This window comes from Dasypus novemcinctus, chromosome 19 (assembly GCF_030445035.2).
Source record: "Dasypus novemcinctus isolate mDasNov1 chromosome 19, mDasNov1.1.hap2, whole genome shotgun sequence".
Taxonomy (NCBI): Eukaryota; Metazoa; Chordata; class Mammalia; order Cingulata; family Dasypodidae; genus Dasypus; species Dasypus novemcinctus.
Window position 1 is genome coordinate 59010735 of NC_080691.1, and position 72089 is coordinate 59082823.

At 39.1% G+C, this 72089-nt stretch overlaps 1 protein-coding gene across 1 annotated transcript; it reads right to left on the minus strand.

Moving 5' to 3' along the window:
* Positions 1–18991: 18991 nt before the first annotated feature.
* LOC105744424 (solute carrier family 15 member 4) lies at positions 18992–41785 on the minus strand. The gene is given in 9 exon segments (XM_071209677.1): positions 18992–19060; positions 19062–19206; positions 19208–19316; positions 19319–19521; positions 19523–19617; positions 19619–20135; positions 20137–20212; positions 20215–20280; positions 41695–41785. Coding segments are annotated over 9 exon segments (1371 nt in total).
* Between the last annotated feature and the right edge of the window lie 30304 nt (positions 41786–72089).

Sequence of the window (72089 nt, forward strand, 5' to 3'; positions counted from 1 at the left end):
TCCTTCCTCTGCCTGGGGGAAACAAATAATGCTCTAACTCCCTGTATGTTAGAGCTGAGATGCTCCATGGGGAGCAGATTTCCTATCACTTCCCTAACAGAAGCAGGCAGTTCTAAATTCCCCCACCAGGGGAAGGTTGGGGATTGAGATGGGAGATGATTTCCAACCTAACCAGCATCCATGAGACTGAAAAAAGGTGTTGCAATTTGGGGCTAAGAAAGCACCGCACTTTTGTGCCACTCATGAGGTCAGTGAGGTCCAATGGGGAGCTGAAACATCTCAATCAGCCCTGTATCTTTGAGTCTGAATGAGGCAGTCCAGAATAGGGCAGTCTATACTTTCAGATGTCTTGTCCACCCCTCTTCTTTCTATCAGGGGAGAGGTTGACAACTGAACTTTCAAGTCTACCTCACATCACAAGTAGGAATGAGGCAAAGTGGTTGAAAACTTGCTTTCCTCTCCCAGAGTGACTCCATCCTACCTGATAAATAATGATTAATTGTGGCATAAATGTTACAGAAAATAGAAGCATTACATTTATGACAGGTGATACCTATCATTTAACTATTAAAAAGGCAAGCACAAGCTCCTCAGCTGTAATGAAAGCATCCTCAGTTAGCTAAACACTGAATGAAAGCAAACTAATTTGAAGTCTAGGAACACTATTGAGAGGGTATGAAATAATTAAATAATAGAAGAATAATTTAATAAGGCTAGAGTTTTTATTGTCAACTTTGCTAATCATTCTTCTGTTCATAAGAGATCAAAATAGGAATGTTTTGAAAAATATGAAGAATACAAGTATTTCCTTGATTAATTTTTCAATCATCACAAAATAAATGCAAGATTTGGAAAAGATAAAGGACTGTCACACCAAATTCATCCAGTGGATTTCAGAAAATACTCTTCAGAAGACAAACAGCAATGTAGAGTGAGCCAAGGTGGCTTAGATTTGGTGTTTAATCTTGACTCTACTCTCACCCTCTCTGCTCATATAAGTTTTATATATAGGATTTCAATTTTTGCTTAAATGGCATTGGTTCCTTTCTAAAAGAGGGACTTTGAAACTAGTGGTCTCATCCATTTTACTTGTTTTTAGATGAAGAAGCAAAGGCACAGAGAACTTCCTTAATTATTTCTAGGCATCACAAGTAAATAGTCAGCAGCACTGGGCCAAGATCCAGTTCTTCTTGGCTTGATCTACTCTACTTAGAGTAATGTTTGTATTTATGTATGCAGTATATTATACACTGTATGTGTGTTTATATTCATTTTATTTTTTCTGGATCACAATATCTGGTGGAAAATGATACATGGAATACAGTAGACTAATATCCCCTAAGGTTATTCAGGTCTTAATCTCAGTAATATGTGAATGTTATAACCTATTTGCATGTGTGATTAAGATAAATTATTTTTATGTGCATTTGGTCTTGTTGGATTATTTGGGTTTCAAGTCCTGGGGGTCTCAGAGGATGTCTCATGTACAGTCACTTTATTTCACTGCCATCCTGTCCTCTGTCATCTCTAAAATTGAATCTCAATCCCATGAAGGACTTGGTATGTCTGATTGGGTCACATGTTTTCCCTATGTTGAGGGAAGGAAGTGGTAACACAAAACCACATGGGATGGAAAGGGCCATAGCAGAGAACAACTTTGCCTTAAGAAGAGTTTTTACTGATCCACTCAGATAAAAGTATGCACTGTGGACCCCTTTTTTGTGGCAAAAGGATCAGGTCTGATGGACAGTGACTAGAGGTAGAGATAGGGGACTGGATGCAGAGCCATGTTCTAGAAAATATGTGAAACACTGAAATGAGGCCTGATTTCCCAGGAAAGAAAATAATTGCTTAAAGCCAAAGGTGGAGATAAATTAGCAATAAGTAAATGTTACAGAAATGCAATAGATCATATCTCTCTTGCTAATTTATGTTCAAATTTCAATAATTTGCAATACTCACTTGATATTTTATGGGTTCAAGTTACACAAATTTAGGAAAGAGCATGGAAATCCTTTTTAAGAGTCCTTTTTTCAGTAAGAGACATATTCACATACCCTGGATACTATGTGTGACTTTAAATAAACTGTTGGGGAATACAAGTGGACACAGAAGAACACACAGTGAAGAGACACAGACAGCAGACAGCAGGCAAGGGTGGGGGAAATGGAGAGAAATAAATAAAATAAATCTTTAAAAAAATAAACTGTTGGGGACTGCACAGATGAGGGTACTCTTAAACTCAGTGGATATGATTACACTTCTAAAAATTCAGAATAAAATTCTGTCTGAGGAGCTTTGAATGATGCGGATAGGCACAAACTTTACTAGACAGCCCTGGAGTTCAAAATTTCAGTACGATTCACAAATGGGCTAGCCCTCAAGACCAGCTGGACAGTCATTTCAAGCCAGAAATATTTTCTTTCTCATTGCCAAAGTGGCATATAAATATCATAAATTCTAAATGTGTCATTTTATGAAAATATGAGAAGTTCTGTTTAGCTCTCTTCTAAAAGCACCTTTGCATGGCTTCCCTAATTGACAGGCACTAGCTTTGGTTCCATGTAGAGCAACCTGCAGGGTTAATTATGATCTCTTGTAGCCACCAGATTGCTGACATCCTGAGGCTACTCTGACAACCACTGGGGCCATGGAGAGCTTACTCACAACATGAGGAAACCTTATCTTGAGATTGTCCTGAAGACTTCTTGTCAGGCTGAAGGTACAAGTCCTCAGTATGTGATAAGACAGTCAATAATTTTCCAATTACATACTCTTCTGGCAAAAACAAAACAAAACAACAAAACAATACACTATGTAGTAACAAAAAAAATTCGAATAGCTATAATCATATCAGATAACATAGCCTTTAAAACAAAGTTGTTATTAGAGAAAAAAAGTATATTATGTGTTAATAAAAGTAGCAATTCATCAGGAGAACAACAGTCATAAATATGTATACACCTAAGCTGGATGCTTCAAATTACATTAGGCTAACACTGGGAAAACCAAAGGGAGAAATACATGTATTTACAATAATATTTGGAGACTTCAATACGTCACCCTCACCATTGGGTAAAATATCTCAACGGAGGATTAATAAAGAAATATAGAACTTGAACAACATGATAAATGAACTAAAGCTAGTAGATATATAGAACATTGCTCTCCCAAACAGCAGGATACACATTCTTCTCAAGTGCTTATGGATCTTTCTCCAAATAGACCACATGTTGGGTCACAAAAGAGATCTCAATAAATTTAAAAAGTTGGAAATTATACAAAGCACATTCTTTCATCATAATGCAATAGAAATAGAAATAAACAACAGGTAGGAAAAGGAAAAATGAACAAATTATGGAAATTGCACAACTTTTAAATAATCAGTGGGTCAAAGAAGAAATTGCAAGAGAAATTAGTAAATTTGTTGAAACTTGTTAAAAAACTATTCTCAGGGCAAGAAAAAGGAATGAAATAACAATGATCAAGTCATAAGTAAATGAAAATTTAGAACAAAAACAAAAAACATAAAGAGAATTAACAAAACCAAAAGTTGGTTTTACAGGAAGATTTTTAAAAGTGGACAAACTTTTAGCTGGAGTGACAAAGAAAAAATATAGAAGATGCAAATAAATAAAATCAGAAATGAAAATGAGAACATTACTACTGACACTACAGAATGAAAAGAGATCATCAGCAGATAGTAGGAACAACTGTATAACAAAGTAAATGATACAGATGAAAAGGAAAAATTCCTACAAACATATGATCAACTTACACTGACCCTAATAGAAATAGAAGTCAACACACCATTCACATATAAAGAGATTGAAATAGTCATCAAACATCTCACCAAAATGAAAAGGACTGGGGCAGATAGCTTCACAAGTGAATTCTCTTATGCATTCAATAATGATTTAATACCAATCATACTAAAGCTGTTTTTTAAAAAATCCAACAGTAAGGAATGCTGCCAAACTCAATCAGTGAAATTATCACCCAATACATAAAAAGAAAATTACAATCTTATTTCCCTGATGAATATAGATGCAAAAATCCTCAACAAAATATTCATTAATTGAACCCAACAACACATTAAAAAATTAAACATCAATATTAAATGGATTTTATAAGAGGCATGCAAGTGTGGTTTAGCACACACAGAGACACAATCAGCATGATACACCATATTAATAAACTAAAGAAAAATCACATTATTATCTCAATAGGTGCAGAGAAGGCATTTGACAAAATACAGCTTGCTTTCTTGATTAAAATAATGAATAAAATATGGATTGAAATAACATTTTCTAAACAGCATAAAGGGCATATATGAAAAATGCACAGTTAATATTGTACTCAATGTTGAAAGATTGAAAGCATTCCTGATGAGATCAGGAAGAAGACAGGGTTTCTCACTGAAACAATGTTGTTTAATATAATGAGAGAGACTCTAGCTTGAGCAATAAGGCAAGAATACTAAATATAAATTTGAATGGAAGAAAAAATATTTTCTATTCACAGATGAAATGCTTCTATACGTAGAAAGACTTAAAAAGCTACAATAAAGCTATTAGAGCTAATAAATGAGCTCAGCAAATTGGTAGGATACCAGGTAGTTTAATATGGAAAAAAAATCAGTGGTGTTTCTATACATTATTAATGAGACACCTGAGGAGGAAGTCAGGAAAAAGAGACCATTTAAATTAGTGATGAAAATAATAAAATATTTAGGAATAAACAATGCAGGATGTAAAGACCTTGTATTCAGAAAATTATAATACATTACTCAAAGTAAACAAAGAAGAACTACATATATGGAAAAACATTATATGATCATATACTGAAAGACTGAATTTCCTTACGATATCAAGGGTACATAAAAATATTTGGGTATTTTCATAGTGGTTACAGTTAAAAATGACAACTGAGGGAGTGCTGAGTTCCTAGCCAGGGGAGCTTTATCACATCCCCCAATGGAACAGCAAAAATCCCCCAAGTGCAATGGCAAAGACCAATAAAGAAGGATGGTCCAACAATGAGCCCTTAATACTGACGACTATGCTTATGAGCTTCTGTGCACCTGAACTATGAACTAGGCCTAGAGCCACAGGGTGCCTAAGAATTACCTCCTGAGAGCCTCCATGTTGCTCAAATGTGGCCACTCTCTAAGCCAAACTCAGCATGTAAATGCATTACCTTCCCTGTAGCATGGGATATAACTCCCAGGGATGATCCTCCCGCTGCTGAGGGATTGCTACCAAGCACCAGCCAAAGATGTAACTAGAAAAAGACCTTTAGGGGAAGCAGACTTGGCCCAGTGTTTAGGGCATCTGTCTACCACATGGGAGGTCTGCGTGTCAAACCCTGGGCCTCTTTGACCCATGTGGAGCTGGCCCACATGCAGTGCTGATGCGCACAAGGAGTGCCGTGCCACGCAGAGTGTCCCCTGCATAGGGAAGCTCCACACACAAGGAGTGTGCCCCAAAGGGAGAGCCAGCCAGCACAAAAGAAAGTGCAGCCTGCCCAAGAATGGCACCGCACACATGGAGAGCTGACACAACAAGATGATGCAACAAAAAGAAACAGATTCCCGTGCCACTGACAACAACAGAAGCGAACAAAGAAGAAGACTCAGCAAATAGACAGAGAACAGACAACCGGGGTGGCGGGGGTGGGGGTGGATGGGAGAGAAATAAGCAAATAAATAAATAAAGCTTAAAAAAAAAGATAGAGGCCCTGAATAAAAGAGTCAACTCAGACCAGAATATCTCAGCCTACAGGTAATATCACGTGTTAAAAAGTGTTTTTTGACTTTGAATAAAAGGGGGAAATGGAAAGGACAAATGAGTTTATATGGCTATGCGTCTCCAAAAAAGAGTTGGGAGGTCATCAGAGGGTCATGCTTACACACACCTCAGCAGGATCCCAGAGACAGCCAAAGTAGATAAAACCCCAGGTATTGGTTCTCCTGAGGGCTACAGAGACCCACATCTTCTATGGTCATGGCAGATGGCTCTGGTGTTCAGTGCCATGTCAGTTGGCCTTAGTTTGGAGACTTGCAACTCCTACCCTTTGGTTTATTGGACTTGTCCTGGCCAGTTAACAGGGAGGAGAAAAAGGTCAACCACCACACCAGGGAGCCAAGAGTGCCTACAATTGCATGCAGGAGAATTGCACCACCATCCATGTGGAATCTAAGCCCCCTCTCGATATAGAGGTGGAGTGGACATAATCATCCCAGCGTCCACATGCTGAAGGAATAGAGTATGGATTAGAGTGGATTTACTGACATTCTGCTATGGGACTATTGTGATTAGTTATAGAAGAAATTGTAGCATTGATGTGGAGAAAGAGGCCATGATAGCTGCTGAGGATAGGGAGAGGGAAAAAGAGATATGTGAGTTCATTTTCAGAACTAGGAGTTTCCTAGGTGGTACTGCAGGGAGAGATGCTATACATTGTAGTCCTGTCATGGTCCACTGGGGTGGACTGGGGGAGAGTGTAAAGTACACTGTATACCATTATTCATGTGGTGCAGCAGTGCTCCAAAATGTATTCACCAAAGGCAATGAATGTGCCAGGATGATGGAAAAGGTTGTTGATGTGGGAGGAATGGGGTTAGGGGGGTGGGGTTATATGGGGATGACGTATTTTTTGAATGTAACAATAAAAAACATAGAAAAATAAAGATATCAATTCTACTGAAATGGATATACAGATTCAAAGCAATCCCAATGAAAATATTTCAACAGCCATTTATTTTATTCTTTAATGTATGTGAGGCACTGAATACAATTTAGTACTTGGTTGGTAGTAATAAACAAAGTTTTATAAATGGTTGCTGAGCTCATATATACTAATCACACATTAAAATTTTTAATTCTTTTAAAAATTTAAATAGCAGTTACTAAATGGTATAGCTGATTTTTGAACTCTTCAAAACTTTCTGCAGGAAACCGTGAGTTGATTAGCTGAGCAGCTGACTGTGATTTCTACACCTGACACTTTAGTGGTATCAGGTGTGCTTTAAGATGGTTCATCTCTATTTCTTCTTTTTTTTTTCCAAATTCTACTCAATTTATTCATTTTTAAAAAAATATTACATTAAAAAAATATGAGGTCGTCATTCACCCCCACCACCCCCACCCCACCACTCCCCCCACAGTAACACTCTCCCCCATCATCATGACACATCCATTGCATCTGGTGAGTACATCTCTGGGCATCACTGCACCACATGGACTGTGGTCCAAACAATAGCCCACACTGTCCCACATTCCATCCAGTGGGCCATGGGAGGACATACAATGTCCAGAAATTGTCCCTGCAGCACCACCCAGGACAACTCCAAGTCCCAAAAATGCCTCCACATCAACATCTCATCTCTTCCTCCCATTCCCCACACCCAGCAGCCACTATGGCCACTTTTTCCACACCAATGCCACATTTTCTCGATTATTAACCACAATAGTTCATGAATAGAATACCATTAAATCCACTCTAATCCTTACTGTATTCCTCCTTCCTGTGGACCTTGGCTTTGTTGTGTCCATTCCACATCTATGTCAAGAGGGGGCTTATATTCCACATGGATATTGGATGCAATCCTCCTGCTTTCAGTTTTAGGCACTCTAGGCTCCATGGTGTGGTGGTTGACATTCTTCAACTCCATGTGAGTTGAGTGGAGGAAGTCCAATAAATCAGAGTGTAGGAGCTGAAGTCTGTTGAGGCCCAGGGCCTGGCTAGCATATTGTCAGTCCAGAGATTCAAATCCCCTAGATATATCTTAAACCACAGCACCAACTACAATTCCAGTAAAGTAGCATGAAAGGCTTGTGAGAAGAGATCACATCTGAGTACAGCTCCATCATGCAGAAACACCAGCTCCAAAGAAGGGCCAACTGACATGGCAGTGAATCACATCTGCCATGACCATAGAAACTGTCGGTCTCTGTAGCCCTCAAAAGGACCAATACCTGGGGTTGTATCTACTTTATCTGTCTCTTAGACGCTGCTCAGGTGTGCATAAGGGCAATCCTTCGGACAACTTCCAGACTCTTTTTTAGAGACTCATAGCCATATAAACTCATTTGTCCTTTCCATTTCCCCCTTAATTTAGGTCAAACAGCATTTTTAACTCCTGTTATTATTTGTAGACAGGGATATTTGGCTGGTCCGCGTTGAACCTTTAATTCAAGGTCGTTTTCTTTTTTTTTTATTTTTTATTCATTTTTTTAAAAAAATAAGAAGTCCCATTCAACCCCACCGCCCCCACCCCCCACTCCCCCCATAGCAGAACTCTCTTCCATCATAATGACACATCCATTGCACCTGGTAAGTACATCTCTGGGCATCACTGCACCCCATAGTCAATGGTCCACATCATAGCCCACACTCTCCCAAGTTTCATCCAGTGGGCCCTGGGGGGATCTACAATGTCTTGTAGTTGTCTGTGAAGTACCACCCAGGACAACTCCAAGTCCCGAAAACGCCTCCCCATCTCATCTCTTCCTCCCATTCCCCACACCCAGCAGCCACCATGGCCACCCTTCCCACACCAATGCCACATTTTCTCTGTGGACCTTGGATTGGTTGTGTCCATTGCACATCTATGTCAAGTGGGGGCTTAGATTCCACATGGATGCTGGATGCAATCCTCCTGCTTTCAGTTGTAGGCACTCTAGGCTGCATGGTGTGGTGGTTGACATTCTTCAATTCCATGTTAGCTGAGTGGGGTAAGTCCAATAAATCAGAGTGTAGGAGCTGAAGTCTGTTGAGGCTCAGGGCCTGGCTATCATATTGTCAGTCCAGAAATTCAAATCCCCTAAATATACCTTAAACCCCAACACCAACTACAATTCCAGTAAAGTAGCATGAAAGTCTTGTGAAAAGAGATACCATCTGAGTCCCGTTCCATCACGCAGAAACACCAGCTCCAAAGAAGGGCCATCTGACATGGCAGTGAACCCCATCTGCCACGACCATAGAACCTGTGGGTCTCTTTAGCCCTCAAAAGAACCAATACCTGGGGTTGTATCTACTTTATCTGTCTCTGAGATTCTGCTCAGGTGTGCATAAGGGCAATCCTTCTGACAACCTCCAGACTCTTTTTTAGAGACTCGTAGCCATATAAACTCATTTGTCCTTTCCATTTCCCCCTTACATTAGGTCAAACAGCATTTTAAAGTCATGTCATTATATGTAGACAGGGACATTCTGCTGATCCGCATTGAACCTTTAATTCAAGGTCATTTTCTAGTTGCATCTTCAGCTGGTATTTGGTAGTGATCCCTCGGTGCCAGGGAGACTCATCCCCGGGTGTCATGTCCCACGCTGGGGGGAATGTACTGCATCTGCATGCTGAGTTTGGCTTTGACACTGGCCACATTTGAGTAACATGAAGGCTGTCAGGACGGAACTCTCAGGCACAGTGCTGCTCTAGCCTTGTTCTTATTTCAGGTGTATCGACTCACAAGCATAGTCATTAGTATCAGGAGCCCACTGTTGGACGCTCATTCCTTCCTGGTCCTTTTCGTTGCACCGGGGGGACTGCTGCTGCTCCCCTAGGGACCACGAAAGAGCCCTCCCCGGCCAGGAACCCAGTACCCTGCCCAGTTGTTGTTTATAATCTTTTCCACTATGAGTATATCCAAACATTTCCATGCACCCTGGACATATGCCCTGTATAACTCCCTGTCAACCATATATAGCCTGTCAATAACATCCCATACCAGTATTCCTCCACTGCCATTTTTAAACCACTCTGTGATCCAAAACTTCCTAAAAAGTGAAGCCCAATATAATGTCAGGTTCCCTTACTAGAAAAATGGAATATAGCAATGAGTTTAATGGTTAGATATAGAATGCATATTGATTTGGAAAAATTCTACATCCTATCTTTTTCTTTTCTTTTTTCCTAATTATTGAACTTCTCTTCACAAGAGCCTTAGATCACAGTAATTCATATATACAATATATAGTACTTCCACATATCCATTGTGAAACCTTTTCCCTTCCACAGCGATAATCTTTTAACTTATTCATATCATATTTACTGAAACTGATGTACAGATATTGAGACAATAGCTTTCAAACAAGGTAACATTTGTTTTTACTTTGTGGCTATACATTACTTTAGGCTATACAGTTTTCTAAATTTTTTAGATATCCTATATTTTACATTATGGTTTACATTATTAGTATGTCGTCCCCTATATGTTTTTTGTGTAATATTACATGTTTTATATCCATCCTTGTGTATTCTTGTGAAACACTTCTTTTACCCTCACATTTACTTTGGTTCCATCTATTCAATATCTATTTCCCACTCCCCTTGTTGCCCACAGTAACAGTCAATCTTCATTTCTTGAGGAGCCATGTTCAGAGATAGTTGCAACATTGTTGAGGGCTTGACTTGCTCAACTGCCCAAATGCCCTGGGAGCCACCCTTTCTCTTGAGAGATACAGTTCCCTCTATTTGATGGCATTAGTCCTTCCCAGGATGTGGGTCTACCTTAACTCTCATTATATGGGTCTCTAACCAATGGTATAACCCACTCTGGCAAAATGAGCATTCAGATATTCCCTAGGAGTCTCTCCGTGTCAGATTATCCCCTTTGAGTATCTTAAACAGGTAACTTTCCTAATTATATTTTGAAAAGGTTTTCTCAGCATTATACTCTCAACCAAGACTTGACAATCTCCTATGTTCATATGTTGCCCCACCCTCCACTCAATTTCTTGGCAATATTACCCATCCACCCATCCCTAGCCTCCACCCCCCCCCCCCCAAACCCGCAAAGCCCCTCTCAAAGGTATATAATGTCAGGTATATAATGCCATTTTATCTCTTCCTTGTGCACACACTTACCTCCAGCTTATCATAGATTTCACCCATGTAGATGTCAGCTTACATCCTTCCTCTACCCCCCGATTTCCTGTAAGCCTATCTTCCAGTCACTAGCTGTCTGAGGCAGCTTGCTTATTTCATATCATTGAGGTCATGTAGTATTTCTCCTTTAATGCCTGGGTTGCTTCACTCAACAAAAGGTTCTCAAGATTCATCCATGTTATCACGTGTGTTTGTAGTGTATTTGTTCTTAAAGCTGAGTAGTATTCCATTGTATGTGTATACTACATTTTATTGATCCACTCATCTGTTGATGGGCATTTGGGTTGATTCCAACTTTTGGCGATAGTGAACAATGCTGCTATGAACTTGGGTGTGCATATATCGGTTTGTGTCCTTGTTTTCAGTTCTGCTGGGTATATACCCAGCAGTGGTATTGCTGGGTCATACGGCAAATCTATGGTTAGTTTTTTGTGAAACTGCCAAACTGTCCTCCAGAATGGTTGGATCCTTCTGCATTCCCACCAGCAGTGGATGAGTGTTCCCATTTCTTCACATCCTCTCCAGGATTTGTATTCTTCTGTTTTTTTTTTTTTTCATAGCTGCCAATCTTATTGGTGTAAGATGGTATCTCATTGTAGTTTTGATTTTGCATTTCCCTTATAGTTAAAGATTTGGAGCATTTTTTCATGTGCTTTTGAGCCATTTGTATTTCTTCTTTGGAGAAATGTCTGTTTAAATCTTTTTCTCATTTTTTAAATGGGTTATCATTTTATATTCAAGATATAGAAGTTTTTTATATAGGCAAGTTATAAGTCTCTTATCGAATATATGGTTGCCAAATATTTTCTCCCACTGTGTAGGTTCCCTTTTTACTTTCTTCACAAACTCCTTTGAGGTGCAGAAGCCTTTAATTTTGAGGAAGTCCCATTCATCTATTTGTTCATTTGCAGTTCGTGTTTTTGGTGTGATGTTCATGAAGCTATTTCCTATTACAAGGTCTTGTAGATGTTTCCCTGCACTGCTTTCCAAGTTCTTTATGGTCTTGGCCCTTATATTTAGGTCTTTGATCCATCTTGAGTTGATCTTTGTGTAAGGTGTGAGATGGTAATCCTCTTTCCTTCTTCTACATATTGATATCCAGTTCCCCAGGCACCATTTGTTGAATAGGGCATTCTCTCCCAGTTGAGAGGGTTTGGAGGCTTTATCAAATATTATATGGCTATATACATGAGGTTCTATATCAGAACTTTCAATTTGATTCCATTGGTCTGTGTGTCTCTCCTTATGCCAATACCATGCTGTTTTCACTACTGTAGTTTTGTAGTATGTTTTGAAGTTAGGTAGTGTGATTCCTCCAATTTCGTTTTTCTTTTTCAGTATGTCTTTGTCTATTGGGGCCTCTTTCCTTTCCCAGTAAATTTTATAGTTAGTTTTTCTAGTTCATTAAAAAAATGCTCTTTATTTTTATTGGAATTGCATTGAATCTATAGATCAGTTTTGGTAGGATAGACATCTTAATAATATTTAGTCTTCCTATCCATGAGCAGGCAATATTCTTCCATTTATTTATGTCTTCTTTGATTTCCTTGAACAGTCTTGTATAGTTCTCAGTGTATAAGTTTTTTACATCTTTAGCTAAATTTATTCTTAAATATTTTATTTTTTTTATTTACTATAGTGAATGGTATTTGTTTCTTGATTTCCTCCTGATCATGCTCATTATTGGTGTACAGAAATGCTACTGATTTTTGCTCATTGATCTTATATCCTGCAACTTTACTAAACTCATATATCAGTTCTAGAAGCTTTGTTGTAGACCTCTCAGTGTTTTCTATGTATAGCATCATGTCATCTGCAAATAATGAAATTTTGACTTCTTCCTTTCCAATTTGAATGCCTTTGGATCTGATTCTTGCCTCAGTGCTTGAGCAAGTACTTCTAAGGCAATATTAAATAGAAGGGGAGAGAGTGGGCATCCTTGTCTTATTCCTGACGTTAGAGGGAAGGATTTTTGGATTTCTCCATTGTAAATGATGTAGGCTGTAGGTTTTTCATATATACTCTTTATCATGTTCAAAAATTTTCCTTGTATTCTGATCATTTGGAGTGTTTTTATCAAGAAAGGGTGCTGTATTTTGTCAAATGCTTTTTCTGTGTCTATAGATATAATCATGTGATTTTTTTTCCTTCAATCTGTTTATATGGTGTATTGCATTGACTGATTTTCTTATGTTCAACCATCCTTGCATACCTTGAATGAATCCCACTTGGTCGTGGTGTATAATTCATTAAATGTGTTGTTGAATACAATTAGCAAGTATTTTGTTAAGTATTTTTGCGTCTAGGTTCATTTGAGAAGTTAGTCTGTAATTTTCCTTTCTTGTGGTGTCTTTGTTTGGCTTTCGTAGTATGGTAATGTTGGCATCATAGAAGGAGTTCGGCAATGTTCCTTCTGTTTTGATTTTTTGGAAGAGTTTCCACAGGATTGGTGTTAGTTCTTACCGGAATGTTTTGTAGAATTTACCTGTGAGGCTGTCTGGTCCTGGGCTCTTCTTAGTTGGGAGGTTTTTTAATGACTGATTCTATCTCTTTACTTGTGATTGGTTTGTTGAGATCATCAATTTCTTCTTTTGTCAATATAGGCTGCTTATGTTTTTCTAGGAATTTGTCCATTTCCTCTGAATTGTCATTTTTGTTGGAATATAGTTTTTCAAAGTATCCTCTTATGATAGTCTTTATTTCCGTGGGATCAGTGGTGATATCGCCTTTCTCATTTCTTATTTTGTGTATTTGCATCTTCTCTCTTTTTTTCTTTGTTAGTCTCACTAATGGTTTGTCAATTTTATTGATCTTCTCAAAAAAGCAGCTCTTGGTCTTGTTTATCTTTTCAAGTGCTTTCTTATTTTCTATTTCATTTAGTTGTGCTCTTATCTTTGTTATTTCCTTCTTCTTCCTGTTGGATTACTGTGTTGTTGTTTTTTCTAATTCCTCAAAATGTGCAGTTAGTTCTTCTATTTTGGCTCTTTCTTCTATTTTGATATATGAATTTATGGCTATAAAATTCCCTCTCAGTACTGCTTTGGCTGCATCCCATAAATTTTGTTATATTGTGTTATCATTATCATTTGTTTCAAGGTAATCATTGATTCTTTTGAGATTTCCTCTTTGACCCACTGTTTTTCTAAGAGTGTGTTGTTTAATTTCCATATCTTGGTGTGAAATCTGGGCCTCTGGCCCTTGCAGATTTCCAGCTTCATTCCACTGTGGTCAGAGATATTAATTTGTATGGTTTCAGTCTTTCTGAATTCATTAATCCTTTCTTTGTGACCTAGCATATGGTCTATCTTGGAGAATTCTCCATGTGCCCTTGAGAAAAATGTATATCCTTCTGTGTTTGGGTGTAATGATCTGTATATGTCTATTAGATCCAGCTCCTCTAGTATACTGTTCAAATATTTTGTTTCTTTAGTGATTCCCTTTTGAGTTGTTCTGTCCAGAGTTGATAGTGGTGTATTAAAATCCCCCACTATAATTGTAGATGCATCTATTCTTTCACTTAGTTTTTCCAGCGTTTGCCTCACGTATTTAGAGGCGCCCTTGTTAGGAGAATAAATATTTATGATTGTTCATTCTTTTTGAATGATTGTCCCTTTCACTAATATGTAGTATCCTTCTTTGTCTCTCACAATTGTTTCACGTTTAAAGTCTGTTTTGTCTGATATTAATATAGCCACTCCTGCCTTCTTTTGGTTATTGTTTGCTTGTAAGATTGTTTTCCAACCATTCACTTTCAGCCTTCATGAATCTCTGGGTCTAAGATGTGTCTCTTGTAGACAGCATATAGATGGGTCTTATTTCCTTATCCAATGTCCCAGTCTGAATCTTTTGATAGGTGAGTTTAATCCCGTGACATTCATTGTTATTACTTTCAAGGAATTATTTATGTTAGCCATATTTTGATTGGACTTGTGTTTGTCATATTTTGTTTGTTTGTTTTTCTTCTCTTTTTTTTTTTTTTTTTTTTGCTCTTACACTCTCCTCCAACTCTGTCTGTCCTGTTTTTTCCTTTCTTCCTTCAGAACTCCCTTTAGAATTTCTTGAAGGGGAGGGTTCTTGTTGACATACTCTTTCAATTTCTGTTTATCTGTGAATATTTTGAACTCTTCATCATTTTTGAATGCTAGTTTAGCTGGATTGAGTATTCTTGGTTGGGAGTTTTTTTCTTTTAGTAAAATACTATATCATACCATTGCCTTCTTGCCTCCATGGTTTCAGATGAGAAATCAGCACTTAATGTTATGGAGCTTCCCTTGTATTCTTATTGGTCTTCCCTTTTATTCTATTTCTTCTTGTTCTAACTAATTTTGGTACCTTGTAGATTGGTGCTTTACTTGAAGGTCTAATGCTTCATGCTTCTCTTCTAGATCAATATAAAGTTTTTAAAGTCTTTCATTCTCTGACCTTAAGATTGAATGAATTGCTTCAATTCCACTCTCCTAGAGTTAAGTCATGCTACTTCCATGTCCATCTTGCCTTCCATAACCCTAACTTTTTTTAAAGTTTGAAGTCTGTCCCCTCAGGGAAGACAGGTTGCCCCCCACTAGATCCAGAGATTGGCCCAAGCAAAAGCCGAGGCTGCCAAGACAAGCAGATACCACCGTGGGTCAAATAGCTACATGGTCTGCTCAGAGAAAATTGTCCAATGTCTTTGGTGATATCATCAAATGTCCTGTATCTGTTGCCTTGAAGGAACTAGTCTGAATATAAACACTCAGGATTCCATAGTACAGTGAGGGGTTGCTAGGTAATACCAGTGAGGGAACCCACCAACTGCCTGGCTCTGCCCAGAAGCACAAAGACCCAGTCTGGGACTTGACCACAAGCCTCCACCAGGGACAAAGTCTGCTCTGGGTTGCCTTGGCTCATTCCCATGACATCCCAACATCTGAGTGGGCCACTTTTTCTTCTGCTTTACTGAGTTTCCCCACTTCCATTGGCAGCTCCTGACACCTCAATACCAGTGCCAGGACAACTACCCTGAAAGTGGTAACAGATTATCAGAGTCCAATTTATAACAGCTGATAACTAGGTTATTTTGTCTTTATATTTTAACCTATCTGGGACAATGAATAGGCTTGATATTATTTCTCTTAGAACAATCTTTATTTATTTTGCATCTAAAAATAATTATGTACAATTTCAAAAGCAGAATTTAAAAAAATGGTAATACTGAATTCATTTCTAATTTTTTAAATGTACATTCAATTTTTAATTGCTAGGATGCATAGTCTCAGGCTACACCCAAGACCTACTGATTCAGAATGAGCATTTAAAAAAGATCCCTGGATGTTATGCTAGTCAATTGTGAAACGTGCTAACCCAAAAATGTAAGTGTTTTAAGATGCAACATTTTAATTACGACATTTATTGACCATTTTATTTTAATACAAATGGTAGAAACTTTGCTCAATGTTCATATACATTTCTCATTTAATTCTCGCCACAATCTATTCTAGGTCTTTTGCATTTCCTTGTGATTTTTAAAGTAAACTAGCCAATTTCTACAAAAAATGCCAGTGCAACTTTCACTGCAGCAGTTAAAGTTATAGATTAACTCAGAAAAAACTCATAACATCAAGTCTTATGACCCATGAAAAGTTAAATCTTTCTGTTAATCTAGGTATGTTCTTTATTTTTTCTTTTAGGTATTCTTATCTATCATAGCAACACTTTATAGTTTCTAATATATTTTTTAAATGTTTTCTTCAGAGACATTGTGCATTTACAGAACAATCATACATAAAATGCCAGATTCCCAAACACTACCCCATGATCAAAACCTTACATTTGGTGTAAAATATTTGTTATAATTGATGGAATTCCTTAATGTAATTTTACTAAGTTTTAGACAATTGTTTCCTTTGTTACAATTGATGAAAGATTATTAAAATAGTACATCTCCCCCAATGTATCAGACTCATTTCCAGTTTTCCTACACATGGTCCTTCCGCCACTTTTATTTGAACCTATGATTAGAACTATACCCATTAAATATATATCCCTGGGAATTAAAATTTCTAGCTACTTACATGCCTGTTAAGCCCTGAATCTCCAAGGAGTTGCAGCCAACACCTACTCTCCAGTTAATTGGACTCACCAGGGACAACTAACAAAAGAATGATAATGGACTACTCCATCCCAAGAAGCAGAGAATATTTATACCTGTAAGCAATACAGTTCCATCCATCTGCCCAATGAGATCTAAGCCCCCTCTCAATCAGAACTAGAATGGGCATCACCATCCCCAAATCCTTTAGGTAGAGGAATGAACAAACATAATGGGGGTGCAAATATAGGCTATAGTAGACATTATTGTTCTAGAAATAGAAGAACTTGTAAAAATTGATATAAACAGAGTTGTAACCAGAGGTTCTGAGAGGAAGGAGATGGGACAATTGGTGTAACATGGGGCATTTTTGAGACATTAGAATAGTTTAGCATGGTATAGCAATGACATACAAACTATTACACATTTTTTATTTTTAGTTTGCTATTTTTAAAAGATAGATTACATGAATGTTACATTAAAATATAGGGAATTCTCATATGCCCCACTCCCCACCCCTCCCACACTTTCCCATAAATTAACAACATCCTTCATTAGTATGGTGTATTTGTTACAATTGATGAACACATTGCAACATTGCCACTAAGTGTGGATTTTAGTTTATGTTATAGCTTAAACTCTCTCCCACATTTTGTAAGCTATACAAGATATATAATGCCCTATATCTGTCATTGCTATGTCATTCAGGACAATTCCAATGACCTGAAAATATCCTCATATTACATGTCTTACCCTCTCCCTTCGCTCAGAGCCTCTAGTAGCCACTGCCTCCACATCAATGACAAAAGTTCTTCCAGTTTTAGAATAATCATAAGCCTATAGAATACCAGTAAGTCTACTTTAGTCCATTGTTCATTCCCCAATCCTGAGGATCTGGGATCATGATGTCCATTCCACTTCTAATTGAGACGTTTAGTTCTCATGTGGCAGATGTATGGGACTTTCTTGCTTTCAGTTGTAGACTCTCTCTGTTCCTTGGGATGGTCATTGACGAGCATCATTTCCTTGTGAGTTCAATAAACTTGAGAATAGGTGTTGCAACACTGCTGAGATTCAGGGCCTGATTGGCACATGGACAGTCCAAAGATTTTGTCAAAACATACAAAATTGTGGGGTGCAAAATGCAAAACATAATGTAAGCTATAGACCATGCTTAGTAGAAATGCTTCAGTATGTGTATATCAATTGTAACAAATGTACCACCACACTAATGAAAGATGTTAATGGGGGAAAGTGTGGGAGGGGGAGGGATAGGTATAAGTTAATAATCCCTTATATTTTCTTTTCTTTTACATCAACAAATACAGAATAATTTCATAAAACTGGAGCCCCATATATATATATATGTATATATATATATATGTAAAATAACAATATAAAATTTGATAATAGCCACATAGCTCAAGTTCATAGTTAACACTTTCAATTACACCAGATAATTCTATGAAAATAGTATTTTCCTTACAATCCCCCAGGATCATTAGTCTTTAGTGTCAGCAGGACCCAAAATAGAATGATGCTTAACTTTAACAATTACTTTTTAAGACATCCTTTAATTTGTTGACTAGCTTGAGATAGACCCGGAGTCATATACTTTTCTTTAAAACAAAAAAAATGTAATGTCAATACTTCAAAAAAATGTTTTGAAGCAGCAAATATTTAGTGTGACTTTGTACCAAAACACCTGGCAAGGTTTATGGCTTATGAAAGAAAGCATAATATAACCTTTACAGTTAATCCTTACAATGTTTATCCATATTTTTTCTCATTCCTTTCTGTGGGTAGATGTTTATTATTTTTTTTTTTAGAAAGATCATATGGTTTGTGGGAATGAGATTTGTTTAAAAAACTGGTTTGCCAACCATTCTGTGTGCAGTAGCCCACAATTCTGTAACCTCCAGTTGTGGATTTACTTTTGCAAAGGAAACAGTTATAGGAGGGTCAGAAGGACTCCAATGATGAGAAGAAAGTGCCCACTTCAGACCTGCATTTCTCCTCCAACAGACTTGCTACTCGCTGACTCCAATGAGCATATACTGTGGAGTCTGCTACCAGATCTGGAGATGAGCAGCATGATAAAATGACATTCCTGATGTCCTGATTGATGGTTTTCTCTTTAGCAATGTCCAGCTATTTGCTTCCCCAAATTCCTGCAGCAAAGGTCGAGCACTTTTCAAAGAACATTGCAATGGGGATCGTTTTAAAGGATGATGGCAGTAAGCCTCCTCAGGATGGCGTCGACCAGCTTATCATTTAATGGGATCAACAGATGTAGCAGCTCTGCACTGAACATGGTCAGCCTGGCTGCTGAACATGTATGAAGAGTGGTGATGTACTTGACATTTCTGGAATCCTCAAATGAAGACTATAAAACATGTTTGCCTGCATTTGACAATACACTGTCCAGTAAGGAATCAAAGCGAAGAACTCAGGGATAATCTTGACGAGGGCTTTCACAATCTCCACTTTCTCTTCTGTAAATGACCCTCCACGAGAAATCTTACATGAATCAATCAGGCTTTGTTTAGAAGATTGCTGCGACTCCAAAGCCTTGGCCACTACTCTGGTCTCCCTTTCACCTCTGTGGACAGCAAGAAAAGGCCAGTATCTTGACCACAATAGTGAACGTACTGCCCATCAGATGGTTTGGCGATGAAAAAGCTTTGCCCACAGAGGAAGAGAACGAAGGAGACGCCAATGTAGACCGTGGGGATGAGGGAGTCCACAAGGAAACTCACGTTCTACTGAATGTATGCAATACCTCCTAGCCTAATAATCACTCCCAAGTTGATACTCCGGTAAAACCAACTAAAAACCATCCCGGTGACTTCTGGACCTCGATCTTTAACCTGGTCCGTGCAGAAGAGCTAGATGTTGGCCTGGACGGTGGCCACGCCCGGGCCCATGAGCACCGGCGCCGCTAAGGTGGGCGCGCAGTATCGGACGGCGGGGCAGGGGGCTTCGCTGCCAGGCAAGGGTGCACAGGAGCTGAAGACAAGCAGGGTGCAGGGGCTGGCAGAGGCCTGCGCGCCGGGGTGTGGGCAGCGCTGGAAGGTAGGCAGCGTGGGGAAGGCGGGCATGCCCATCAGGTGAGCGCCAGGCTGAGCGGCAACACGATCCTTGCCCAGCAGCGCGTCGACCAGTTAGCTGCCAAGGCGACACGAGGGAGGTGATTCCCATGAGAAGCAGCAGCACCTGGCTGGCCTGTGCACCCTCCCAGCTGAATGGCAGCCATTCAGGGACAGCACCAGGTCCATTGTGAAGCCGTAGAACGTGGCCCGCTCGCCCGCTCCACAAGCTCCGGCAGCAGCAAGGGGGTGCAATCCGCGCGCGGGCCATGGAGGTCAATGACGCTGGTTGAGCCCCGCGCCCGCCAGCGCCCAGCAGTGGCGCCGCTCGTCACCGGGACCCTCCATGCTCCCCTTATATTTTTAATGTAATATGTATTCAAAAGCTCCTTTAAAAATAAGGGGGAAAAAATCAGTACTATTAACTGTTGTCCAGTTTACATCATGTGTGTTTTTCCTATGTGCTGCCCTATTACTAATAGCTTGTATTAGTTTTGCACATTTGTTAAAATTCATGAGATCATTCTTATATCTGTATTATTTTATTTATTTATTTATTTATTTTATTTTATTTCTCTCCCCTTCACCCCACCCCAGTTGTCTGTTCTCTGTGTCTATTTGCTGTGTGTTCTTTCTTTGTCCGCTTGTGTTGTTTTCAGCAGCACCAGGAATCTGTATCTCTTTTTGTTGTGTCTCTCTGTGTGTGTGGCACCATTCCTGGGCAGGCTGCACTTTCTTTCGCGCTGGGTGGCTCTCCTTACGGGGCACACTCCTTGCGCATGGGGCTCCCCTACACCCTGGACACCCGTGCGTGGCAGGGCACTCCTTGCGGGCATCAGCGCTGTGCGTGGGCCAGCTCCACCGGGTCAAGGAGGCCCAGGGTTTGACCCTTGAACCTCCCGTGTGGTAGACGGATGCCCTAACCGCTGGGCCAAGTCCCCTTTCCTTACCTGTACCATTGACTATAGTCCACCATCTAAAATAAAATTCACTGTGTTATGCCTCAGGTTTCTCCTTTAACAACTTTCACCTATATAACTCAGTGCTGTTAATTAACTCTCAAAATAAGGTGCTACCATCACTACAAAAATTTCCAAACCTTTACAATCCACCTAAAGTGAAATTATATACAAATTAAGCATCTACTCCTCCTTCATTTTATAATATGTTATGATACGGTGGTCATATCTTTTATTCTTTTATTTGAATAACCAGTTCTCCCAGCACCACTTTTTAAAGAAACAATTCTTTCCCAATTGAGTGGACTTGGAAACCTTGTAAAAAATCAACTTTTCATAGATGTGTCTATTTCCAAACATTCAATTCCATTCCATTGCTCAATATATCTATCACTATGAGAGTTTTATGCTGTTTTGACCAATTTAGCTTTGTAATAAGCTATAAAGTCAGGATTTCAGAGTCATCCAAGTTAATTCCTCATTTTCAAATTTTGTCTATTTGGGATCCCTTGTCAATCCAAATAAATTTGATTATTAGTGTTTTCTATTCCTTCAAAATAGGCTGTAGAAATTTCAATTGGGATTGCATTGTTTCTGCAAATAGTTCTGAGTAGAATTGACAGCTTAACAGTATTTAGTCCTCCAATTCATGAACACAAAATGTCCTTCCATTTATTTAGGCCTTCTGTGATTTCTTTTTGCCAGGTTTTGTAGTTTTTTGTGTGTATCAAGTACTTTGCATGTTTGGTTAAATTTATTCCTAGATACTTGATTATTTTACTTCCTCTTGCAAATAAAATTATCTTTTGATTTCCTCAGGTTGCTCATTATTACTGAACAGAAACACTACTGAATTCTACATGTTGATTTTGTATCCCACTGCTGTGCTGAATTCCTTTAATTGTTCTATTAGCTTTGTTGGAGATCTTTTGGGACTTTCTGTGTATAGAATCTTGTCATCTGCAACTCATTAAATTTTTATTTCTTCTTTTCCTATGTGGATACATTTTCTTTCTCTTTGTTTCTTGCCCAACTGTTCTGGTTAGAGCTTATAGCTGAATAACAGTCATGACAGTGGGCATCCTTGTCTTGTTCCATATCTTAGAGGGAAAGCTTTTAGTCTTTTATGATGGAGTATTTTTGCTCTAACATTTCCTATATGCCCTTTACCATGTTGAGGAAATTTCATTATATTCCTGCTATGCTAGGGATTTTTTATCAAGAAATGTACTTGTCACATATGTACTGGTTTCAATGTATTGGTTAAACAAGTTTCACAGAGACTTAAATCTTCGGACAGTCCAAATGCCAAACTCTGCTGTGTATCCCAGCAGAGATTCTGACAACTCCTACTCTGCAGTTTTTTGGGCTTGCCCTGTGCAACCAACAAAACAATGGTAATGGACAGGTCTCATCTCAATATACAGGGAGTGTTTGAAGCTGCTGACAGGATAATCCTTTCCATCTGCCCTGTGATACCTTGGTCCACTCTCAGCCTGGGGCTGTCAGAGCAGACATTTTCCTGGTTCTCTTGGGAATGGAGAATGAACAGTCATGGGGGGATATCTATGGACCAATGTAGATTAGTTGTTATCGTGGATACTATTTTGAGTTGGTGGAAGAATTGAACAGTGATATAAAGATAATTGTTTACCAGGTTTCATACTTGAGAACTGTTCCATCCCATGTTCTGTGCAGGCTTTTTAATCTGCCCTGCATAGCAAAGTTAACATTTGTTTAATAAATTAAAAAAGTGAGGATATTTCAGAGGCTGGAAGAATACCGACTTTCCTGGGGAATCATTCCCAAGTGAAGAAGAAGGAGCTCCAGACCTTGACGAGAGGTCCCTCCCCAGGCTCTCTGCACTGACTTGGACCTAATACTGTGTTCAGAGGGTCCACAGTACTACCTGAAAGTTGGCCCCCTTCTGCCCTCCCTCCAGGGTGATGTGGCTTCTACATGCTCATTGCTTGCAGGGTGAATATGGTGGGTGTCCTGGGCTTTGAGAATGCTCAGGAACAAGACCCCCTGGAACCAACGTGAAACTGAATTATAGAACTGTCAGATAGTTACAAATTACGTGTCAAACTATTTCTTCCTATTTTGTTTTGACTCATGACATGGATATTCTCATTGGCATTAAGAATTAATTAACATAAAAAGATATGACACAGTTTTAAAAACAGTTTTTTCAGCATTGCTTAGAATATTTAAATCTTACATTTTGTCAAGTGTCTAGGCTGGAACTTGGGTGGGGCTGGGGTAGAGATGTGGTAGGGAATTGGAGTAGAGATGTGACGGAAAATTGGGGTTGAGATGTGATGGAGGTTTTTTTGACAAATGTTGCATTCTCTGTGATTTTATTTATATTTTGTTATGCCCTTTTTACTAAAAATGATAATAAATGTACAAATATGTGGCTTAATGAATTACTTTAATTAGTGAATTACTTTAAGCTGCTCAATCTTCTGTCTCTACAAGGTCAGGAAATAGGAACTTGGCCTTCTCCTCCAGAAGTCCCACAAATATAGCCCTTCTTTCCCTGGGCAGCAACCACTCATCTTCTACTTAGAGTCAGATCTTCACACACTACTTTTTGGTTTATTCCCTAACTGTGCATCTGTAGAACTAAAATTCTGTATTTTTAAATTTTTCCCTTCTTTCATGAATATTTAATTTCCATGTGTACAGGCCTAATCTTTCAATACACCCTGCCTGTTTTCACAAATTCCTACTTGTATTATCTAGTGATACTGAATTAACAGATTTTGTACAATATTTTCACTGCCAGACTCTGTATTAACCATGCAATAATGATTAACACAAAAAAAGACTCATCTTCATCAGAAGACAAATTTACCAATTCTTGAGGACCTTGTCTGTACATTTTCCAGATTTGACAGAGCATAGGTATTGGCTTCAAAGTGTTTGGACTGTCACCTTTTTAAAATCTATAGCCTGACACTGCGGAGTTCTTATTTCCCTCTTCTATTTTTCCAGCTCTATCTATCAGTGAGTTGTAACTACTGCAACAAACAACCCCAAGCCAAGTCTAAACCAAAATGTGAACTATAGACCATGGGTAGTAGCAATGCTTCAAAATGTGTTCATCAATTGTAACAAATGTACTACATTCATGAAAAATGTAGGGAAAGTGTGGGAGGGGGAGAGGGTAGAGTATATGGGAATCCCCTGTATTTATAGGTAACATTTATGTAATCTAAGGCTTCTTTAAAAACAAAGAAAAAAGTATATCTATAAAGGTTTATAGCTTTCTAACCTATGACTATAAGGTGTTCTGGTAAGTAGTGGTATCCGATTCACATAAGTAATCAGGAACACATCCACACTCGTATTTTTGACAAGCATCCCTAAGTGGTGGAAAGAAAGTTAGATGCAGAACAGGGGAAAATTTGCAATTCTAGGTGGGGTGCATTTTAATTGGCCAGCAGGCAGCAAAATTTATAGCTGTGCACTTTCCATTTGCTATAATTGACTCAAGGCCCTACCTGATATCAGAGGCCTGGAATATATCTGAAGTGTGATCACAGAAGGAAAGGAAACAATACATGTGTGTGTAGACAGGATGTCTAGTCAAGCTAAGCCCATGTCAACACTCTTTCTCTACTACTACTACTACTACTACACACACACATACACACTGTCTTATTTTTAGAAATACTATCCAAAAATATGAAAACCTAAACCTATAGTATTGTGAATATTGGAAAGTAGCACGGACAATGTTGTGTCCAGTCATCAGTACAGTGGCTATAATTCCATTTTCTGGTTCCTCCTCAATTGTGTATTGGTGGAGATGAACATGAAAAAATATTTCCTATGACAATCAGGAATTAAAATGCACTGGTCATTGCTAATGTAGTGAAAGATTTATGGGAAAATGTCTGAGAAATCATCCAAAATCAGACGAGAATCAGGAAAGCTGGAGGAAAAGACAAGATGGTCATAAAATGCTGGAATTCCCTGGGCCAGTAACTGAAAAACCCACAATGGAATCTCCTTTCAGTTCAGGCACCAGTCCCCGGGAAGCCCAGGTCAACTCTGCATTATGCCCACTCCAGAATCCCAAGCACACTGATGGAAGCCACCAATGTTTATGCCCATGGATGATGACTTAGAGGTCTAACATTGGTCTGTCAGCTCCAAAGTAGTCAACTTTGAGCTGAGTTTGGAAGGAGGCACAGGAACCCATTGGTTTGATAGGGCACATCATCAGAGGACACTTTCTGAGAACGCTGAGGCTTTTCAGAGCCTCATACAAGTGAAAAACTCTCAGGATTCTACATGACAGGACAAAGTTGACCAAATGTATTTAGAGTAGCAGCTTCTGTGTTGGTGTAGAAAGGTCACTGGGAAGGTAAAAGACGTTGTCATTATATTAAAGGTACCATGCACCCCAGGGAAGGAACAGGCATGAAAGAATCTCCTAAAACTATTCATTATATAAATGTTCAGTTGGCTTAATGGGAGTTTTCAGGGTGACAAAGAGAATCCTGTGAAAATATCCACATGGTTTATGATCCTCAAATAATGAGGAGTGTCAGTGAATGTAGAGGCAAACCAAAGTGTGGAGCTGTGTTTCTGGCATCAATTGGGTGGATGATTGTGTATGAGAGGAGAAGGAGAAATTGAAAGTCATAGAAAGAGAAAGAGAAGCTTGTGGAAAGAGAGTGAGTAGTTTCAGGTCATTGTCAGGGATAGGATCTTGGCTTTCCATGTGCTCTAGATCCAGATGGTGGCTCTGAGGTATTGGAGTTGGTTAGAAATATTGGGCTATTTTCCAATAATATCACATATTGCTGTCCTGGGGGTGATAATTCAACATATCAATTTTGGGGGGACACAGAACAACCAGCAGCACTTTTTGTGTTGTTGCATGCCTCAGACATGTACAATGAGGCAAAAATTTAAGAACCAGTAATTTATTTTGAATTTATCTGTGGAGTTACTGGTAAGGTGTATACAAAAGAGATGGGCCCTTGGAGGATGTTAGTTCACCATGTGATAATAAGTATGCTTATTCGAGCACCTCGTAAATCAACTTATGAGGAGACCCAAGAGATGATTTAAAAACTGCATGAATGTATTTTGCACCAGGAATGAGGAACCAAGAAATAAACCTCAAATATGATTCTCTCCTTGATTTTAGCTCCACCCTCAAAAACTCCTTCATTCTGACTGTTCCAGTCATAAGAAGTCACATACTTCTGCCTAAGAGTATATTCTTCTGGCCTCGGTCAAAACTGCCTGCATGAGGAAGCCCACGTTGGGAGTGAATATGAGGAGATCCTTTGTTCTAGCAAATGGTCACTGTCATAGTCCACTATGATTTATACCTGGGGTTATTAACCGTTCTTTCCAATGGACCCCTTTGCCAATCAGGTGAAAATCATGGACTCATTCTCAGAATGTAGCAGCAGATAGTTTTATGACACTCAATTGCAAATCCATTAAATTAAATTTTAGGATTGCTCAAAAATTACATTTTACAACTTTCCCATAATTTCAATACCTGAAAACCTAACATGATTCAGTATCTGTTCAAATGGTAATTTTTTGCAAATATTTAGAAATTCAAGTTTTCCCATGGCCTCATAAAACCATCTCCACCATTCTTACCAAACTTGCAGCTGGAGTTATCTACTGCACTCAGAACATGCTACAGCAAAATAAAAATCATACTAAGTCCACACTATACTCTGTATTATTTAATAAATATATCACACTCACACCATGTCCCCCCAAGAATGTTTTTAAATGTATAAAATAAATTACAAAGGAAATCAGTTACATATATTGAAACATAATTACTAAAATTTATAAAATGACATAATACTATCCATATGTGCTTCTCTCTTAACACACTAAATAATAATCCAATACATAAAAAATATAGAAAAAATAAAGTTTTATTTTTTAAATATAAAAAAATTACTGTAATTCATTGCATACATTCATAAGTGAAGGAAATGCTAGATTTCTTTTAGAGATCATAGAAAATAAAGATAGTAAGTTGACTTTTTTTTTTCAGTTCAAGCTCACAGACCCTCTGAAATCTTTCCCAAGTCCATGGACCCCTAGTTAAGAACACCTGATTTAAACAAAGATTCTTTAATGAAGGGCTGAGGCCTCAGCTGTTACCCTTAGAATAGAATTTGTTGAAAGTTTTACATGTTGTATCTGGTAATAATTCTGAAGTAAAGACAGCTTCAGCTTGAGGTTTTAAATGCTGACTTCTACCTGGAGACATCCAATATTTCTCTTTCAATCTCAAGCATATTACCTTGAATTCTTATAGGTTATAAGTAATTTTGGAGGCTTCTTTGGCCAGGAATTTCCAAATGCTGGGGAGTCAGCAATGAACAAGAATGACAAGCATGTTTGTTCAGAAGGTCACAGGTGTCTGGAAAGAACCCTTCATGGCTGCATAAAAATACTGGGGCATGAAAGTGAATGTGGCATAGTTCTTATTCTGGAAAATCATAGAGATTAATGGATGAAGTGAGATATATTTGCCCTGATGAAACAAGTGACTGAGTTTTGAGCAAATTCACTCAGGGTATGGGAGATGCCAGTCAGCATGCATGCAAATGTCCCAATAAACCTGAAGGAGAGATATTGTAACCTGTTTCATAGTCGAGGTACATTGTGGTGTTGTGATGTGTTACTCAGCTCAAAGTACATTTTCCATTACAATGTATTCAAGTATTAAAATATCCATGAGATTAAAAGGAAAATATGAATTTAATTTTAACAAAACCATGTAAAATTAAAGGAAGTATTTTGCCTTCAGTAAAAACAAATACATGAGATGGAAAGGAATAAATGTTTTAATGTGGTTGTCTTCTTGGAGGACTTTTGGGAGGTCAGGTTGGTTAATTCAAGTCTATTACATTCTCATTGATTTTTCTGCTATTTTTTATTGAAGACAGAGGGAACATTGTTGAAATGTTTAACTCTACTTGCACATTTGAATAACTTGTACCACTGTAAGTTGATTTCTTTCTATACATCAAAGCACCAATATTTATTTAATGCACATTTACTAATGTTAGGACTTTTTGATAAACTGGCAAATCAGGAATGAAGAGGTATATCTTTTCCTATGTAATAGCTGGGAAATATGGAGATAATTCTGGCTCCACACAGGGATATGCCATTATTGTGTAGTCTCCAATACTATTTGGTCATTCATTTCAGTGATGAGATTTAGATGAGATTTCAGATTTGAGTTGATGGTGTAATTAATTGATATTACGGATGTTGAGATGAGGTGAATTTATATGACATGTTTTGATGGATCTCATAAAAGATTCATTGACAAAGTCATTTTTCATGTGATCCACTGTGATTTTCAGTTGTCATGTGCCAGCAGCATGCAATGGAGTCAGCACGCAGGTTATCTTAATTTTCCATACACTTGCATCAACTCCTCTAGCTCTGCTGGTGTGGAAGAGTCAAGGTTGTCATGAATGAAATGTCTTGTTTCCCATCACTGAATCTCCAAATATAGTGAAACAGTAGGTTGGGAATCTGCACATATTAACATACAGAAAACAATGTGCATTAATTTTATGACTGCTGAAATAAATAACCACAATAGTATGTAGCACACATTTATTTTCATGCTTTCCACACTCAGAATTCTAAAGCAGTTACAATGTGGCAAAAACAACAGGTCCACAGGGAGTCTTACTCTCTGGAGTCTCCATGCGAAAATCTCATTTCTCCTCCTTGAACACTTCCAGAGATCCATTCCCTGGATCATGTTCTCTTTCTCCATTTTCATACCCAGCAAGGTAGGATCTTGCTTCAGTCATCAACCTCCCTTTTCTTCTTTTTTTTTTTTTTCTGCTGGAAATGTAGTCTTTATTCAATGATTCAAAGAAAATGTTCTACATCATAAAATGCTTTTAAGTTACCCACACCAAATGTCATTGTACTTAAGACATAACAGAAGTGCAAGTTAATAAAGATATACACTTATTAATCAAAGAGTTACTAACAAAAACTAAGAAGAATTAAGTAAAAAGTTGGCAAACAACAAATTTAAGAAAGACTTTGGAACACTTTGGTCTTAATTCACAGTACCCAACAACAGTATTTCACATTTTCTCCTCTTTTCTTCTCACACTTCCCCTTATGTATAAATACAATCAAGACGAGATCTACTCCATCTTTTCACCTGACCAGTGTTACCTCTGTACACACACACTCTCCCATCTCTCCTGATAGAATAGAAAACCTGTTCCTACTTCTGAGACCAACTACAATGTCAATGTCTAAACCCATCCTTCCTCAAGGAACTTTCTTTTATAATCATACCCTTTCTCTCCTGTATCACTTTTTTTCCCTCTCTGCTTAATCATTCCTCTAAGTATACAATGAAACCTCTAAACCACCTATCCATAAAAATTCCTCTTTTAACCCTACACCTTCAACTAATGCGTCATTCTCTTTACCTTCATTAGCAAATTGTGTGAAAGTGTTATTTACAATGACTGTTTCGACATACTTCCCTTTTCTTCTGATAGAGTGTCTTCTCCTGCTCCCTCCTCATAAGGGAAATTGTGATTACATTAAAAGCTTAACTGGATGATTTTCGATTATCTCCTCTCTGTCAAAATCCTTAAATAATAATATCTCCCAAGTCCCCTTTAACATGTGCAACTCACAAACAAAATAAATCCAACTCATCTCAAATTCCTCATAATTTTCACCTCATTACAGCATCGACTCAACTTCAAAGTCCCATCTAAATATCATCTGAACAAAAGATACCATTTCACCATCTACATCAGCTTATCATGCAGGGTTAACGTTTTGGGGGTGATTTACCTTGAGATGAATATCTGTCCATAAGTACAACTCAAAATCTAGAAAGCAAGTGTTCTGTTCCAAAAATACAATGTGGCCCAGGGAACAGTCTAGTTCAGAGAAGCTGTCAGCCTACAGAGAGGGAGGTTTGATGGTACAAATTAATCTCTGAAGACATGAAAATCCACATAGATAGGGAATTACCTCTCTTCCCTTTCTCTCTCCTCTCAAAGGAGCACATTCTTTGAGGAGCTTACAACTTTCTAACATTCTTCTCTAAACAAGATGAGAGGATATTGGACAGCATAAGTTGGAAAGAACATGGGGTCACATAAAATCCTCTTTGGGTTGATATTCAGGCTCAGTCTTTGGGACCTGCATGGATTTTTCACTGGATCTTTTCCAGGTGTTTTCATGTTCTTATGTCCATGTGATTATCAACACATAGTCAAAAAAAGGAACAATATTGGATGATGAAGCTCCCAGCATACTATGTACAGTTTCTTTTCTGTGAGGGTAAAACATCATTTCTAACTGGGAAGAATGTTTTTTTTTTTATATATTTTCCTGCTTCCAGTGAAATCTGGGGATCTTCTTCATGCATCCATATCTTCTGAAATTTAGAGGAGGTCATGAGGGCCCTTAACTTTCACAGTACCTCTTCCATCTTCTGGATTCCCATTGCTCACTTTGCATGTGGTTCTTAAATCACACATCCTTATGGGTATCTGGCTCTTATGTTTAGCTAATTAAATTAAGACAACTGTCAGGGTACACCATAGGGAAGAAGACCACATTAAAAGGACTGTGGACAGCTGTGGATCTAGTTAGTGGTAATAATCTGAGGATGTTCTTTCATAATCTGTAATAAATGCTCCAAAACAACGTAAGATGTTGATAGAGGGGTGATGTATGGGAATTCTGCACATTACAGATGACTGTTTTGTAAGTCACTGCTTTTATAATAAAAAATAAAGAAAATGAGATATATTTACTGAAGGAAAGAGAATAGCAACTATGTTTGGCAGGGGAAGCATAGAGAGATTTCGAGGTGATGAGTTTTGGTTGGTTGGTTTTTTCTTGGTAATATTATTACTGGAATGAAAATGTTCTAAAAATTATTGAAGTGATGAATATACAACTATGTGATTATACTGAATACTATTGATTTTATACTTCGGGTGATTAATGTTTTATTATAATGTTTCAATAAATTTCAATTGTTAAAAATTTTAAATTTTAAAAAATAAAGTAATTCAGAAAAGAATCCAGTTGTAATAAAAGGAATATGCACAGTACACATATTGGCAGTTGTGTGACAGATCTTTATGTCACAGAGTATCTGAAAGTAACATTCTGAGACTTTGCAATGTAAAGGTATACTAAAGTCACAGTTGAAACTAAGTGAGGAGAGGGCTGAATCTTTCAGTCTTTCTGAAAACTCTGTAATTACTCCTCACAGATGATACTATAGTCTCATGTCTTTCATATTTTTATATTACTGTCTCCTCATTCCCTAATACAATCCAGTATGACCTACAATACCTCCTTGGAAACCATCCAACTGATGTACATCCTGGAGCTCACCCAATGGAAAGGATATCAAGTCCCTTCAGTACAGGAGAGAAGGACACTGGACACTGATCACAGGCCCCTCCTGTCCTGTCTATTGCTATCTTACCTAATTCCTGTCCAGGTGTCATCCTGCAGAGCTGGTATCTCCAGGTCTGGGTTCACCTTAGAGCCACAGGACTCCACCGGGAACTGCACAAGTACAGGTTTCAGTCAGAGTCCAGCTGCAGGGAACAAGTGACATAAGTGAGCCTGAGCCCTCCTGAGGCACAGGCCAGGCTATCAGCAAAGAAGCAAGGGTTCAGATGGACCATGTCCCACATTTCTTTTTTCTAGTCTCTCTCAGAACAGTTCAGCATCTTCCCCACGGGTGATAGCTCAAGAAGAAGTTCCAGAGTCCCTAAACAACAGACTAGGCTCTGACTCCATGAGGCATCTGCCACCAGTAGATGTGGGTGATTTTTACAATTCCATCAGGTGAGCTGACCCCTTGGGGTCATCCTGCTGGGCATTTGGATCATGTACAACTTCTATAAGCCCTGCGTGTGATGGAGAAAACCAGATGAGACTCCTGGCTGATGCATCTATGGCCATGCCAGCCTGTCTCCTCTTTCTGCTCCTTGTCACTGGGGTTACAGGACTCCACATGGTGGAGGGGAGCCAAGTTGGGTAACCACTTCTACTGAGAAACCTGGGAGAGGAAGGATACACACACACACACACACACACACACACACACACACACAGTCTGGGAAAAGAAAGAGGGGTCTTTAATTTTGAATTCAGACAAAATTATTCTGCCATAAAATAATCTGCCCAAATGTTGATGAAAAATTTATACAAATTCAATGTTGCTATTATTATTATTATTATTATTAATATATTTGGCCTGTTCACATCCCAGACAGGGAAATAAATCCTGAGAATTAATTGCATAGTGTCAGTTTGTTTATTGATTAAAAAAGCTATTTTCATACTTTGTGTCTAATCCAGGAGAACAAAATCAAGAGAACTTCTTATGTGAGTATTCCATATCATCTAATATACAATAGTATTGCAAACATATTTTCAGTTTTAAACTTAGAAACATAATGACATTATTTAGAAGAGATGTAATGGAGAATCCCCAGGGATTCAATGGTTTTAAGCAAGAAGGTTAAACCTTATAGTATTGCAGGAACCTGTGGTTTCACAAATCTTCCTTAAAACAATCTCTGCTGTTGGTGGGCCATGGAGTGCTCCCTGAAGCTCAGCCCCTTTCTGCAGGGGGAGTTTTGTGTCTGAGGACACACTGACTTCCCTTCACTGTGTCTCTGGCATAGTAATACACAGCTGTGTCCTCAGGAGTCATGGAGGTCAGCTGCACCTCTCGAGGTGGAAAGTCAGCTTTTGAGGAATGGCTTGTAGTTGAGCTACCATCAGAGCATATTAATAACAACCGCTGCAGCCCTCCCCAAGGACTGACAGAAGCAATGCCAGCAGTAACCACTGGATGTGATGGAGAATCCAGAGACAGAGCAGGTGAGAGATAAGGTCTGGGAAGTTTTCACCAGTCCTAGGCCTGACTCCTACAGCTGCACCTGGGACAGGACACTTGAGAATAAGAAAGTGAGTCATGTGCTCAGATGCATCATCCCCATTAACTTCATGTCTGAATCTTGAGACATTCACATCTGGGAGCTGACACCACAAAGAGGAAGAACAACACAGGTTTCATGTCCCTTTGTATGATGCTCATAAGTGTCAGACAATATTTTCCTATTTCAGGGTGCTCTGAATTTTCATACATGTGTGCTGTGCTTTCACCAGTTGGCACAAGTAATGACCTGCATGTGGAAGGTACTTCTGTATGTAAAGGCAAAAGGGCCAGGGGAGTTCCTCCTTTCTAGGGCTTCTCCGTGAGGGGGATGTTGGTTGATCCATAGAACACTGTGCCCTTCTTGTGATCCCACTACACTAAGTACAGGAATTTCTTTTCTAGACCATGAAATATTGCTGAAATAGGTAGTAAGAGAGTGGAGGCAGGCAAAGAATGAGAAAGTCTTTGGAAATATTGTTACTGTGACTCTACTGTAAAGGATATACATATTTTTCAAATACCTAACACAAATACATGGTCTCTAATCTGCTCAATAAATATTCTGATCAATTTATATTTTATGTTAGCTGATTTTTATTATATAATCTAAAGTTTTTAAGTAGCAGCTAAATATATCTAACACACTGGATTCAGATAAACTGTGTTCAGTCTAATATGTGCCACATTTTGCTTAACATGTGTAAACATTTCTTCCCCTAGGCGGGGAAATGATAATTGGTGGGAGGGAGTTGAGGGTCTAAGAGAAGTACAGGGGCCAATAGGAAGCCCTAGAGGTGAAAATTTTTCCTGATAGTGACTACAAGATTGTGGGTTAGGGAGTTATGGTTTCTTGGAATGCTGCAGGAGCAGATGTTTCTTTGTACTGTAGGAATTTTATCTCCCTCTGATATGTAGGTAGGAAAGGTTTCCATTTCCTTTTACTCCAGTCTCTGTGTGCTTTCTTTATTTAATCTGTGGGGATGTGCCATGCCCCTAGGCAGGTAGGCTTATGGGGAATTGGGTTAACCTTTCCCCAATGTATATCAGGAAAAACTGAGCTACAGCTTGTTAATTATTGCAAACTTCTAACAAAAAAAAAAAAAAACAACAAAACAAAACTGAGGTAGCAATAGTTAAATATGACCCTGACCTGGCCCTCTCCTGTGCTGCCTAAGGGATTATAAACAACATGGCCCCATCACCCTCAACCAGTCAGTTTTGAAGACATCACAATTGCATCCCCAAGGAAGACAGCAGTGCTTCTGTTGCATTTAATGCTGTACTTCCTACTTGAAATGAGTACAAAATTGTCTCCAGGTAGATGCAGCAGTTAGGCATGAGACAAAATCTCTCAATGAAACAAGTCAATTATGAAATTTTCCACCAGAATCCCCAGGATTAAAAACTCTCACTTTGGAATGAGTGTTTGGTAAAGCACATGTGGTTTTGACTTGAATCTTTATATAAGACATGAAAGTTGCCTCTTCCTCACAGTTCTGTGCATGAGAAATTAATTTGCTCATTAGAGGATGGAGGGGAAATGAATGAGTGAGTATAATCATAGAAAACGTAGGGAAGGAAATTCATAATTCTGAGACAAATGCCACCTGGGAGCAGTCACTTCATGCAGCTATTATTCTGCTTGCACTGTGTTGTGGTCATTATGTGGAACAAGGAGTCAGCTCACTAAAAAAAACCTGACTTTATCTTCAAATGCTTACAGCACAGTGGGAATCAATCAGTAGCTCTTTCCAAAGCCACAGGAAAAGGAAGTGACAATGTGACAGTTTGAGTAACACAAGAGATCAACTCAATATTTACATTCCATTTTGACCAAACAACCATTACTGCATGGATAGAAATGGCTACTTGATTTTCCCATGTTATGCCACCCACAGAGGACAGAGCAGAGGGACCCAATCAGTGGTGTGTGAGGATGGCCCCTCAGCTTTCACAGGAGCATGCAAGAGCCACAGAAACTCTAGGTAATTTGCCTGAGCCTGGGGATTTAGATTGCAGGAAACACATTATTCACTTACAAGGAATATAAGGAACAAAGGGAAATGTGGGAAATAAGCTTCAGAGAAAATAAAATGGATCATCAGATAAATAGACCATCAGACCAATGCTGAGCCTGATGTGAGTACTTTTGTGTATAGGAGAGCAATTTGAAATCTAATACATTCTACACCCTGAGACAACCTCTCTCTTGGTTCTTGTGTGAAGTACAGAGTTTCCTAATGAGGAATAGTACTGAGTCATCTGCCTTCTGTCTCACTGTGAAAGATTCACCAGGTTGTCATGAACTACTTAGAATTCTGAACCAGGCAAACACAGGCAGGGTCATTTCTGCTTTCATAAGAGAGAATTGGCTGCTTTTGCATGTGATTGTGCTTCCTCCTTTAGAATCTAAACACTTCTAATTTACTACATTAGTGATAGACACAGAATGCTAAATTTAGAGATGCTCCCTGAGGAGGCAGCTGGAGAGCAAGCCTCAGACCCTGACAGGAAACCAGTCCTTAACCACCTCCCTGCACCTGCACCTGCTCCTTGTGCTCAGTGGACCTTGAGCACATCCTCGTGGCCATCCCACAGATGAGGTTTCCTCTGGTTTAGCATTGCCTTCTGCTCACTGTGTGTCTCTCACACAGTAATAATGGCCCATGTTCTCAGGTTTCAGGCTATTCAATTGCAGATACAGCTTATTCTTGTTGTCCCTGGAGATGGCGAATTGACCCTTCACAGAGTCAGTATAGTGGGTGCTACCACCGGTATTACTAATGCATGAAACCCACTCGAGCCCCTTCCCTGGAGGCTTGTGGAACCAGCCCATGTCATAGTTAGCAAAGGTAAACCCTGAGGCTGAACAGAAGAAGTGCAAAGATGCTCCTGACTGTTTCAAGTCACCCTCAGACTCCACCAGCTGAATTTCACACAGGACACCTGCAAACAAACACTAGAAGTTGAGTCACACACAGTCAGCAGTCAGAAACACACATACCACACACACGCACAAGTTCTTTTATTCACAAAACATACATTGCAGCAAAACAAATTTCTACTTAAAATTACCATGAAAAATTAACAAAGGTAAGTCCAGCTCAGCACATGCTTCATGGTGCCTACTCTTCCTCAGGCCTAGGCACAGAGTAGAGAGAACTCAGACACAGGGGATGGTTCTCCTCTCTCAGAGCTACAAGTTCTGGGCCTGAGCTGGATTTCAGGACCATGGGGAGGGGCTCCATTTGCATGTCTTTTCCCCATGGGGCACATCAGCTCCCTCCCTGCACCTGAGGCTCTCTCTAGCCCTGCAGTCTCTGCATCCAGAGTTCTAGGTGCAACAGTCAGTAAGGATTTCTCTCAGGTGTGCATGTAAAATCATTTCAGTACTAGACACAGTGCAGTGCTTTCTCCTTCCACCTCCCCCTGAAGAACTGCCCTTATTGTCCAGGTTTTTCTCCTTGTAACATCTGTGTGGCTCATATGATAAGCAGCATAATTTCGTCCTCCTATCTCTTTGTTGCAGGGAGCTGGAGATGGGGTCTCTGAACAACTGTGTGTCAGGGCGAATGGCAGCTGTCCTGTGACTGGGGACTCACAAGCTGTTTCCTTTGATTCCACAGAGAAATAAACCAGAAACAAGGCTGAATGCCCAGCTGGGTCTGACTCTGTGAGCTCCCACTCAACACCCAGGGCAGGTCCATTTCTTGGAGGACAAGCCATTCAAGGGAACTGAATGGATTACCAGGGCAGTGCTGACTGCCGTCTTGGAGATTGGGCAACAGCCAGCTTCCTCCCTTCCATGCAGCACATCACAGACAAGAGATCCTCCTTTCCTTCCCTTCCTCCTCCCTGTTCTCCTGCAGCTTCTGGTTCAGGTTGTCAGACTACCTGTGGACATCCATCATAGACAGTAAAACTTCACGCTTTGCTCTGAAATGGGCACCTGCTACAACTGTGGCAACTTCCCAGGGCAGACCAGAGATCTCTGCTGAGTGTGCTGGTGGTCTGATTGGCATGAGAAAGGGCTCTCTGTGGTGAAGGTAGAAGCCCCTCCACAGCACCCCAAATCCCCCCTCGACCTGTTGCTATAATGGAGTTTGTGGCCACCTCTAGAACCTTTATCTCCATCCCTAGATCACTGTAGTGGGTGGACATGGTCATGGAAGAAGTCATCCTTCATGCTTCATGAGGTGCCAGCCTTATCCCTTCTTCTCCTCATCATGAGGGCACAGTGAAAACAGGCAGCACCTGGTGGTCATTCTGTAGCTGCAAGCTCAAATCCTTGAGGTTGTATCACTCGTTTAGTTTCTCATGATGCTGTCCACCATCTTATCCAATACGAAGTCACTTTAACTCCTTTCCAAATGAGGCTGACCACAATAATAACTTGAGGGTTAAACAAGATGTATACACTGAGTAGGTGGATTATTGGGGAAATTTGTAAAAATGGCAGTCATGAAAAAGGGAACATATTTTTAATGCACATGTGTAATGAACTTTCCACAACATATGCTATTGTGTGCATGTCTGAAATCACCTCAAAATTGGAACTTTAAAACAATACCCATTTATTATCTCATTTTCTTTTCATGAGGAATCTAGGAATTGTTTAGCTGGAATGCTTTCTTTTTAAATGATGCATTATAAACACAATATGGAATGAATAAAAGGTATAGTCTAACTTCAAATTAGTTATCCATTAACATAAGAAAAATGGTGTTCTTTTAGTCAAGCCATGAAATAGACATAATACCTAAAGGTATTTTTTCAATGATTTTGAAAACTTTCTAGCTGGAAAATACATGCAAAACACAAAGATTGCCAGGGTTAACCATAAGCTACCTGGAATTACATAAATAAGAGATAAACACTGCAGTTATATCACTGGTATTCAGAGATCACTAAATGGTAAATGAACAGACTATTGATTGCTTTTCTAAAATTTGAAAAATTCCATTTGTTTCCCCATTAAATCATTTTAAACTATATATACTCTTATGCTCTCTTCCTGTTTGTCAATATGCTTGCTTTCCTGGCAAGAACATCTTTTCCCCCATTATCACTTGGTAAAGAAAGTAAACCAAAACACTAGCCCTTCTGCTGCTATGCTGCCCTCTTCTGGTTATTGTAAGAAGTACAACAAGCAGGTCCGTTTTTTTAATTGTAGGCATAAATGCTAAGAAATAAAGGCATACCTCACACTCCTGACAAACTGGGAGTCAAGGGCTGTCCTTCCATTTTTCTGAATGATTTTCAAATGCATTTTGAGTGAAGACCTCGAGGGAATGTTTCTTCTGACACTGAGGTATTAACATTTACTAATTTTGGACAATGTTGTGAAAGGTTTTCATAAAATCCATCAAAAATCTGACAGGAATGAGGGAGGCTGGAGGTTAGGGCAGGTCATAGTTACTGTGTGGCATCGGGTGCAGGTTTCTAGCAAACAGGTGAAGATGGAGTCAGGACAGCAGATAAAGATATGGATCCCATTTATGAAGCGAATCTCAATATGATGGCATTAGGAATGCTAGAATAGCTTGCTGACTCTGGGGAAAGGGACAGGTGACCAAGGATAGACCAAAGGGGTGCTTCGTGGGGCAGTGGAGAGGATAAAGTGCCATTAGAGATCGCAGCAGGTGACCAGAGGCAGGGGATCCACAAGACCACCATGATTCAGGAGCCAAAGAATATACCATGACAGTGATGGGAAAAAAGAGGCACAGTGGGGAGGGGAGCACAGAGGTACAGACTTGGGACAGAGACAAAAGGACAGGATTTTGACTCTCCAGAATACATTCTGAAGGGGCAGCCTAAGAAGCGAGGTCTCACAACCTCATGCCTGGGCTTCCATCAACACATCAAAGATAAATTAAGAGGCTTGTATTAGTCAGTCAAAGGGGTGCTAATGCAAATTACCAGAAGCCTTTTGGCTTTTATAAATGGTATTTGGGGTAGGACCTTACATAAACCAGGTCATAGGTTATATCCCTCATCAAAGTCAATTTCCATGTGTTTGTGCAAGATGGCTGCCAATGTCTGCCAGGGTTCAGGCTCCCTGGGTTCCTCTCTTCCAAGGTCGTGCTTCTTTCTAGGCTCAGGGCTCCTCTCTTTCCAGGGCTTGCTTCTTTCTGGGGTCAGGTTTTATCTCTTCCTGGGGCTTGCTTCTATTTTCTCTGCGTGCTTACTTTCCGGGGCCCCAGCTTGAGACTTAAGCATCAAGCTTCAACATCAAAACTCCAAAATTAAAATCCTCCAATGTCCTTTGCCATGTCTTTTATATGTGAGTCCCCACCCATCAAGGGGCAGGGACTCAATACCCTGCTGATGTGGCCCAATCAAAGCCCTAAGCATAATTTAATCATGCCCAGGTACAGTTTACAAACATAATCCAATATCTATTTTTGGAATTCATAACTATATCAAACTGCTCTATTCCACCCTCTGAATTCCAAAAAATACATTATATTATTCAAAAATAAACCCTTAATTCAGTAACAATGCAACTACTAAATCATATCACAAATAATTTAAAGAAATTCAGTTTGTCTTGTTACAAAGTCCTGCCAAGATATGGACCTCTGAAATTGCAAAACAGTTAATCTGCTTCTGGTACACAAATAAATAGAAAAAGGGATAAGCATTTTCATAAAAATAAGGAAAAATTGGGAGGGAAACATGAGTTATGGGTCTGGAACTGTTCAGTAAACCTGCAGGGCACTCTCCATTCAAGGTCTGAGAGTTGTTCTTAACATGATGGTTTCTTCTCCTTGGGGCCTTAAGGGAAACCGCCTTTTCCACAGGCTTGCCCAAAAGCCATTTTCTTGGTTCCACCCTCATCAAGCTTCTGGGTGTTGACCCCTCTCAGACCTGTGGGGTGCTAACCTTAACTGCCCTAATACTTGGGGAATGTGCTCCACCCTCTCTGTACCCTGGGGCAGCAAAACTCTCCCTGAACATCAGGTGGGATCATAAACTCTCTTCAACTGCTGGTGTAGTGGAAGTAGAGAGGATTCAATTATCATGTATTGAGGACTAGGACTCAGGAAACTCTGAGTAGGAAGATTTATTATGACTGGTCAGGTCCAGTGGACTCCTGCCCAAAAGGCTGAGCCCTGAGTAGAGGTTTCTAGTTTATTTTTATACAAGAGACTCACATGGTAGGGCGTGGAGAGGTTTAGGGTCAGAAAGACTTTGTTAGTTTTTTAGGGTTTAGGCATTTGTTTGAATACCAGCTAAGCTTGAATTCGCATACCTCCCACATTCCAGGTAAGCTTGAATTAACATATCACCCACTTTCCCTCTGGATGTAACTTTGAATACATATTCAGTCTACATCCTTATGTCCTTTCTGAATATCTAAGCTCTATAGGGCCTTCCTTACTTAATTGACTTTGTAGCACTTGGATACAAAATTAGATAAGTTTAAATTCATACAAAGTCTATATTATACCTCCCCTTTGATGACTTGCTTAAGTTTATTAAGCTTTGGTATCACTATATTTGGAGTTATGAGGTGGGCCACTATATTATTAAGGGGAGGAAGCAGGAAATTATGACCACATGGGAGGAGTTTCAGCTGTTCACCATTTCGACTGCTCATTTTTCTCATTAATTTCTTCAGGAGGACTTAATGATAAAGTTTCTGGGAATATCTGGGGCTTCTCCTGGCTTTTGGAGGAAGTCTTCTGAGTGGTGAAATCTTGGGGAGATTTTTTGCTAGGTTCCAGATCTGTCTACTGATTTCCTATCTTACTAGCCCATTTTATTTTTTTCTTTAGAGAGTTCACACCTTTAATCTTTAAAGGGGTGCTAGAAGGGAGATGATCTTCTGTAGCTACTTCCTGCTTGTCAGGGGCACTTGATCCTACCTGACAAGGGGTGAAACTCTCTTACTATCTTATCTTGGTTGGAGGAAGACAGATCTGGCCTCCTGGGTAAAGCTGGATGAAGTTTTCATATGGCTAACAAGATGTTGATTCTGGAAGAAATAAACTTAATTAGAATTTTGAGAATATATGGTTCCACTAAGAAGATGCTGGACCACAAAAGTAGTAAAGGTCACATTCCTGCAAAGGTGACATTTTCCTAAATTTGGTGGGAAAGTGTATATATGTATATACACACACACACACACACACACACACACACACACACACACATATATATATTCAAGTTATTTTATGATATTGGTTATCTTCAGAGAGAAATTGCAATAGACAATGGGATTAGGTTTAAATTGTCAACATCAGTTTTTGTGGTAGAGGAGAGGAATTAGAAAAGACATTTCTCTTTTCAGTTAAGCTAAGGGAGATGAAAATAGGCAAAGTTTTTAAAGGGAAGTCTGGTTTACCTTTTTTCCTAGCTTTAGGTATTTGGACTAGAGTTAGAGGAAACAGTTGATTTTGACATAGACATCACTTAGCTTAGTCTTTTGAAGAGGTATCTCAGGCTGTCCAATGACTGGCACTCGTGTGTTCCATCAGGTGCTTCTGGTGAACTGGCACTCTTGGGCAGCTGACTTTATTCAGGAATAGTGCACCAATCTGGACACTCCTTTAGCTTTAATAGCTGTGGGAATGATCAGAACTACAGAGTGAAATTTTTATATTTTGACTCTAATTGAGGAACTTCTGGTAATTTCTTTGACTGTTTTTACTAGGCTTTGTCTTTTCAAAACCCATTTGACTTACCTGGTTCAGGCATCCCTCCCCAGATGAATGCCTTGGTGAAGTTCATGAAGGACTTTCCACTGCACTGCTCCTGGCAGGTAGACTTGGGCATTTCTTTTTGATATAGCAGTGTTTATTTTCTGATGCTCTGGATAATGCATAACTGTTATTCACTGAGATAACAGTACAACTTCTAAGTAAATTTAGGATTTTTGCCTGTGTTTAATAGTTGACTTACTGTTAGTAAGCAAGGCTTGTTCTCATTACACAACAGAGTGAGTGTGAAGGGCAAGGAAAGCATACTTAGATTCTATGTAAGTATTTGCCCATTTCCCAGCTGCCAGCTTTAAGCTTCAGGTAAGGACAATTAATTCTTCTTTCAGGGCCGAAATTTCAGGGGGAAGAGTTCTGGCTTTTATGGTTTCAAATAGAGAAACCACTGCATATCCTGTCTTTTTATTTCCTTTCTTAACAAAACTACTTTTGTCTGTAACTATTTATTGTTTGGGTTCGCAAGAGGCTCATCCTTTAAATTGATCTCCTTGAGTGTTTTGGTTAAAGAGTGTCAAGGCAGAAGAGGAGAAAGGGTTCTTCAGGATCTGACTTTGGACCCTCTACTGGTAGTAGGGTGACTGGGTGAAGAGTTTGACACATGCTTATCTAAACCTCAGGTTTTTTTTTAGAAATTGATCCTGGTATTAATTTACTGGCTACCTGTACAATACTGGTGGCCCTGGGTTTAAGTACATCTTTCACCTGGTGTGGGGTAAAGATTGTGAGAGGTTGCCCCCAAGTTAATTTGGTGGTTTTTTCAATTAAAAGGGCTGTTGGCACCACTGCCTTCAGGCAAGGTGGTCATCCCTTTATCTTAAAAACATGTTCATTAATTACTCAGAAAATGAAGTTGATCAGGACTGTTAACACATGTTCAATATGCTTCTGCATATGATTTACTAGAAGTAGTACCATAGTATTAGACATATATTTAAAATAAGATACAGGTACAGTATTTAATACTAATTAAATACTAATAAAGAAAGAAGGTAACCAAGATGATTGCTGATTATGCTGACATAAAATGGTTTCCAGACAACCATTAACATTCTTCAATTCATACACTTCAGTATATTGAATAATCACTGTTTTGTTGAGTTTACTAAAACAAATCAGTAGATTCTAATGATAGAGGGTGCCAAATATTAGCACTTATCTCTAATCACACTTGCAGCATACATGAAAGAGAAACAGGTGTCATAAAGATGGAGTTTACATTACAACGTCTATTTCCTAGGATTCTGAGTTGTGTGAAGAGCTAAGATTTGTCAGACTTAAGAGTTCCTGTATTCTGAACCCTTCCTTACATAGACATAAGCAGCACTCAAGAGCAGGGAGGCATCCTGTGTATGAGGAATGCCCTGAATCTATTTATCCACAGCTGGTGTTCTCTGCAAACACCAAGAATTGAAGAACTCATGTCTCCTCCACACTGAGCATTTAGGTAAATCTCTGCTACTCTAATGGGAAAGCAGGGAAAAGTGTGTGGAAAGGGACTATCTTCCTCTATTCCATGATCTCTGTATACAAGAGAAATAAATGAAATTGGGAATACATGCCAATACTTTACATTTAACAATTTTCAATGAGAAAGACACATGTAAGCAACAGTATATAGCCCAGTTTCCATGAATAATGCCATTAACTTAAATATGATAAAGTACACAGCATCCAGGAATAATGCTATTGAGTTGAATGTGGACAATTAAAGTTATTTGCAGACACTGGTGTGTGTCTGTGTCATCAAAATGAATAAAATTAAAATATTTTCTAGTGTTATAAGAAGTGCATAGTGTGCCAGCCATGAGAATACCCCTCCTGTCCCTCCACTATAGGGATATAAAGAACTGAAGGACCAGCTGCTCTTATTGGAGCTCATCCACATGGCTGTGTGAAAAATAGGAGGCCAAAGGGGCACTCTGGGCCAAGGACTAAGCTTGGAAGTCTTACTAAGGTGGAACACATCCTGGGAGACAAAAGAGTAATTTGATGTACAATTTTCACTGGGATAAACCCAAATAGCCTGAGTGTAAAAGGGAAAATTAAAGTGGATTATGGGTAAAAAGAGATGACCAAAAACCAGTGCTCGGTGGTGGACTTGGCCCAGTGGTTAGGGCATCTGTCTACCACATGGGAGGTCCGCGATTCAAACCCCGGGCCTCCTTGACCCATGTGGAGCTGGCCCACGTGCAGTGCTGATGCGCACAAGGAGTGCTGTGCCATTCAGGGGTGTCCCTGGCAAAGGGGAGCATCACGCACAAGGAGTGCGCCCCTTAAGGAGAGCAGCCCAGCACGAAAGAAAGTGCAGCCTTCCCAGGAATAGTGCTGCAAACACGGAGAGTTGAGGCAAGATGATGCAACAAAAAGAAACACAGATTCCCTTGCTGCTGGCAACAGAAGCGGACAAAGGAGAAGACATAGCAAATAGGCACAGAGAACAGACAACTGGGGTGAGAGGGAGGGGAGATAAATAAATAAATAAATAAATAAATAAATAAATAAATAAATATTAACCAAAAAAAAAAAACAAACAGTGCTGAGTCTGACATGCACACTTCTGTGTGAGGAGGAAAATTATATGTGAAGAAATCCATTATGGTTTATAGGCTACTGACCCTGGCATAGACCCTCTTTTAGTACAAAGTTGATTTAGAAAGCTTTCCTGCTTAGAGAATTCCACTGATGTCTCTTCCTGAATCTGATTAGAAAAGACTCACCAGGCTTCCCTGAGCTGCATCAGATATCCGATCCTGGAGATCACTGACAGAGTCATTTCTGCCTCCATAAGGAGAGTCTGTGTTTTAGAATGTTGCCCCTGAATACAATTAAACTTTGCTATTTCAAATACCTAAATGGAAAGAACAGAGTCTTAAGACTAGAGAGGTTCCCAGGAGTAAAATTAAATTTAGTGCAAGCCACAGACCTAACAGGAAACCTGCTTTAACCTCCCTCTTCCCTATTCCTGGGAGATTGAAATGTGCTCAGTTGGTGCTGACTTCCCCTGCATCCTGACCACCTCCAGGCCCCCTGCAAGGTAGGATTAAGTCTGGTCTCGCTCTGCCTCCCCTCATAGTGTCTGCCTCAGCAATGTGGGGTTGTGTCCTTGGTTCTATCTGTCCATCTGTAGACACAGAATATTCACAGGAACCTGTCTGTGGATGGTGAAATGGCATTCAGATTTCTGCATTATAACAATGGCAGAATTACTAATGTCTGAGACACACTGGAGTCCATCTCTGGAGCCTGTAGGTTCCAGTTCATGTTGCAGCTACTGGGGTTGCATGTAGAAGCTTCTAAGGAAGGTGTCAGAGACACCATGTGCTGTATGAATTCTCACCTAGACTCCACCAACAGAACACCTGAAAGCACAGACAGCCTGGTCAGGAAAATGGCCATAATTTCCCCTTGTATCTCTCACTCATATCAACTCACATACTTAATGTCTTTTTCCCATAAATTAACCTTTTAAAATAATGACAGAAGAGCCCAGCTCAGAAATAATGCCATGTTGATTTATCTGTGCTCATTTCTGATCAACAAATTGGAACACCTGGGTATCCCTGTACTGAGGCTCCTCTCCCAGTGTTGCAGGATCAGGGATAGGCTGGTTTACATGAGCAACTGGAGGGAAATTATTTGCAAGTCTTCCTACTATACTGATAACTCTCTGGGTGGGACTTTGGAAAAGAGAAGAGTCCCAGAGCAGGTATGAGTCTCATGGGGCAGTTGAGTGGCAACGGCAGCATTTGGGACAATATTATTATGTGATAATGCTGGAATAAATACTTTGAAGCCTTGATCTTATTTCACTTACACACATGTACAGATGTAAAATTTCAAATAGAAAGTTAGAATTGTTGACCAATGCCCAAAGTCTATGTCTGTTGATAGCAAGCCCAGTGTCTGCCCTGTTTTCCTCACCACTAGACCCCATGGCTCCCCTGAACCTACTACTAGATTACAGTGTGGAGTATGCCTTGATAGATGTGTAGATCCCTCTTTGTGTAATGAGAACATGGTGCAATGTTGCTGCATCTTTAGTGTCTACCTAAACAATATAGAGAGAATGCAGATGTATTTAAAGTACTGTCTGACATTTCACAGGTCAAGATTTATCTCTCTATCTCTCCATTCTATTCATCTATCCATTGGTTTATTCGTATCAACATTCTTGAAGCATAATTGACATATGATAATCATAACATATTTAAATATAACATTTGGTAAGTCTTTACAAATATGTACACATGTGTAACCATCAACACTACATTGATAGTGAAGTTCCAAAAGTTTTCACTCATTACTCTATAATTTCTGCCTCCCACCCAATCCTTTCTCTCCAAGGAACAATTTAACTACATTTTAAAAAGAAAGTTTTATTAAAATATAAACCAAATACCATAAAGTTCATATATTTAAGATGGAATTTAATTGTTATTATTTTATTAAAAATATGTGTTACCAACACGTTTCATCTATTTTAAAATGTTTTTATTAACTCATAAAGAAAAAACATACAGTCTACCTAACATCCTCCTATACTTCTACCACTCATTTAGCCCCAATAATCAATAAATCTACTTTTAATCTCTATAGTTATCCTTATTCTTGGCATTGATATGAATGGAAATAGTTTATATTATAATTATGACTGGATTCTTTCAGTTATCATATTGTTTTCAACATTCATCCACATTATTGCAAATATCAATACCTCATTTATATTTTATAATAAAATAAACTGCCATCATGTGACATTTGTACAATACAACATTCTAACTTTAGCCACTTTCATGTGTACAATTGAGGGATATTCATTGAATTTATAATTTTATTCTAGAATTACCAATAAACATTACCAAAATTTTCCATCACATCAAACAGAATGTCTGTACCCATTAAGAATTCACAACCCACTCATCCCTGAATCTGGTAACCTCTAATCTACTTCTTGTATTTATGAATTTTCGTTTTCTAGGGACTCCGTGTAAGTGAAATCAAACAATACTTTTCCCTTTGTTTCTGACCTATTTAATTCAAATGCATATTTCAGTGTTCATATATGTTATAGCATGTGGCTTCCCTTTGTGCAAGTGACCAATATTCCACTATGCGAATCCATTTTTTTATCCTCTCATCTGTTGATGGACATTTGAATTGCCTAAAACTTTTAGCTTTTATAAATGATGCTGCTATGAACTTTACTTTACAAATTTATGATTTGAATCTCTATTTTTGTTATTATTGGGTATATATCTAGAAGTGAAACTGTAGGTTCACATGATAGTTTTTTTCATTAATAATTTGAGGACCTTCAGATTTGTTTTTTAAAGAGACTTCATTATCATTCACACCAGCATTGTAATAGGGTTACTATTTATCCATATCCTCTCAAATATTTGTTGCTACCCTAATTTTTGATTCTACTCTTCCTTGGGGCGTGAAATGGTATTTTATTGTAGATTTGATTTATATTTCCATGATGTCAAATCATGCAATACTACTTTTCATTTACTTATTAACCATTTGTGCATCTTATTTGTGACATTTTTTGTTGAGATATAAACAATTAACATATTAAACACACAAGTCCATTAATAGATGTTTGAGATATAAATGTTTTCTCCCATTCTTTTGATTTTAACTTTACACCCTTAATGTTTATTCCCCTAAATCACTATTTATTTATTTTTTAAAGATTTATTTCTTTCTCTCCCATCCCCCCACCCTGGTTGTCTGTTCTCTGTGTCTATTTGCTGCTGCTTCTCCTTTGTCTGCTTCTGTTGTTGTCAGCGGCATGGGAATCTGTTTCTTTTTGTTGCATCATCTTGTTGTGTCAGCTCTCTGTGTGTGCAGTGCCATTCATGGGCAGGCTGCACTTTCTTCACACTGGGTGGCTCTCCTTAAGGGGTGCACTCCTTGTGCATGGGGCTCCCCTATGTGGGGGGACACCCCTGCATGGCAGGGTACTCTTTGCACGCATCAGCACTGCGCATGGGCCAGTTCCACAAAGGTCAAAGAGGCCCGGGGTTTGAACCGCACACCTCCCATGTGGTAGACGGACGCCCTAAACACTGCGCCAAGTCTGCCACCTTAAATCACTATTTAATTTTGGTAAATTATAATTTAACAGTTTGCAAATTTGCTAGAATGAATCTCCCAGGGAACAGTTCACTATATTGCATGCTTTTCCTACAGAAGTAGGAGAAGCCCCCAAAACAGCACAAAATATGTAAAACAAACAGAACTCTTCTCCACAAGTGGTGCTTGTGGAGAAGGAGAGCATCCATTGTAGAAATGATGTGGGATATGGGTGGGAGACTCTTTATCTCTTTGTAGATAACCTAAGCTGTCTGTGACTTGTGGGTGTGGGGCAGTGAGAGGCTGCAGTCCTGCCCTTGATGACCATGGCAATGACTCCAGTCCTGGGAAACAGTTTAGCAATGCAAACTCTATAAATTTTAAATATTCAGGGAAAATGCAAACCAAATGTGCTAAAAGCTTATCTAGAGTGTATAAAGTCCATGCTAAAAGCTTACCTAGGATGTGGACAATATATGCTAATTCAAGTCTATTGAGAACTGAAACAAAAGAACAATTTGGCCCTTCCTCTCTGTATAAAAGGAACTCAAAATTCTTGTTGAGGCCTTGCGTTTGAACCAGAAAGCTCCCGAGTCTGGCTGGTCAGCCATCAATAAATCATTTTTTCCTTCTCAAAATCATTCCTGACTGCTGGCCTTTCTATATGCAAATAAGGTTCTTCTACAACAGAAGAATACCCACAGTCATCTCCCTATCTCCACTAAAGAACAAAAAAATAAACACGCATTTGGAAAGCAAGCAAAACCAGTCTTCTGTTGAAAAACTGCAAATTATCAAAATGTACTCAGTATGCCCAAAAACTGATGTCACAGAGCTAAGGAAAATCTTAAAATCTTGAGAGACAGTGGTTGCTAACACAGAGAAATAGAGCACAACTACAACTAATTTAGGTTCAGTATCAACTGATCACATATAATTTAGTACAAAAATGAAAACAATAATTGTTAATAAATTTCTAAACAATTGATGGCCCCATTTCACAGATGTAAAACTATAAACAGAATAAAAGAGGAGTTCAGTGACATGCCTGTGAGCACATATCTGGCAAGCATGAGCCCATGTCTAAACCTGGGTAATAGACCACTGGACTCAACTCAAATTCCTCCCTGAACCAGCTCCAGGACAGAGTGTGATGAGCCTAGTGAGGTTTACATCCTCCCCGTTTGCAATTGTGTAATGAGAGCCAACTGTGTGGTGGCTACATTCCAGTACTTATCTGAATAATGAGGTGAGGACCAGAGGACAGGATTTTTTAGTAGTCTGACACATGATGTGTCTTTATTTATGCCACTATTTCTCCTTCCTTACCAATACTGCATATATTTAAAATTTTCAATTATTTATGTACATTCATATGCATAAACCCATGCAAACAGCACCACAATCAAGAATGTATGCAAATCCAACAACCCTACAACTTTTCTCTTGTACTTTTTAAATTCCTCCCTCCCACATTTTCCAATCTTCCACTGCAACCCCACGTAACTACTGATCTTATTTATGTTACATTGGATTATATTGCATCTTCCAGAATTTATATAAATTGAATCAAATAGCATGGTTTTTTAAAAATTTTACATTATTTCTCTCCATATAATTTTGATAATCTACCCATATTGTTAAATTTCAAGCATTCCTTAGTGTATCACTGAATAATATTCCTAGTATTCCAAATGTAGTGCTATACCCCAATGCATTTCTCTACTCACCTGCTGATATGTTTTAGGACTATTTATAGTTTCAAGCTATTAGAAAGAAGTTCTGATACTCAAAAAAATGGCCCCTATTATTCCTAGAACAACAAAAACTGGACAAAATGCAAATTAACTAATTGACTTCAAGATATCAGGTAATTGAAGTCACTAGACAAGCAACAGACTTGAAAGCTGGAGAGAGGCAGATGCCTGCAGGGAGAAACATGACCCAGGCCTTATCTTACTTGGGAAAGATGTTCATGAATGGTGATTTACTTTACTAAAATATGCAAACTAGAATATGCAATCAATATCTAAAGACAAGGTATGGTCAAGGCATAAGAATGCAACACCCAGTGGCCACTTATGTGGATTCCTACAGTATTGCCAGGTTTTCCTCCAGGGTTAGGGAGAATTCACAAAAGGGCCCCCACCTCCCTACTGTGGTGATGTCTGGGGGAAGGCAACAGCAGCCACTGCTAAAATTCACCAACACCCACTTCCCCTAGCTCCACTAGAGATGAAATAATTAATCAGAAAGGGGAAGCCATCACAATCTGTACCCAACAGGTGAAATCCAAAGAAATTGGGAAGGAAATAGATTCTACCACTGAATCCCTTTAAGCATGGCCTCTGTCCTCCCTCATGGATAAAGCCTTATCTCCAGGGAAGGGACCAAAATGAGTAGCAGAGGACACTGTTGGAAGGGAAACCATTCAAGTTGCTGGAGGAAAGAGATGGGAAATCACCACTCTACCCTCAAGAGCAGGAATCCACGTTAATCCCTAAACTGCCTGACTAGGAAGGACTGGGACACATGTATGGCCAAACCTCTGACCCAGGTTCACAAGGTCAGATTAAGAGTAAGGCTCAGACAGCAGGTGAGAGGATGCATCCCTGGGCTCCATTTCCCCCACCAAATGACCACAATCAACTAAACACGACAGTGGGATTCAGTTGGAAGTTGAAAGGGGGACTTTTCTCTGCAGAGAGCACACATAAAAGATTTCAAGAAAATTAGGCAAAGAAAAACAAGGTGTCACTAGAGGAAACTAGCTTGGTGCCCAGAGCAAAAAAAAAGTTTCAACTCAGGTAGACATGATGAAAATAAACTCCAGGTCAGCTCTGATAACACTCAGGGAATTCCCACAATAAAGGCTAGCAGAAGGTAGGGTATTATCATATCAAAACAGTAAAAATGAATTACAACAGAATTAATAATAAAGAAAATGATACAACAATATCTTTTGTTTCATGCAACAGGTCTAGATTTCAACAAAAATTTAGGGTAAATCAAAGAATAGGAAAGAAGTTTTAATGTACAAAATATTAGAACAAGGATAGTATGTGATCCAGATGCTGGAAGTAAAATATATGAACAAAGTATTTTACATCATGATGGTTAATATTGACATAGGGTATGGGTGGGGGTGGGGGAGCTGTTCATCTCTTCATAGATTACCTAAGCTGTATGCGTCCTGAGTTGTGCATTTGGAACAGTGAGAACTGCAGTCCTGCCCTTGGTAACTATGACAACAACTCCAGTCTCAAAAAAAACAGTTTAGCAACACAAACTCTATAAAATTTAAATATTCAGGGAAATGCAAACCAAATGTGCTAAAAGCTTATCTACAATGTATAAAGTCCATGCTAAAAGCTTACCTAGGATGTGGAAGAGATATGCTAATTCAAACCTATTGAGCACTGAAACAAAGAATGATTTAGCCCTTACCCTGTATAAAAGGAACTTGAAAATCTTCTTCAAGGCTCAGGTTTGAAACAGAAAGCTCCCGATTCCGGCCAGCCATCAGTAAATCATTTTTCCTTCTCAAAATCATTCCTAAGTCCTGGCCTTTCTATATGCAAATAATTGAATCTCTCTCAACTTCTACAACATTATGTCCACTATTAACATCGCATATCTAAATGTCCTTATGTATTGCAAGATTATCACTCAAAGTATTTCTGTGATCTTTTCATTACCTTACATTCTGTTATTTCACCATGTAAAATATTTAGATTCTATGTATTAAATAGGTATATATTATACAACTTCTCAAGCACTCACTTACTTACACACACAAACATCCACACACAGCCAATGAATTTTTTATTGAATCCTTTTGAAATCTCTTGTATTTATAGTATGAAGTAGTGATTGAAAATTTTGTTTTGACCTATTTGTATGCCTGTCTATCCCATCCATGCTAACAAATATATTTTAAAATATATTTCCTTTAAACAATATAAATGTAAAATGTTATTTATGTGTAGGTTTTATATTGTTTTACTTTCCTAGTTATGATAATTGTACTGATTTTTCCTTCAGGATTTATTAACAAATATAATAACTAATGATACAAACCTTCACTTTCATGATTTATCTCATTATATTGGCTGAATTAACACAGTTAGTATTCATAAAAAATAAAAGCAGTTAACCTGATGTGGGCTATGGGTGGGAGGCTCTTTGTCTCTTCAGAGATAACCTAAGCTGTTTGAATTGTGGGTGTGAAATGGTAAGAGGCTGCAGTCCTGCCCTTGGTGACTATGGCAGCGACTCCAGTCCCAGGAAACAGTTTAACAATGCAAGGTGTTTAAACTTTAAGTATTCAGGGGAAATGCAAACAAAATATGCTAAAAGCTTATCTAGAATGTATGAAGTCCATGCTAAAAGCTTACCTAGGATGTGAAAAAATATATGCTAATTCAAGCATATTGAGAACTGAAACAAAAGGACCATTTGGCCTTTCCTCTCTGTATAAAAGGGATTCGAAAACCTTTTCAGGGCTCGGGATTGAAGCAGAAAGCTCCTGAGTCTGGCCTGCCAGTCAATAAACCATTTTTCCTTCTCAAAATCATGCCTGAGTTCTGGCCTCTCTACATGCAAATAATTGAACCTCTCTCAAACTCTACAACAAACCAACATTAAAAAGTTTATTATCCAAAAAAAAGTTTATTTTCTAGATGGAATTGTGGTGCATGTTTTTTTTAAAAATACAAACTATAAATTATTCACTTGTCCACTTTACAGACTTCTGTATGACATTATAAAATATTGCCCTGAAATTAGTCTAGAATTCCCAGGAATCATTCACTCCTACAGTGTGCCAGGTGGTGCTCTTGATGTGGGCTATGTGTGGGAGGCTCTTTGTCTCTTTGGAGGTAACATTAATCTAAGCTGTCTGTCCTGAATTGTGGGTGTGGGATAGTGAGAGGCTGCAACCCTGCCCTTGGTAAGGACTCCAGTCCCAGGAAACAGTTTTATCAATGCAAACTTTATGAAGTTTAAATATTCAGGGAAAATGCAAACCAAATATACTAAAAGCTTATCTAGAATGTATGAAGTCCATGCTAAAAGCTTACCTAGGATGTGAAAGATATATATGCTAATTCAAACCTATTGAGCACTGAACCAAAGAACGATTTATCCCTTCCTCGGGGCTTGGGTTTGAAACAGAAAGCTCGTGAGTCCGGCCGGCCATCAATAAACCATTTTTCCTTCTCAAAATCAAACCTGAATCCTGGTCTTTCTATGCACAAATAATTGAACCTCTCTCAAATTCTACAGCACTCTGAGGTTTTGAAGCCCCATAGATTTTGGTTTCTATTTTCAGAACAACAGTGAAGCTGGCTAGTAAGATAGGGAACCAATAGATGGATCTGAAACATGGCAAGAAGCCCACATGGACTTCAGTAACCCCAGATGGCTGCTGGAAGACCCTCACAAGATTCTGCCATTCAGAACAAGATTTCCTCTGGAAGTCAGGAGAAATCCTGGATTTTCTCCAGGGGCCTTATACAGACCCCTTGACAATGAAATCTCACCCAGTCACTACCAACTGGATACCAGCAAGAAAGCCATCCTGGTCAGGGAAAAACACACATAGCCACTGCTTCTCTTGCTCACATCAACTCACTTTCTCAATGTCTGTTTCCACATAAAATTACCTCATAAAATGGTGATAAGGAAAACCAAACTTGGTCCTAACTCCATTTTGATTCCTTGTTTTCATTTTCATTCCTGGTAACTAAATAAGAACACATAGGAATTCAGAGCTGGGGCTCATCTCCCAGAGCTGCAGTGACTGGGCTGGGCTTGTTTGTATAAACAAAACAAGAGTCCCTATTTGCAAGTCTTCTTACTATGTAGCAAGCTCTGGGGTTGGGGACTTGGGAGAGGGAATTGCCCAAAGCAGATATGAGCTTCCTGGGGAAGGTGGGAGACAAAGATAGTACTTGGGGCAATATGATTTCTTATTATGTGCTATTGCTAGATTAGTTACATAGAATGCATGGTCTTATTTCATTTACACCTATGTACAGAAACTATGCTAAGGAGATATCAGTGTTACTACCATTTTGCTGGCATAAAATTTCCAACAGAAGAATAGAAGTGTTGGACAAAATTCCCAAAATAATATAACTGATGAGAGTAAGCCCCAAGATGGTGCTCCCATGAATCAGCTACAAAACAGACTGGGGTATGCCTTGTGGGATTTGCCTCACACCTCATCATGTAATGAGAACACTGCTTGATACTGCTTCATACTACTGTTTACTTAAAGAATGCAGAGAGAAACAGATTCATGCAGATGTATTTAAAGGAGTTCCTGGATTTTCACAGGTGTGATTACCTATTTCTTCAGCCTAACAATATATCCTTTGTTAGTTTTTAGTAGCATTTTTGAAGTATGTTTGATATATGATAAGCTTCACACTTTAAAATGTAAAATTTGATAAGTATTTATTTGTACACCCCTGTAGCATCACTTCAGACCATATAATAAAAACATAAAAGTTTTCACATATTCCTGTCTTTTTAAAAATTTTATTATTTTGACCATATGATAAAAACATAAAAGTTTTCACATATTCCTGTCTTTTTAAAAATTTTATTATCTTGATTTTTTAAAGATACATGGATCACACGAAATCTTACATTAAAAATTATGTCCTACTTATTGCTTTTTCCTGTCTCTCCAGACTATTAAACTTCTTTTATAATAGCAAATTGATATATAAATTATATATCATAAAGTTTACATATTTAAAATATCATAAAATAGTTTTATTATATTCCACAATTATATGTCACCATCACCAGAGTCAATATTAGTATGGTTTCATCACTTCACAAAGAAACTACATACCCTCTAGGATCACCTACCTATACTTCCACATTCCATCTTGCCCCTAATCAACAAATAATTTACTTTTATTCTCTAGGCTTCCCTATGCTTGGTTGTAATATGAAATGAATAACAAATCATGTGGTTATTCTTGATTGGCTTCTTTTACTTAACATAATTTTTCAAGGTTCATCTAGTGGTAACAAATAACAATCATTCATTTTTTAAAATCAGTGAGCCCTGTGATCAAAAATTCTTCAATTTAATTACTTAAGTGTACAACTGAGTGATATTAATTAAACTCCAAATTTTGTGCTACAAGCACTATCAAACATTGCAACAAGATTTTTATCACCTCAGACAGCATCCTTTACCAATTAAGAATTAACTCTCAATTAGTTCCTGAATCTGTCAAACTCTAATCTATTTACTGAATCTATGATTTTGCTCTTTCTGAAATTTCTTATCTGTGAAATCATATCAGATTTTTACCTTTTGTGTTGACCTGGTTAACTCAACAACACATTTCTTGATTTGTCTGTGTGGTAGCATGCACCAGAACTTCCTACCTTAGTACAACTGAATAAAATTCCTTTGAGAGTATATATGAAAATTTTATTATCCAATCATCTGTTGATGGACACCAGGATTGTTTCCAACCATGGCTTATTTTTGCCTATACTATTAATTTTGCTCACACTTTTTTTCAAGCAAATTCAATATTACATAATGTGAAAACAATACATACTTGTTAGAAAATACAACTCAAATTCCCCATTGCCTGAGCTTTGTGACTGTTTAGCAGTCTTGTTTTTTCAGAATTTTAAAGTTAATGCAGTGCTCAAAAGAAATTTTCATTATCATGGGAAGATTTTTCATAGACAGTTTTGCTAATTACAGAAGAAATCCACAAACATTCTTCTAAGTTCTTCAGTCAGGTGTCCTGAATTTCAAAATGGAAATAAAGTAGTGAGTGCTTTTCCCCCCATTTCACACTAGTTGGCCTTTGAAGGGGCAAAGTTGGGCCAAAAATTTGGACCTAGCTCCTTGCATAGGTTGTGGTATTAAGTGTCCCCTTACACTGAATAACTCCCTATTTGGCCTTTGTATAGAAATCCATTTTCAAATGTAGATAATTTAAAATGACCAGGTCATATTTTCAGGATCACTCTTTTTTATTATTACTCAACTGGCCACAAGATTGTAGTCAGGATCTTATATGGGTCAGGCATCAGCAATCTGATCAACTACAGATCAGGCCATACAAATATTTTGAGTTCTATTTTATATCTTATCCAGTGAGATGCCAAACAGTCAAGTTAACAAAGGAATATGGCTTTACTTCTAACATATACAAGTTCCCAAGTTGTATGTCAAGCATGGCATTGTCAGTTTAAATGGGGAGGGAGATATAGTTACAATGTTTTCAAGCCTGAAAATTGTGCAGAATGCTTTTTTTAAATTTATGACATCCATTAACTTGGTAGTCACTTTGCTTGCTCCCTTTCTTGAAATTTAATTAGCTAACATAAATAGGATGGCATGTATAAATGAGGGGAGCAAATGTAGCTTAGTGGTTGAGTGCCTGCTTCCCACATACAGAGTCCTTTGTTCAATCTCTTGGTCTCCAAAAAAAAGTATAAATGTACTTAGAAAATTATGTGGAACAGATGGACAGATAAAATCAGAGAGAGCAAGTATTCTGACATCTCCTAAATAAGAGCAGTCTTTCAGCTTTTAAAACAGAGAAAAAAGAATAGATTCCTATTTACTTTGAACTCACTTCCATCCCCTAGAATGCTAGAAGTTATTACTTCAAAGTTCAGTATTTCTCACTTTGTAAAAAAGTAATAAAAACAAAAGACATGTTTATGGAAGTTTTTAAATCAAGAACTTAAAACCAAAAATTTAAAAAGAGAGTCTTATATAAAAATTATTTTGTGGTTATTTTAAATATCACTGGATTCTCAGTTTCAGACTTTTCCAGCATGGTCATTTTAAACTCTCACCGCCCTTCAGGTTGTTCCAAGAATTAAGAACCTGGTTATAATCACAGTAGTTTCTACGATGAGAAGCAGATGCACAGAATTGTTACAACAAAAAATTTTCATTGGTTCAAAAGTTGTAATAGTCACCCCTAAATGAAATAAAAGAAACCCTGACCAACTAAGGACTTGGACATTGGAGGGAGACTCACAATTAATTCTTATTGCTTCACTCGTTGTTCATGCACCTCAAAAGTACTTCAAAGTCTTGTTTATTTGGGGGGAAATGGTCAGTGTTTGTCTGCTAGGTCTTACTGATATATGGATATTTCAGTAGTAAATACATTAAGGTGTTAATCTGTTTTCTAAACTAGAGAAAGACTGGCTTGTTCAAAGCCTGAGAGAAAGTCAGATTTCTGAGGCAGTCCATCAGGGCCATCTTTTAACATTGTCAGATGCTTGAGGAAAAGCGTGAGCTCAATGGCTAAAAATGAAAATACAGGAAATGGCTTTAAAGCAACAGTTTTCTCAGTCAGCTGCACCATCACACATTGACACATTAATTTGATCTTTAGGTACTTTAATAATAGTATTACCAAAATTTACCAAAATTACTGGCAAGTTTGTTTTGGACAACAAGTAGAATTAAGATTTCCTTACTATATATACATCTTATTGGTTAAAAGAGCTCTCTATAAAACAATTAACCTCAAAACTAAGCAAATACAGTAAAATGTTTCACTTTAAAAAGCTCACAATTCAGTATGAGTTTTCAAAGCTTACTAAAATTATAAGATGATAGTTCTAAGAATTATATATAGTACTTTAAAGACCCATGGTATAAATATCAAGGAAATACTTATCTAACACCAAATTTTTATTCACACAATGGCTAATTGGCAGAAGCAAAGTACCTCTCTTATCTCTTATAAAGAATTAGAATATCGGGAAACGGACTTTGGCCCAGTGGTTAGGGCGTCCGTCTACCATATGGGAGGTCCGCGGTTCAAACCCTGGGCCTCCTTGACCCGTGTGGAGCTGGCCATGCGCAGTGCTGATGTGCGCAAGGAGTGCCCTGCCACGCAAGGGTGTCCCCCGCGTGGGGGAGCCCCACGCGCAAGGAGTGCGCCCGTGAGGAGAGCCGCCCAGCGTGAAAAGAAAGAGCAGCCTGCCCAGGAATGGCGCCGCCCACACTTCCCGTCTCGTCGAAGCGGACAAAGAAACAAGACGGACAAAGAAACAAGACGCAGCAAATAGACACCAAGAACAGACAACCAGGGGAGGGGGGGAAGTTAAGTAAATAAATAAATCTTTAAAAAAAAAAAAAAAAAAAAAAAAAAAAAAAAAAAAAGAATTAGAATATTCACCCTCTTTTTAGATTCCTGCCTCCCCTATATAGAGAAGACCTTATTCTTTGATGGAAAACAATATTTCTTAAAGCAATTTTTCTATCCCTAAAGCAAATGTACTAAAGAGAAGGAGCACTCCATTTAAATTATTTTTGCTTATACACACAGCACATTCTCTCATTAAGTTCCATAGGAGATGCCCTGTCTAGGGATCAAATACTAATGCATTTCAACCAAAAGCATGAATATTTTATACCTTCAAGACTGTCATTAAGTTCAGTAGAGGAAAACATAGAAAAGGTGGGGATGGGCAGCATCTCTATCCTAATAGTCTTCCTGCATTCCCAGTGCCCAGATGATCTCCAGACTCTAAATTCTAAACAGCACTGCCAGTCACTATGTCAGAGGCAAAAGTTCAGAAAAAGTCCATAGCGGGTGGACACCAATAGGCCAGACTCCAGTAAGTGATGAATTCCCCCACATCATGTATTCTAAACACCTGTGTGATAGAGAAAAATGTCAGTCTATGACTCAAAAGAAACTTCGCTTCTACTCAGTCCATATTACACATATGCTTTGCTTATTGGAATATATTTGAACTATTAAATAATAAGTGACTGGGTGATAATTTAAAGAGAAAACATTACCCTTACTTAGGCCGTATAAGTCTTAAATGTCACGGTCTACAGCATCAAGTGGTGCTAAACTTAAATGCAAAATTAAGTTTAATTTTTCAGGAATTATCAATGTTCCATTTTTATTACACATGGAGTCACTACTACTGTTGAAACTCATTTTTCACTTGATATTAATTCTTTCACTAAGGAAACTGCACATAATGAAAATGAGTCTTATGTTGTAGAATAGAATGGACTTATTAGCTATGGAGTCTGAATAGTTATTCAGAACAAGATGAAAATGGGCTCCACCTAAAATTATGAAAGGGGCACTTTGGAAACTTTGGTTAAGTATCCAAAACCATTTAAAGGGATTCGGTGTCAATATTTTAAGAGATTAAGATGCTTTAAAACAAAAACCTTTTTAAGAATAGCAAAGATTTAAGGAATTATCCTCATAAATATCTTCAAATATCTATGGCTTCAACTCTGCCCTACTGCTGACGTAGGTGACTAAGATTCATCAAAACAACAACCCTTTGGAAATTCCCCAAGAAAAACCTTGCATAATCAGTTGGTTTCTTAAACCCATGTCTATTTTTGTTTGTTTGTTTTGATGGTTGTTTCGTTCTTTCTTTCTTTCATTTGCACTTTTTAAAAGACGATGCCCAAGCAGCTGTTTTTGTTTCTTTATGCTCTTGCTGAAGAGCATCTCACTGTACTCAGTTATCCTGGGTTATATATAGAAAACTGAACCTTTGTGTCTTTCTCCACATTCATAGAGTGAGCACATTGGTCTGAGCAACCAGGGTCCTCTTCTCCACCATCTTCTTCTCTTGGCTCTAATGCCCACCCAGGAATCTCAGCAGAAAGTCAGAGGCACAGACGTTGTGGGATCTCTGGCTCCCTGTAGCTGTCTGCTTTTCTCCCCAGCCATAGAGAGCACACTGGTGCTGGTTTTCTTTTATTTTAATCGATTATCTTTGAGGGTTTTCCACTGCTTTCCTATGTCCTCAGGCCAAATAAGGTACTTCCCTGTTGTCGAGGTTCAGCACTGCAGGATACTTTATCAGCTTCTTTTGTCTCAGTTTGTTGTTCAGGCTTTTCTTCTACCTCTTTCACTGACATTGGGAAGCCCGCGGCACCCGCGTCCTGGTCCTTGTCCTCTGAAGCCCCGGCTCCCTCGCTGTGCCCAGGCCTCTCGGGGCCTCCGCTCCTAGACCTGGGCTGGGAGGGTGGCGGGGGACGCGGGGAACAGGCAGCACGGGGCATCCGGAGCGGTCTGCTGTGCCTTCAGTGCCCCAGTCCGGCTAGAGCCAGGGCCTGTGCTCTGCTCTAGCAGTCGGGCCCCAGGAGGTAGAGCAGCAGCTCGCGACTGCAGGGCCCGTGTACGTCCCAGCGCGGCCCGCGGTGGCGCTGCGCGTCCTCGCTCTTCTCATTCCCTGGGCTGTGGCCGCCCACGCCGCTACTGCCTCCTAAGTGTCTGAGATACGTGGTCCCGCCATCCCATCTCAATTCTTTCTTCTTGAGTCGAAATATGTAGTTTATCTCTAAGAATTTGCCTATATCATCAAGGTTATCTAAGTAAGTTTTTTCCAGGTATTCTGAATATTTTCTTATAGTCTTTTTATTTCAATGAGGCCAGTAGAAATGCCCCCATTTTCAGTTCTTAAACTGGTTATTTGTATCATCTCTTTTCTTTACCATTCTTGCTAAACATTTGTCAATATCATTGAATTTTTCAAACATCCAATTTTGGTTTTGTTGATTCTATTGTTTGTTCTCTATTTCATTTACATCCTTTTCAATCTTTGTTTTTTCCCTTCTGCTCATTTTAGCTACAGTTTGTTCTTTATAATTTCTTTAATTGTGAGGCAGGTTTTTTCTTTTTAATATGTTTCTTCTTTTATAATGTAAGCGTTATTGTTACAAATTTCTCAGCACTGCCTTCACTGCATTTGATAATTACTGGTATGTTTTCTCTTCTTTTTCATTCACTTCAAGTGTTTTCCTTATTTATTTTAGGATTTCCTTTTTAACACATTGGTCATTCAAGAGGATGTTGTTTAATTTCCTTATTTTTGTTTATTTCCCATTTCTACCACTCATTGATTTCTTACTCCATTCATTTGTCATTTGAGAATATGCAGTTGGTGATTTTAATATTTTGGATTTATTTAGAATTTTTTGTGACCTAACATGTGATCTATCTTGCAGCATGTGCCATACACACTGGAGAAGAATATATATTCTTGTTTATGTTGATAACGGAAAAAGGAAGTAGAAAGGGAAGGAAGGGTAAGATAGATAACTTCAGAAGAAAGAGGGAAAATTTAAGAAAGACTCAAATGGAATGCAAGAAATAACAGAGCAAAATAGTAATATAATTACACAATATATTCAGCAGTCTCCTCAGAAGCTATGTCTCAGTTGTCAAAAGAAAGTAGGAACTTGAAAACTAGAATATTAAATTTTCTAAAAAATCCTAACAGATTATACAATTGTGTGGACAACATCAAATCATGTAATGTTGTAACTGGAATCTCAAAATGAGACATGGAAGAGAAGGAAGAATAAGTATTTGAAGAAAGAATGGTCAAGTATTTCCAAATTATTGAGAGAGAGCAAACAACAGACTAAGAAGCTGAGGGCATGTCAAGCAAGACAAATGGAAGTATACATACATACATAGAAAACCACAACACCCATACATACCCATATTTATATAATCACACACACATTCACGCAGATACACAGTGATTTGGACATGTCACAGGTGAATATGTGAACCAGCCTTACAGAGCTCCTACTTGCTAAAGCTATAAGAGGCCCAACTGGTGACAGTCATTGGGTTTCCTGGTGACCTGGTGCTGGGTGGAGAAGTTTGGAGCCTATCCTTGCTTATCCTGTGCTCCAGCCCTGCCATCCTCTGGACCTGTGACTCTGGGGGTGGTTCTGCACTCTGAGCACACAGAACTTCCCCTATACCATTGTGCAGTGTGAAAGCTGCAAGATGCAGACTGCAGAGAACAAAAACTGCATCTGGCTCAGTTCAGGTTGCTAATTTACCTTTCCCCAGGGTCTGCAGTAACAGGAAAAGATAACATTAGGAGCTATATCCCAACCTTGATATAAGATATGAATTCACCTGTATCAAACCCTTAGGAGGATGCTTGCCATGAAATAACCAGCTGTAACTGAGAAGAGCCTGATTCAAAGCTTATGATGGGAGAGAAGGGTAGAGAGCATGTCAAAGTTACACTCAGAGAGTAGAAGCTAAGGACGGCAGCACCTTCAAGGAGAGTCAGATACAGCTCCATCAGCAAATGGGCACAGAGCAAGGGTGTGGGATGGAGAAAACTCTAAGCAGGGGGCAATCACATTAGGGACCTCACCCTATCCTGATCTTCTCTCACAGAGTAAGGGCCTCTCACCATTTCCTGAATCCTTGACCCCAAGTCTGAATGGATGGGGGAGCTCTGTCCATATGGACAGCAGGACTGGCCTCTGGTTCTCTTCAGAACCTCTCCTCCCTCTCTTCCCAAGGAGGAACTGTGATATGATAGGTGGCTCCAGAACAGATTCTGCTTGTAAATTCAGCCTCCAAGACCTGAGTTGATGGCACCATTAACTGGATTCTCAGACCCAGGAGCTGCCCACTGTCCTTAAATAAATCACCTGACTTTGCAGGGGAAAGTCCTCTTGTAGATAGTCAAATGTTCTGGAGAAGGATGATGTACATGAATTTGATCCCTATCTTGAAGAAATGGATTTATGAAAACATTTTCTCTTTGCACCTGAATCACCCAATATCCTTATCTACCCGAAGAAAATTGATAGAGACCTCTTTATTTACTCCATGAGTGTAATGTAAATTTCCTTTATTCTTGGGTTAGGGGGAATTGCTTTTGAGTTCAGGGACATGGAATATTTTTTCTCACTATAGAGGGTCCAGGTTGGTGGCAGCAGTCTCATCATTGCCCTGTGGGAAGTGATAAAATGTATTTCTGTTAAAATTGACCAATATGAGACAAACAAAATTATATTGCAGTGGATAAACATGGGTTCCTTTCAGATCTTTTGATAAGTCACAAAACCTTGAGAACATGTAAATATTCTGATTGATTTCTCTGTGACTTTTTGCTAGTTATGAAACACTGCCTAGCTTACAAGTTTGAGGAAGTAAGCAAAACAAAATACAGATACCACAACAAGGAAAAATAAACAAATGCTTGGATAGGACATCAACTAGGAGTAAAGGAATGCATGGAATCAAAAATCTTATAACAAATTATTATAAAATTAAATTTAAATAAATTATAAGAAAGGAATAATAGAGAATAATCAAAGCAAAGACCTCAATACCACACATCAAACAAAATTCTATGAAAGGAAGGTGGCTATAGGAAAGAGAATACACTTGTGAATTTTAAATAAAATTTAAAAATTGGACAAAAACTTTAGAAGATGAGATAATTTCAGAGAATATAGAGCAAAAAGATACTTTTTCTTAAGAAGGAAGGAAAATAGAATAATATTCCATCATATGGTTGTTCAACACTTTTATATACATTCATGTGATATAAGACATCAGGTTGCTTCCAGTTTTTGCCTAATATGTATGTAGCATCAGCAGACATTCATGTGCAGGGTTTTGTGGGCATTGATTTTCAAATCATTTGGATTAATGAATAAGACCACGTCTGCTGCTTTGTATGGTTAGACGAGGCATAGCTTTGTATGAAACTATCAAACTGAGCTACACAAGGAAGTTGGTGCTGTGGTGTTGCAGCCTCACAGTAAACGGTATTGTCGGTTTCTTTTGACTTTTAGACATTCACATGCACGTGCAGTAGTGTCTTGACTTAATTTGAAATTCCCTGAGAATAAATGATGTTGAGCATCCTTCCATATTCTCTTTCTGACATCTGCATATTTTCTTTGATGAGATGTCTTGTCAGACACTTTGCCCAAATTTAACTGGCTTGTTCATGTTGTTTAACTTGAGTTTTAAGATTTGATGAATATTGTGTAAAAGTCCTTTATCAGATATACATTTTTTTCTGTGTTTGACTTGACTTTTATTTCCTATACAGTACTTTTAATAAAACGAAAGTATTTAATTTCAGTAAAGTCCAGAATTCTTTTTTTTTCACAAGTTGTGCTTTTGGTGTTTAATCTAAAATATTAACAACACCCAGGACTCCCAGACTTTCTTCTATGTTTTCTTGTAGAAGCTCTAAACTTTTGTATGTTACATTTAGGTCTATAAACAATTTTAAATTAATTTTTCTGAAAAGTAGTCATCTATGTTAATTTTTGGTTTTGAGTTTAATTATAGTACCATTAGTTTAAAAATTCTCTTATATCTATTAAATTGCCTTTGTTGCTTTCTCAAAGATCAGTTGAAAATATATGAATTGGTCAATTTCTGGGTTTCCTATTCTAGTACATTGATCTCTGGGTCTATTTTATCACAAATATCAAGATGCTTTCATTTCTACAACACTATATTAAGTATTGAAGTTGGGTATTAACCATGCAAATTTGCCCTACTTCTTTAGTACTCTGTTGTAATTCTACATCTATTGTCTTTCCATTAATATTTTATTTTATTTTTTTATTGATATTATGCCTTTATTTATATTTCCCCCCCAAATTCTACTCAATTTATTCATTTTTTTAAAAGATATTACATGAAAAAAATATGAGGTCCACTTTCGCCCCAACCGCCCCCGCCACCACTCCCCCCACAGTAACAGTCTCCCCCATCAACATGTCACATCCATTGCGTCTGGTGAGTACATCTCCGGGCATCGCTACACCCCATGTCCTGTGTTCCACACCATTGCCCACACTTCCCTACGTTCCATCCAGTGGGCCATGGGAGGACATAACAACATCTGGCAATTGTCCCTGGGGCACCACCCAGGACAACTCCAAGTCCTGAGAATGCCTCCACATCTCTTCTCTTCCTCCCATTCCCCACACCCAGCAGCCACCATGGCCACTTTTTTCACGTCAGTGCCACAGTTTCTCGATTATTAGCCACAATAGTTCATGAATAGAATATCATTAAGTCCACGCTGATCCTGACTGTATTCCTCCTTCCTGTGGACCTTGGCTTAGTTGTGTCCATTCCACATCTATGTCAAGAGGGGAATTAGATTCCACATGGATATTGGGTGCAATCCTCCTGCTTTCAGTTGTAGGCACTCTAGGCTCCATGGTGTGGTGGTTGACATTCTTCAACTCCATGTTATCTGAGTGGAGTAAGTCCAATAAATCAGAAGGTAGGAGCTGAAGTCTGTTGAGGCTCAGGGCCTGGCTATCCTATTGTCAATCCAGAGATTCAAATCCCCTAGATATATCTTAAACCCCAGCACCAACTACAATTCCAGTAAAGTAGCATGAAAGTCTTGTGAAAAGAGATCCCATCTGAGTCCAGCTCCATCACGCAGAAACACCAGCTCCAAAGAAGGGGCAACTGGCATGGCAGTGAACCCCATCTGCCATGTCTATAGAACCTGTGGGTCTCTTTAACCCACAAAAGGACCAATATCTGGGGTTGTATCTACTTTGTCAGTCTCTGAGACTCTGCTCGGGTGTGCATAAGGGCATTCCTTCTGACAACCTCCAGACTCTTTTTTAGAAACTCATAGCCATAAGAACTCATTTGTCTTTTCCATTTCACCCTTACTTTAGGTCAAAAAGCATTTTTAACTCCTGTTATTATATGTAGACAGGGATAGTCTGCTGGTCCGCATTGAACCTTTAATTTAAGGTCATTTTCTAGTTACATCATCAGCTGGTACTTTGTAGTGATCCCTCGGTGCCAGGGAGGCTCATCCCCAGGTGTCATGTCCCACGCTGCAGGGAAGGCATTGCATTTACATGCTGAGTTTGGCTTCAAGACTAGCCACATTTGAGTAACACGGAAGCTGTCAGGAGGGAACTCTTAGGCACAGTGCTGCTCTAGCCTTGTTCTTATTTCAGGTGTATAGGCTCACAAGCATAGTTATTAGTATCAGGAGGCCACTGTTGGACCCTCATTCCTACTTGATCCTTACCATTGCACCTGGGGGACTGCCGCTGCTCGCCTAGGGACCACGACAGAGCTCCCCCCTGGCCAGTAACCCAGTACCCCCCCATCTGTTGTTTTTAATTGTTTCCACTGTGAGTATATCCATACATTTCCATGCACCCTGGACACATGCCCTGTATAACTCCCTGTCAACCATATATCGCCTGACAATAACATCCCATACCAGTATTCCTCTGCTGCCATTGTTGAGCCACTCTTTGATCCAAAACTTCCTGAAAAGTGAAGCCCAATATAATGTCAGGTTCCCTTACTAGTAAAATGGAATTTAGCAATGAGTTTAAAGGTTAGATATAGAATACATATTGATTTGGAAAAATTCTACATCCTATCTTTTTCTTTTCTTTTTTCCTAATTATTGAGCTTCTCTTCACAAGAGCCTTAGGTCACAGTAATTCATATATACAATATACAGTACACCCACACATCTACCATAAAACCTTTCCCTTCCACAGCGATAATCTTTTAACTTATTCATATCATATTTACTGAATCTGATGTACAGACTCCAAGACAATAGCTTTCAAACAAGGTGACATCTGTGCTTACATTGTGGTTCATACTTTAGGCTATACAGTTTTCTAAATTTTTTAGTTATCCTATGTTTTACATTATGGTTTACATTATTAGTCTGTCATCCCCTATATGTTTTTGGTGTAATATTACAAGTTTTATATCCATCCTTGTGTACTCTCGCGAAACTCCTCTCTTGCCCCCACATTTACCTTGGTTCCATCCATTCAACATCCATTTTCCCCTCCCCTTGGGTACCAAAGCGACAATCAATCTCCATTTCCTGAGGAGCCACATCCAGGGATACTTGCAACAGTTTTCAGGGCCTGACTTGCTCAACTGCCCTAATGCCCTGGGAGCCACCCTTTCTCTCGAGAGATACAGTTCCCTCTATTTGATGGCATTAGTCCTCCACAGGATGTGGATCCAACTCACTCCCACTACTTGGGTCTCTACCCAATGGTACAACGCACCCTGGCAAAATAAACATTCAGACATTCCCCAGGAGTCCATCCCGCGTCAGACCATCCCCTCCGAGCATCCTAAAGAGGTAACCCTCCTAATTATATTTTGATACGGTTTTCTCATGATTTTACTCTCAACCTGCACCTGACCATCTCTTATGTTAGTATGTTGTCCCTCCCTCCCCCCAAATTTTGGGCACTATTACCCATCCGCCCATCCCCAGCCCCCTTCAAACCCGCAAAGCCCCACCCCAAGGCAACCCCTTGCCCCTATTTTATCTCTTCTTTGTGCACATAGTTACCGCCAGCTCATCATAGATTCCACGCTTGCAGACGTCAGCTCACATCCTTCCTCCACCCCCCCAATTTCTTGTAAGCCTATCTTCCAGTCTCTAGCTCTCTGAGGCAGCTCATTTATTTCATATCATTGAGGTAATGTAGTATTTGTTCTTCAAGGCCTGGGTTGCTTCACTCAACATAAAGTTCTCAAGATTCATCCATGTTATCACGTGTGTTTGCAGTGTATTTGTTCTTAAAGCCGAATAGTGTTCCATTGTATGTGTATACTACATTTTATTGATCCACTCATCTGTTGATGGGCATTCCAACTTTTGGCGATAGTGAACAATGCTGCTATGAACATGGGTGTGCATATATCATTTTGTGTCCTTGTTTTCAGTTCTGATGGGTATATATCCAGCAGTGGTATTGCTGGGTCATATGGCAAATCTATGGATAGTTTTATGAGAAACCGCCAAACTGTCCTACTGAATGGTTGGATCCTTCTGCATTCCCACCAGCAGTGGATGAGTGTTCCCCTTTCTTCACATCCTCTCCAGGATTTGTATTCTTCTATTTTTTTCATTGCTGCTAATTATAAGGGGGTAAGATGGTATCCCATTGTAGTTTTGATTTGCATTTCCCTGATGGCTAGAGATTTGGAGCATTTTTTCATGTGCTTTTTAGCCATTTGTATTTCTTCTTTGGAGAAGTGTCTGTTTAAATCTTTTTCCCATTTTTGAAATGTGTTGTTAATCTTTTTATTTTCAAGATATAGGAGTTCTTTAAATGTGCAAGTTATAAGTCTCTTATCAGATATATGGTTACCAAATATTTTCGCCCATTGTGTAGGTTTCCTTTTTACTTTCTTGACAAACTCCTTTGAGGTGCAGAAGGCTTTAATTTTGAGGAAGTCCCATTTATTTATTTGTTCTTTTGCTGCTTGTGCTTTTGGTGTGATATTCATGAAGCCATTTCCTATTATAAGGTCTTGTAGAGGTTTCCCTACACTGCTTTCCAAGTTCTTTATGGTCTTGTTTCGTATATTTAGGTCTTTGATCCATCTTTTTTTTTTTTTTTGATTTACAAGTAAACAATTTATTAAATGATTAAAAAATACCAGATGTGCACATTTTTGTGGGGCTATCTGGGTTTTCTCTTCTGTTCTCTTTTTTTTTATTTTTTTATTTTTTATTGACTTTGTAATAATATTACATTAAAAATATATATGTGAGGTCCCGTTCAACCCCACCCCCCCACCCCCCCTCTCCCCCCCCCAACAACACTCGTTCCCATCATCATGACACATCCATTGGATTTGGTAAGTACATCTTTGGGCACCTCTGCACCTCATATACATTGGTTCACATCATGGCCCATACTCTCCTCTATTCCATCAAGTGGGCCCTGTGAGGATTTACAATGTCCGGTGATTACCTCTGAAGCACCATCCAGGGCAGCTCCATGTCCCGAAGACGCCTCCACCTCTCATCTCTTCCTGCCTTTCCCCATACCCTTTGTCCATTATGTCCACTTTTCCCAATCCAATGCCACCTCTTCTATGTGGACATTGGATTGGTTGTGTCCATTGCACCTCTATGTCAAGAGGAGGCTCAGATTCCACATGGATGCTGGATGCAATCCTCCCATTTTCAGTTGTAATCACTCTAGGCTCCATGGTGTGGTGGTTGTCCTTCTTCAACTCCATCTTAGCTGAGTGTGGTAAGGCCAATAGATCAGATTGTAGGTGCTGGAGTCTGTTGAGGCTCAGGATCTGGCTATCACATTGTCAGTCCAGAGATTCAAATCCCCTAAATATATCTTAAACCCCAACATTAACTGCACCTCCAGCACTTTAGCATGAAAGTCTTATGAAGGGAGATCCCATCTGAGTCCAGATTCATCACACATAAACACCATTTCCAAAGAGGGGCCATCTGCCCTGGTAGTTAACCCCATCGGCCATGACCATAACTCCCATGGGTCTCTTTAGCCCTCAAAGGAACCAATATCTGGGGGTTGTATCTGCTTTATCTGTCTCTCTGACTCTGCTCAGTTGTGCATGAGGGCAAACCTTCTGCCAGCCTCCAGACTCTTTTTTAGAAACTCGTAGCCATATAAACTCATTTCTCCTTTCCATTTCCCCCTTACTTTAGGTCAAACAGCATTTTAAAGTCATGGTATTTTATGTAGACATGGATATTCTGCTGATCCGCATTGAACCTTCCGTATAAGGTCATTTTCCAGTTGCATCATCAGTTGGTAGTTGATAGTGGTCCCTCGTTGCCAGGGAGGCTCATCCCCGGGTGTCATGTCCCACGCTGGGGGGAAGGCATTGCATTTACATGCTGAGTTTGGCTTCGAGACTGGCCACATTTGAGTAATATGAAGGCTGACAGAAGGAAATTCCCAGGCACAAAGTTGCTCTAGGCCTTGTTCTTATTTTGGGTTTATCAGCTCACAAGCATAGTCATTAGCATCAGGGGCTCACTGTTGAACCCTCACTCCCTCCCGGTCCCCGCCACTGTACCTGGGAGACTGTCGCTGCTCCCCTAGGGACCACGACAGAGCACCACTGGCCAGGAACCCAGTACCCCCCCTACTGTGGTTTTTAATTGTTGCCACTATGAGTATATCCAAACATTACCATGCACCCTGGACATATGTTCTGTACAGCTCCCTGTCAGTCATATATCACCTGTCATTGGTATCCCATACCAGTATCCCTCCATTGCCATTGTTGAAACACTCTGTGATCCAGAACTCCCCGAAATTTGAAGCCCAATATAATGTCATGGTCCCTTACTAGGGAATGGCATATAGCGATGAGTTTAAAGGATAGATAAAGAACTTGGATAAAGTTAGATAAAGAACTTAGATAAAGAATGTTGACTTGAAAAAATTCCACATCCTATTTTTTTCTTCCCCCCCCCCCCTAATTATTCAGCTTTTCTTCACAGGAGTCCTAGACCACAGCAATGTATATATATAATATACCGCACTCCCACACATCCACCAGAAAACCTTTTCCCTTCCACAGTGATACTCTTACGCCCTATTCATATCATATTTACTTAAAGTGATGTACAGAGTCTGAGACATTAGCTTTCTAACAAGGTGACATCTGTGCTTACATTATGGTGCATACTTTAGGATACACAGTTCTTTACATTTTTAGTTATCCTATGTTTTACATTATGGTTTACATTATCAGTCTGTCATCTCCTATATGTTATGGTGTAATATTACATGTTTTATATCCATCCTTGTGTACTCTCAAGAAACTCCTCTCTTACCCCCCATTTACTTTGGTTCCACACATTTAACGTCCATTTTCCCTTCCACCTTGGTGCCCTCAGTGATAGCCAACCTCCGTTTCCTGAGGAGCCACTTCCAGAGATAGATGGAATAGTGTTCAGGGCCTAACTTACTCAACTGCCCCAATGCCCTGGGAGCCACCCTTTCTCTTGAGGGATACAGTTCCCTCTATTGGATGGCATTAGTCCTCCCCAGGATGTGGGTCCACCCCCACTCTCACTACTTGGGTTTCTACCCCATGGTGTCACCCACTCTGGCAGAATGAGCATTTAGACATTCCCCAGGAGCCCGTCCTGCATCAGACCCTCCCCTCCGAGCATTCTAAACAGGTAACCATCTTTATTATATTTTGATATGATTTTCTTGGCATTTTACTCTCCACCAACACCAGACCCTCTCCTGGTTGGTATGCTACCCCTCCCTTCCCCCACTTTTGGGCAACGTTACCCATCCGTCCCTCCCCAGCCACCCTCAAACCCGCAAAGCCCCAAGCAAAGGCAACCCCTTGTCCCCCTTTTATCTCTTCTTTGTGTTCATACTTACCACCATCTCGTCTTAAATTCCACCCCTGCAGACATCGGCTCATATCCTTCCTCCTCCCTCCGATTTCCTGTAAGCCTATCGTTCAGTCTCTTGCTATCTAGGGCAGCTTGTTTATTTCATATCATTGAGGTCATGTAGTATTTGTCCTTCAATGTCTGGGTTGCTTCACTCAACATAAGGTTCTCAAGATTCATCCATGTTATCACATGTGTTTGTAGTGTGTTTGTTCTTACAGCCGAGTAGTATTCCATTGTGTGTATATACCACATTTTATTGATCCACTCGTCTGTTGATGGGCATTTGGGTTGATTCCAACTTTTGGCAATAGTGAACAATGCTGCTATGAACATTGGTGTACATATATTGGTTTGTGTTCTTGTTTTCAGTTCTGCTGGGTATATTCCCAGCAGTGGTATTGCTGGGTCATATGGCAAATCTATGGCTAGTTTTTTGAGAAACCGCCATACTGTTCTCCAGAATGGTTGGATCCTTCTGCATTCCCACCAGCAGTGGATGAGTGTTCCCCTTCCTTCACATCCTCTCCAGCACTTGTATTCTTCTGTTTTTTTCATAGCTGCCAATCTTATGGGTGTAAGATGGTATCTCATTGTGGTTTTGATTTGCATTTCCCTGATAGCTAGAGATTTGGAACATTTTTTCATGTGCTTTCTTGCCATTTGTATTTCTTCTTTGGAGAAGTGTCTGTTTAAGTCTTTTTCCCATTTTTTAAATGGGTTGTTTATCTTTTTATTTTCAAGATATAGGAGTTCTTTATATATGCAAGTTATAAGTTTCTTATCAGATATATGATTGCCAAATATTTTCTCCCACTGTGTGGGCTCCCTTTTTACTTTCTTGACAATCTCCTCTGAGGTGCAGAAGGCTTTAATTTTGAGGAAGTCCCATTTATCTATTAGTTCTTTTGCTGCTCGTGCTTTTGGTGAGATATTCATAAATCCATTTCTTATTACAAGGTCCTGTAGATGTTTCCCTACACTGCTTTCTAAGGTTTTTATGGTCTTGGCTCTTATATTTAGGTCTTTGATCCATCTTGAGTTGATCTTTGTATAAGGTGTGAGATGGTAATCCTCTTTCATTCTTCTACATATGGCTATCCAGTTCTCCAGACACCATTTGTTGAATAGGCCACTCTCTCCCAGTTGAGAGGCTTTGGTGGCTTTATCGAATATTATGTGGTTGTATATGTGAGGTTCTATATCAGAGCTTTCAATTCGATTCCATTGGTCTATATGTCTCTCCTTAT